The sequence below is a fragment of the Pelobates fuscus genome, chromosome 13 (assembly GCF_036172605.1).
Source record: "Pelobates fuscus isolate aPelFus1 chromosome 13, aPelFus1.pri, whole genome shotgun sequence".
Lineage (NCBI taxonomy): Eukaryota > Metazoa > Chordata > Amphibia > Anura > Pelobatidae > Pelobates > Pelobates fuscus.
In genome coordinates this window covers 107,652,649-107,724,737 of record NC_086329.1, presented here as the reverse complement: position 1 = coordinate 107,724,737, position 72,089 = coordinate 107,652,649, and the positions used below count along the sequence as shown (strand labels likewise).

General features: G+C 40.5%; 1 protein-coding gene across 3 annotated transcripts; it reads left to right on the top strand.

The window, feature by feature from the left end:
• Window positions 1–39,191: 39,191 nt before the first annotated feature.
• LOC134582492 (nuclear receptor subfamily 2 group F member 5-like) lies at window positions 39,192–70,211 on the top strand. 3 transcript variants are annotated; one of them, XM_063439131.1, is made up of 4 exons: window positions 39,192–39,450; window positions 40,371–41,146; window positions 59,619–60,143; window positions 68,841–70,211. In XM_063439131.1, exons 2-4 carry the CDS (start codon window positions 40,753–40,755, stop codon window positions 69,113–69,115), a joined length of 1,194 nt encoding a protein of 397 aa, XP_063295201.1. In that variant the 5' UTR covers window positions 39,192–39,450; window positions 40,371–40,752; the 3' UTR covers window positions 69,116–70,211. The 3 variants fall into 3 exon arrangements, with proteins under 3 accessions (XP_063295201.1, XP_063295199.1, XP_063295200.1); XM_063439129.1 differs by having other exon boundaries at window positions 59,616–60,143; window positions 68,841–70,210; XM_063439130.1 differs by lacking the exon at window positions 39,192–39,450 and adding an exon at window positions 39,706–39,804 and having other exon boundaries at window positions 59,616–60,143; window positions 68,841–70,210.
• Window positions 70,212–72,089: the final 1,878 nt, after the last annotated feature.

Below are 72,089 nucleotides of genomic sequence, written 5' to 3'. Positions count from 1 at the left end.
GGGCCCATTTCGGGATTCGCCACTCCCCGATCTAAGGGTTTCACCGTTGGGCGTGGTGCCCAAACGGGAACCGGGAAAGTTCCGGCTGATTCATCACCTGTCGCACCCTCATGGGTGCTCGGTAAACGATGACATTGCAGCTGAATTATGCCGCGTTTCCTATGCGTCCTTTGACGCTGCTGTGGGCATAGTCAGGGCCGCTGGCCCCGGAGCACTCATGGCAAAAACTGACATCGAGTCTGCTTTTCGCCTCCTACCAGTTCACCCAGAGTGTCATCATCTCTTGGGTTGTGCATTTGAAGGTCATTATTACGTGGATATGTGTCTCCCCATGGGTTGTGCAATATCCTGTTTCTATTTTGAATGCTTCAGCTCTTTTCTAGAATGGGTAGTGAGAATGGAGTCCGGTTACGATTCCCTGCTTCACTACTTAGATGACTTTCTGTGTGTGGGCCCCGCGCATTCCCCGATATGCTCCCAGATCTTACAAGCAGTGTCGGATGTGGCCTGTATGTTCGGCGTGCCGCTGGCACCTGACAAAACGATTGGCCCTTCCACGTGCTTGTGCTTCCTCGGGATCGAGATTGATTCGGTCGTCGGGGAATGTCGGCTTCCGTTGGACAAGTTGGCTGATCTACGTGGGGTGGTCCAGGAGGCGAGCTCCTTGCGGAAGATCACGCTGCAACGACTTCAGTCCTTGTTGGGCAAATTAAACTTTGCCTGTCGGATTATGCCCATGGGTAGAGTATTTAACCGACGCCTGGCGGCTGCCACGTCAGGGATACTGAAGCCCTTCCACTTCGTCCGCCTGACCAAACCGCTCAGGGAGGATTTAGCGGTTTGGGCGGTTTTTCTGGAAGAGTACAATGGTAGGTCTTACTGGCAGCAGCCCGAGGTAGCAAACTCAGTGCTGCACCTGTTTACGGATGCCGCGGGTTCGTCGGGTTTTGGGGCTATCATGGGAAAACAATGGTGCGCAGAACCTTGGCCAAGATCGTGGTTCGACTCGGGCCTGACCAAGAACATGGCGTTCTTGGAGCTTTTTCCCATTGTGGTGGCTCTCCATCTTTGGGGGCCGGAGATCAAGGACAGGCGTGTCGTGTTCCACTGTGACAATTTGGGCGTTGTCCAGGCCATTAATCGGTTGACAGCCTCCTCTCCTCCGGTGGTCAGGCTCCTGCGGAGCTTGGTTCTGCGTTGCCTGTCTTTGAACGTTACATGTCGCGCTGTGCATATTCCCGGTGTAGAGAATACCACGGCTGACGCCCTTTCTCGTTTCCAATGGCAGGTGTTTCGTCAGATCGCGCCCGAAGCAGATACGAAGGGCCTTCCCTGTCCCAGAGAGCTATGGTCCCTTGGCCTGAGCGAATAAGGGAATGGATTCGGTCTTCAGTGTCGGATGCTACTTGGGCCCGGTACGGTAAGGCATGGGGTGACTGGGTCGCTCTGGAGCAGGACCAAGGTGGGTTTTCTTCATCTGCGGAGAGGGTTCAAGGGGTTTTACGGTTGCTCTGGTTTTGGGAGGCTAGTGGTTGTTCCCCAGCCACGGTAGCGGGGAAGCTGTCAGGTCTGAGCTTCTGGTTCAACCTGACTCGCGTGCCGGATGTGACCAAAGATTTCATGGTCCGGCTCGCTATGCGTGGCTGGCGTAGAGGTCCGCAGCCTCGGGATTCCAGGAGACCGGATTCTGGCGCACTGCTACTTGGTATCGCGTCGGTCTTATCCAGGGTCTGTTTGTCCGATTTCGAAGCGCGTTTGTTTCGGGTGGCTTTCTCTTTCGCCTTCTTTGGTGCTCTGCGGATTGGGGAACTTGTGAGCCCTAGCAAGCGGATTCCAGGCGGCTTGTTGTTCCATGATGTGGCTGTCGTGGATGATACGGTGCGTTTTTTGGTGCGAAAGTCGAAAACTGACATTTTTGGTAGGGGGGCATGGGTGTCCCTTCGCGCCATTCCCGGCTCGGCTGTCTGTCCCGTCGCAGCTTTTCAATCTTACCTTCTGTGTCGCCCGGATGTTGTAGGCCCATTGTTAATCCATGGGGATGGGTCTTTTCTTTCTCGCTTCCAATTTCTCCGGGTTTTCCGTTTGGCACTCGAACATCTGGGTATTTCGAGCACAGACTTTGGGGGTCACTCTTTTCGGATTGGGGCCGCTACGGAAGCCTCTCGTTTAGGTTTCTCGGACCAGGCCATTCAAAGGATTGGTAGATGGGAATCGGGGAGGTTTCGGTCCTATGTTCGGCCCACTCGGCTGATCGGTATCCCCCTTGTGTTTTCTCCACAGGGCCCGGCCGACGGATCTGGATAATCGGTCATTCCTACATCTACTGGGCCCACCTGCGGGCTGGGGTTCGCCCGGGTGGGACAAGGCTTGGAATACCTCGGGAGCTGGCGGAGGTCCGGTGGTTCGGGTTCCGGGGCATGAAATGGGGTCAGCTGTTGCCTGAGGTCGTGCAGTTATCCACGTTATTAGGAATTCCGGATATCTTGGTGGTGCATCTGGGAGGGAACGATTTAGGTTCGCTCCCTGCGTGGGGCTTAGGGGAGCTGATCAGGCGAGACTTGGCGCGCTTGCGAGTACTTTTTCCAAGAATTTGCTTAATATGGTCAGGAATAGTTTCCAGGAACTATTGGAAGTGCGCACGCGATCAGGGTGCTATGGAGCGCTGTCGAATAAAGATTAATAAGCGGGTTTCCAAGTTTGTGCTAGGTGTCGGGGGCTTGGCAGTTCGACACCGTATTTTTGAGCTTTTTTCGCCCGGATGGGGTCCATCTCACTGATGTCGGTTTGGACTTGTTTAACCTAGAGCTGCAGGATGCGTTGGAGCAGGCCATGGCGTTGCTTGGGGGTCGCGCCCGCTGATTTAGGCGTAAATGCAGCGGGGCTAGTGGCGGGTATGGTCCTTGCCGAACCAATTGGGAAGAGGAGTACAAGAAAAAGAAGGATGCTGGGTCGGGCCCCCTCCCCTAACCTCGGGAAAGGTTTGGGTATTTGCGCGTGCCCTCTGTGCCAGGAATGGTGGCCAGGGGTTGGCATGTGGTATTGGAAGGCCAAGGTGAAGGCCAGGTATCCTGGACGAGGGGGGAGGGCTGATGCCTCGGTAGGGCGTGTACCCTAGAGGGTTGGTGGTACGGTTGGCAAGGACTAGTTCAAGTTAAATAATGTTTATACCTTGTTTTATTTATGGTTGGTTTTATAAATATGTTTGATAAATTATAAATAAAAGCTGTGGCCTTTTTTATACCACACATATATGTTTCCTAGTTTTGATTGGGTTAAGGGTTTGAATGGGGGTGATGTATTGTGTCGCACCACACGTAACCGCTACCTACACACATGTTTTAGAGCAGTAAAATGTATAATGATGATGATATCAGTGAAAGTGTTGCTTTTCCGTGAAAAATGCAAAAAACAAATATGAATACTAACTGTGGCTAGGATTTGTGACTAGGTGGCTACTAAGTGCACATACCCCATTTTGAATACCCTGGGTTGCCTCCATTTACAAATGGTACGCCGTCATGGGCTGCCAGACGGTCTTAAAAGTACCATAGGCCAATCTGGCAAACTTTTTCAGATTTTATTCATATTAAATTATGTTTCATATCTAAATATTTGATGTAAAGGAAAGCCCTATTTCTACTGAACAAAATAATATATAATAAGCATAAATGATATATAATTAATATGAAATGAATATGAAAGAGGTACATTATGGTTAAACAGACATTCCAGTCAAATTCCAGGTTTTGTTTTGGTTCAGATCTTCTTAAGGGGTTAAAACATTTCAAAAATAGTGTTTATCTTCTGCAAGTTTAGTTATCGTGGTCCTTCATCTGGTAAGTATATTGTATGATTATTACTATCATATTGACCCAGGACATACTTGAAAACGAGAGAAATCTCAATGTATCTTTCCTGGTAAAATATTTTATAAATAATAATAAATCATTTATTTACCACCGACATATTGAGCAGTGCTTTACAACTTTCGAAAGGGGGCACGAGGAAGCCCCTAAGATAAGTTTAAAATCTTACTATTTCAGGTAGGTGGATATAAATGGTAAGTTGTCTTGCTCAAAGAAACTTACCGGTGAGGTGGTCTGACCGGAATTTTTACCTGGATTTGTCGGTTACCTTAATATGGTTCCGCAGGACAGTCTCTACCTTGTCATCGGTGACCAGACGTTGTGTCTAAGTGTGGCTAATAGGTTTACTTTAAATAACACAGTACAAGGTCATGCTATAGCAATATGCAGAATCACAAGACATCTTTCATTTAATGCATATTTTTTTTCTGTAGTTTGTTCATCAAAGATGTAAACGTGTATATTCTGACATTAATGGACTGAAAGAGAAAACAATTCGGTCTGGGTCAAAGCCTCTCTACGGTAGAGTAGTTTGACTAGCTGAGGTCAGGGCAGAGCTCTGTACACATTCAAGGTTCAAGTCAGGGTGGGAACCGGCAAACAATGTCCGACCTGCACAAAGGTCAGTTCAGGTGGAACTGCTGTATAAACTGGAGTACAGAGCAGGAGTACAAACACGAAAAAGCCAAATGCAATTTTACACTGAGGGGAACAAGTTTCTTGGACCTTCACGGCGTAAAGACTTCTTCATTATAATGAAGTCTTAATAGCGTTAATTTTTTTGTCCAAATATCAGTACAAAAATTAACACAAAGCCACAAGGCAAGTGATAGCAGTAAATATGTTGTATGTGGTGTGTGGAATGTAACATATTCTGTCAAATAATGATTGTTATAATAAAAGAGAAACACATTCATTTTGCCAATTCAGTTCTGCCAATCGCGAATGCTTCTACTTTTGCCTGTAGAACATTACTGATCATCGAGGAAAATGCTTAGCACAAAGTCTTGTTAAAAATGGCAGTTTAAGGGCAACTTTTTCTGACACCGAGACCCTGTAACCCACCCCACATCATGCAGCTGAGCTATTTACCATGGTTCTTCTGGAATGTGGTTATTTTTTGGAATGTCAGAGGGGGAGGTAGCGTGACCCAGCATGTCAAACCGAGGGCACCAAAGGTCATGACCTTTTGTTGAGGAGGGGGGTTTAAGGACACTAGAAATCCTGTTTTTTAACTTTTTCATAAGTATGGCCCGTCGAAGGATGACTACGATCATGTGCTAAATAAGACCGTGCCCAAGGCAAAGGATGAGACAAGACATTACAGAGAGAATTCTAAATTAAAAAAGTTAAATATTATTTAATAAATAACAATGTGACGTGACAACTGACTGGCCAAAGTTACTGCAAAAACAGAGCCGGAAGAATATCTCTAAATACATTAAAGAAACAAACCATGCATTTAATGACACAAAACTAACTGTAAGCTGCCACAACAGGCCAATTATACAAGTTCAGACTATCTAGTTATAAAACAATGTAAGGATCATATTAGTATCACAAAACAATGACCTTTTTATGGCTAATTCATTATATAACTGTAAAGAACTAGAATTCAGAGGACAATAGCAATCAGATCTCCAATGCAGACACACAGTCAGTCGATCTAATGCCACATACCAAGATACTTTTTCATGGATGTTTTTAATTAAAAATGTTGTATGTCTTAATATTAAATGTTGGCTGTGTGAGGAGGGGATGTGGGGTATGGATGATGGAGGAGGAGATACGAGGTATGGCTGATTGAGGAAGAGATATGAGGTATGGCTGATTGAGAATGGGATACAAGGTATGGCTGATGGAGGAGGGGATATGAGGTATGGCTAATTGAGAATGGGATAGGAGGTATGGCTGATGGAGGAGGAGATATGAGGTATAGCTGATTGAGGATGGGATATGAGACCCTGTAACCCACCCCACATCATGCAGCCGAGCTATTTACCATGGTTCTATGGTAATAGCTGAGCTATTTACCATGTTTAATTGAGAATGGGGTATAAGGTATGGCTGATTGTGGAGGAGATATTAGGTATACCTGATTGAAGAAGAGATATGAGGTATGGCTGAATGAGGAGGAGATATGAGGTATGGCTGACTGAGGAGGAGATATGAGGCATGGCTGATTGTGGAGGAGATTAGAGGTATGGCTGATTGAGGAGGAGATATTAAGTATTGCTGATTGAAGAGGAGATATGAGGTATGGCTGACTGATGAGGAGATATGAGGTATGGCTGATTGAGGAGGAGATATGTGGTATGGCTAATTGAGGAGGGGATATGGGGTATGGCTGACTAGGGAGGAGATCTGAGATATGGCTGACTAAGGAGGAGATATGTGGTTTGGCTAATTGAGGAGGGGGTATTTGGTATAGGGTATGTTTTATTGAGACTCTATAAGGGGTATGGCTGATTGTGGAGGAAATTTGAGGTATGGCTGATTGAGTAGGAAATATGAGATATGAAGAGTGAGAAGAGGATATGAGACATGGCTAATTGAGGAGTATATATTAGGTATAGCTGATTGAGGAGGAGATATGGGGTATGGCTTATTGAGAAGGGGATATGTGGTATGGCTGATTGAGGATTGGATATAGGTTATGTCTGATTGAGGAGGAGATATGAGGTATGGCTGACTGAGGAGGGAATATGGGGTACGGTTTATAGAGGAAGAGATATGATGAATGGTTGATTGAGGAGGAGATATGAGGTATGGCTGATTGAGGAGGAGATATGGGGTATGGCTTATTGAGAAGGGGATATGTGGTATGGCTGATTGAGGATTGGATACAGGTTATGTCTGATTGAGGAGGAGATATGAGGTATGGCTGATTGAGGAGGGAATATGGGGTATGGTTGATCGAGGAGGGATATGGGGAACGACCTAATGAGGAGGAGATATGAGGTATGGCTGATTTAGGACGAGATATGGGTATGGCTTATTGAGAAGGGTATATGGGGTATGGCTTATTTAGGAGGAGATATGGGTATGGCTTATTGAGAAGGGTATATGGGGTATGGCTTATTTAGGAGGAGATATGGGTATGGCTTATTGAGAAGGAGATATGGGGTATGGTTAATCGAGGAGGGATATGGGGAATGACCTATTGAGGAGGAGATATGAGTTATGGCTGATTTAGGAGGAGATATGGGGTATGGCTTACTGAGAAGGGGATATGGTGTATGGCTGATTTAGGAGGAGATATGGGAATGGCTTATTGAGAAGGGTATATGGGGTATGGTTGATCGAGGAGGGATATGGGGAATGACCTATTGAGGAGGAGATATGAGGTATGGCTGATTTAGGAGGAGATATTGGGTATGGCTTACTGAGAAGGGGATATGGGGTATGGCTGATTGTCAAGAGGCAGGATAGACTAGTCTTTATAGCCAACTCAAGTTTACACTGGAATGCATGCCTCTTGAAGACCAGAGAGTGATAGCATAGGTTGTGTTTATTATACAAATGTATATTCGCTATAGTGCCCTAATCACTGTTTAGACAGACTTCCTCCTACCCCACAAGGGTTAAAAGTAAACTCTCCACACTGCGATACTTTGTCCATGGCTGGTCCGCCTCCTTGGCTTCGGTGATCTCTAGCAATCCAATGCTTTCCCATAGAACGGTATTGGGAGGGTAGTGTGAATGCACGGCAAAACGCTGCCCAATCACATTGTCTCTCTGAAACCAGCTGACAGAAGTGGTGCAGTTACACAGAAGCACCACCAGTAGCTGTCAGTATGGCAGGTTTATGTGCAATTAAAACATTGCTGTGCATTGGGTCTGAGTGCCTACAGTATCCCAAAAGATCACTCCTGGGCGGCAGCAACGACCACAGTACACATCAGCCCCAATATATAGTAAACCCCCCCCCCCCCCCAAAAAAAAGTTACCTGCACTCTCTCCTTAATCCCTATGTATATTTAAACAAATGGAGGTCATTTAGTTACTCCAATGGCCATTGAGGGAATGCCCGCCTGCCAACGTTAAGGCAGACCCCCCCTAGACCCCTGCATTTTTTTTTATACATAGGGATTAAGGGGAGAGTGCAGGTAACTTTTTTTTCCTTTGGTTTTTTCCTATGCCTACAGTATCCCTTTAAGAAGATGGATGACTCAAATGTACAACCTCAGAGTCATAGGTGCTCCTGTCCACAGGTCCAACTCAGCCTCCAATCGAGATCAATAAGAGTGTCATGGAGTTGGGTATTAACACATTATTATTATTATTATTATTATTATTATTGGCATTTATAGAGTGCCAACATATACCGCAGCGCTGAACATGTATATTACATTCAATAACTGGACACTGGAGAACCGAGAATGTCTCCTTCCTGCGATGTAAGTTATTATTATTATTTTATGATTTCTATAGCGCCATCAGATTCCGTAGCGCTGTACAATGGGTTGCTCTATGTATTCGTTGTGAGAGTGTGTAGAATCAGACACGTGTTGGCTATCACAGAGATGTAAAGGTGGCCTCCTTCGTGACCTAGTGTCTGTGTATCTGGATATTCACTCTCTACTAATTATCTGTTTAACAAGGAAAACGGCAGTAAACAGCACCAAATACACACACTGCCACTTTCCTTATCTTGTCCTGTCTGTCCGCCTTCTCCTGGAACTCAGCACACACTGTCTCCAATCAGTGAGAGCAGACACATTGTTTGTCTTGGCTATTTCAGAGTCCTAAATATAGTGGACACTGCTAAAAACTATTATAAAACATTATATTGTACAGCTTAATTTATAATAACAGCTCATTGTATTATAACAGCTCATTGTATTATAACAGCTCATTGTATTATAACAGCTCATTGTATTACAGCTTATTACATTATTACAGCTCATTTAATTATAATAGCACAGTGTATTATTACAGCTCATTGCATTATAACAGCTCATTGTTGTATTACAACGTATTACATTATTACATCTTATTACATTATTACAGCTCATTGTATTATTACAGCTTATTGTATTATAACAGCTCATTGTATTATAACAGCTCATTGTATTATTACAGCTCATTGTTTTATTACAACGTATTACATTATTACATCTTATTACATTATTGCAGCTTATTGTATTATAACCGCTCATTGTATTATTACAGCTCATTGTTTTATTACAACGTATTACATTATTACATCTTATTACATTATTACAGCTTATTGTATTATAACAGCTCATTGTATTATACCAGCTCATTGTATTATTACAGCTCATTGTTTTATTACAACGTATTACATTATTACAGCTTATTACATTATTACAGCTTATTGTAGCAGGTATAGCAAGAAATAGAGCAGTATAGCATCCCCACCCCCCCCCCCCCCCCCCCCCCACACACACACACATTAGCTGAGACTTAATGCTGGAAAGTGATCTCTTTAATGGAAGCACAGTCACCGAATTTATACAAACAGTAAACTCCTCCCCTGAGCCTAAGAGATAATTGAGTACAAACTTAATTATCTCCAGGTACTGGAAAACATACAATTCTCAAACACCCAAAAAGTTCCCTCAAAATCCGTGGAAACCCCACAAGAGTCACATCCTTGGTTAGCCCCGATCTGAGTGACCAACATATCCAAAAATCACTCAGTGGTTTGGAGTTTCCATGGAAGTCAACTTTTGACCGACCGCACACGTGTCTTCTGCCCAAAATAGTTCCATAAGAAAAGTGGTAGCGGTTGGTCAATTTCGGGAGTATAAAAATGAACAAACTACTGAACGTAGTCCATAGTTGTAATGTGGAGCTTGTTCACCTAATCCATATGAACGATTTCACAGAACAGGGCACTTCTAAAATGTAAGAAAACAAATGCAGGCGATTATGGAAGTTCAGCGGTGTTCGCGAATTACTGTGTCCGATTTGAGTTCCATGAACTCAACGACCGCTGCCTGCATTCATTCAAACAAGATGGCCGCCACCATGTGTTCATGCATACGAACAGCTGCTACCTAGACGAAAACTATTAACCCTGAGGTGTGAAAAGTTATTAAGGTGTCAGCGTGGTTAACAAGCATGCGGGTGGTCCACAGTTCATGGGTTTGTTCTGTTCCGGAACCATACATCGAAATTCCACAAACAAAGTCTTTTAACATCTCTTTTACATGGCCCATAGTCCTTGGGCAGGAGGCTAGCCAGCAGGCCCCTCCAGGAGCTCATGGCAGAGGCATCTTTGCCACACATCTTCCCCTACCAAGGGAAGACTAACCAGGTACCGCTGCCGGTCTGTACCTGAGTTAGTCAAGAAGCCCATCCAAAAACAACTAGCTGACCTGGTAGCCTCCTGTGCCATGCTTTGCCTGGGTAGGTCCACTTTGCTGGCGGTGTAACATCGGTCAACCCTGGTGTCTCCTGGTACCAGGCACTGCTGCTGGGGAGTGAGACCAGTTGTCTCCACTACCTGTAGGGGACACTGCCACTGGGGTGTGAGACCGGTTGTGTCCACTGCCTACAAGGTACACTGCCGCTGGGGAGAGGGACGGTTGTCTCTTCTCCTTGCAAGGTACACTGCCGCTGGGGAGTGAGACCAGTTGACTTCACTCCTAGTAACTCCAGCTGTGGTTGGGGAAAGGGACCGATTGTCTCCTCTCCGTGCAGGATACACTGCCGCTGAGGAGTGAGACCGGTTGTTTCCACTCCCAGTAACTCCAGCTGTGGTTGGGGAGAGGGACCGGTTGTCTCCTCTCCCTGTAGGATACACTGTTGCTGTACCGAACTGAACAGGCGTTGGTAGCTATGCTCCAGCTCCCATTCCACCAGATGGATCAGGTCGGGTCCCAGGTCGTCAGCTCTTGGAAGATCCATCAGGGCTTCCCTGATACTGTGGATGTCCCAGAGCCAAAACTCTGCCAGACTTGCAAAGTCAATGTCCTCCTCAAAGGCCTCCCACAATAGGCCAGGGCCATTATAGTCCTCACACTCTGGCACACTACATTCAGCTATCCACTGGTCGGGCCAGGCTGTGTACCACTCCAGCGCCCAGTAAGCCTGGCCCAGCCACAGCTCCTTCCAGACCAGGTTCTCAAGTTCCGTCACCCACTCCTCTAGAGGCTGCTCTCCCAGGAGAAGCATCTGCAAAGCCACTTGTCCCTGCACCCACTGCTCCTGGCTTGGGAGGTACTCTCTCCGCCGAACCTGAACATTCTTTCAGGGCCTCGAACCTTCCTTCTGCGTGACATCCCGCCAGTCCAGTATGACCTCTTCCGGGATATGACCATCAACTCGGTCGAAGTTGCTCTATAGTCTCCAGAGGAACTAGCTCGCTCCATCCTCCGGAGTTCCTCTGCAGACAGGGACGCTGTACGGATGCTAGTGCTTTCCCTCTTGTCAGGATTCCATACGGTATTCCAGAGTCCCCGGGATGCTTTCCCCATTCGCTAGGAAGCCACCCCACCGCTGCCACCAGATGTAGCAGACCGCCTTGTACTCCGCCTTGGTACCTCCGCCAAACATGCCTCCCAGTTATCACTGAGCTACCATAAGCGCTTTGCCGGGACACCATAAGCACTTACAGCCCCTAATTTATACAAACAGTAAACTCCTCCCCTGAGCTTGAGAGATAATTGAGTCAGGAACTGTACAAACTCAATTATCTCCAGGTACAGAAAAACATACAATTCTCAAACACCCAAAAAGTACTCCCAAAACCCATGGAAACCCCACAAGAGTCCCCACACATCACTCAGATCGGTTCAGTGGTTCGGATTTTCCATTAAAAAGTGAACTTTTGACCGACCGCACACGTGGCTCCTGCCCAAAATAGTTCCATAAGAAAAGTAGTAGCGGTTGGTCAATATCGGGAGTATAAAAATGAACAAACTACCGAATGTAGTCCATAGTTGTAATGTAGAGCTTGATCACCTAATCCATACGAACAATTTCAAAGAACAGGGTGCTTCTAAAACGTAAGGAAATGAACACAGGCGATTATGGAAGTTCAGTGGTGTTCGCGGTTACAGTGTCCAATTTGAGTTCCATAAACTCGACGACCAAACACCACTGCCTGCATTCGTGCAAACAAGATGGCCACCACCACGTGTTCGTGCATACCATCGGCAGCCACCCAGACGAACACTTAGAACCCTGAGGTGTGAATCGTTCTTAAGGTGTCAGTGTGGTTAACAAGCATGCGGGTGGTCCGCAGTCCGTGGGTTTGTTCGGTTCCCGAACCATACAGGGAAATCCCACAAACAAAGTCTTTTGACATGGCATCTTTGCCACATCGCATAATTGCGGGGTATTGTAGTTGTTATTGTACAAACAGCCTTTTGTAGATATACCAACAGTGCTTAGGCTATCATTAATGGTAAGACTATTGACAATACCTTTTTTGTAGTCTGTGGATATCGGATAAATACCTCAACTGATGTATGAGTAAGAGTAGAAAATGTTTTGCTACAAGAAAGAATTAAAGATCACTGAATAGCCTAAACCAGGCATAGGCAACCTTTGGCACTCCAGAGGTTTTGGACTACACCTCCCATGATGCTTTACCAGCTTTATGGGTGTAAGAACATTATGGGGGATGTAGTCCACAACATCTGGAGTGCCGAAGGTTGCCTATCCCTGGCCTAAACATACATTGTTCCTGTTACATTTTGTTTTTGTCTCATTTGGTAAATTCCCCTTTTATTGTAAAGTGTTGCAGAATAAGTTGGCTCTATATTAATACCAATAATAATGATAATAATAATAATATATATTTCTAGACTATACACAAGTTACACAGTGGGGGAATATTTTGTGTTGCACACATGATTTCCTGTTGCATCAAACAGATGCTTCAAACGCAGAAATCGCATTTGAGATCAAGAGTACCTTGAAAATACTTCCCCCAGTTGGCTGAAACATAGCTCTGGCACACAACGTTATATCCTTCCCATTGTTTTTGTATGGTCTCCTCTGGACGGACCGTGGGACATCTCATTGCATCCTCCCAGATAAAATATTTTATAAATAAATAAATCACACAAGGGATATGCATGTTTACACATAATAATGGCTGGACAAATACTACAGATTTTTTTAGTTTGGAAAAATATGGTTACAATTTTTTATATTTTCATATTTAGCAACTCTACAAATTCTGAAGAAATTGGGCAAAAATATATTAAAAAAAAGTTTACGTCTTAATATTTCTACGAAATGGCCAATTATTACAGACAATGCCGATAAAATATCTAATCACAGAGGAAAGGTGAGTCTAGCCCGCACCATTAGCGATAATTTACTTCTCTATAAATTCTTATACATCACATCGCTTCACTTGGGGAAAAAAAAAAAGAAACGATGAGAAGATTTAATAAATGAATATGGTGTGTTTTCAGACTCGCCAATGAAATATGACTTGTTTTCTGGGCCGCTGGCGCAAGTGACAAAAAGCTGTCTTGAGAAATTGCCTGCTTCCTTGTCTTCCAGAGGTTAATTATAAGGTAGAAATATGGCATTGTCTTGCGTCACAGAAATCTTTTTTCAGCGCCCCCATTGACCTCCACAGACGGATCTTATCCCTCCCCCCTTTCCAATTCTGTGTGTTTTGGCAGTTTTCTATCAGTTGAAAGAGTCAACAAACTTCTCAGACGCTCCCCTCTGTCTGTTCTGAGCTGTTAACAGCCGCCGTCCTGTTCATCATGGTAGCCATGAGGACTCTCTGTATCAGAACTGGGCAACTCCGGAGCCCATACAGTGTCTTAACATATTATCATAACATGCTGTGCATTATATAGACGATGACAATATTATGTGAATTAGATCATTTAATAAACTTACAGAGAATTGTTGGGAATTTCAATTTTAACCAAAATAACCAAATTGGAAAAATTATGCAAGTTGATTATTTGGGACTTAAATTATTATAAAATTCACGTTCCATTCTTAGCAATTGACACTTTAGCTTGATTTATAATATTCCCATAATCCTTTGTGCATGAGATAGATTGTAGTGATGTGACTATCATACATCTATCCAATACTTTTGTTCATAATATTCCCATAATTGCGTTAAAGAGACAGTGATGAAACCGTCTGTGTGACTCATGTGTCAATATAAAGCGCATTCAGGTGACAGTGACTAGGAATTCCTAGGTGTTATATCCCAGGGTTTGGGGAATGTTAAAAGGAACCTGCGTGTAACCCACAATGTTTCTTCATTAGCAAAGAGATGCCTTTTGTCCTGTTGTTTAGACGTCGTTTAGTATGTCCATTTGTGTAGTGCAGCAAATGTTATTTTTTTAGCCATTAAAACTGGTCGAGTGTGACAGGTGTCCGAATGTATACACAGTTTATTCATTTGTTAACTAATTTCACCATTTGGCCAATTTGGATATTAATAACCACACATTAAAGGAAGTATTTCAATAGACCAGAATAAATCCTAAAATCCTCTAGATTGTAAGCTCTTTCGGCAGGGTCCTCCTCAACTTATTGTTTCTGTAACATTTTGTTATTGTCTCATTTATTGTTTCATTTCCCCCTTATTATAATATTGTAAAGCGCTACGGAATAGGTTGGCGTTATATAAATCCCAATAATAATAATAAGATGGTGTTTTATTATGTATGGATCTAACCAAGCAGATGTAAAATGACAATATTTAAAATAGTTTTAATAATCTCATCCGATTAAAATATTTAAAGGGGCACGTCAGGCAGGAGGTGACACATTTTAAATGCTTTATGTAGACAATGCAGTGATATACAGATGGAAATTGTAAAGACAAAAATGATACTAATGTAAATCACCAGAGTTTGCTGCTTCAGTAACATACAGCCCAACATGGGGGTCACAAAAGCAGGACGCTGGAGGGTGGGTTAAAAAGGGGGTGGGCCAGTGAGGCTAAAGAGGGCACAGCTGCCCAGAAAGGGCAGACCATGCAGGGAGTACTGTTTATGGTGCCCTGAGTTTCCTGGTATCTCCAATAGCATTCTAGGAGTGTGTATATCCCATAATGCCTTGCACAGTATTCATTTAAGGGCAACTGCTCCAATGACACTTAGCCAGCCATCCCTAAATCAGGAACATTTTCTGTCAAGTGACACAGGGAAATCAGATCGTATTCACAGAGTACTAGGACGTCCCATTAGGTGTCCCATTATCTTTCCATCTTGGATTGATATCCCTATAATTAAGGCAGGGAGAGAACCATTATGCAGTTGCCCCATAACTCAGAACATCTAAACCAGCCTCGAAGTGACGGATTTCGTGGAGTGACTATGGCTGGGGATAGCTCTCCATATTCTACCACTTTTGTGTATATCCTGCGATATAAATGTAATTACTACCCAACTCAATTATACTCATTTTATTAATCTCAGAAAGGAGAAAAGATAAGCAGAACCTGCCAAGAATAGCACATGCAGCTATGAGGTTTGAACAGGCCCTACTAACTGAAATATCTTACCAGTGGATCTAATTAATAAAGTTGTGCAGAGAGGGATGGCTAAGTTGACAACGGTTGGAACAAGACGAGCGACTCTGACAAATGAACAAGTTGTTCCATTAACCACCTGATAAGTCGTATTTTTGGGATTAAAAATGCTCAGGGACCGATCTAATTTCAGGATAGAAAGATTCTATGAAAGTTTGCAATGTTAAAAAACTCTGGCTATGCTAATGAGCATTTTGAAGTAAGATTATTTTTGGGTTGTCAGGTGTATCTATGTGAGCTTGCAGAACGAGACCCATTTTACGTGTTGGCGCACATCCATACTTTCGTGAGAGGGCAATTTTTTCCAAAAATTGTGTTATCTGAAATTGGCAAGTAGGCTCGAAAGTTAAATTTAATATTGCTAAGCCTTGAAATTAGGGTAGTAACAAATCTTGGCAGACAGACCCGTAGCATCTGGGCTAAACGTTCGGGATGAGAATTTGGATGGCGGTTCTGTTTTTATTCTTGAATTTGTATTCCAAAAACAAGCAATGAGCTCTGTGTGTAGGCTGGGGTGCAGGGAAGGTTAACAAATAAAAATACACCAAAAAAAAAGTACACAATTACATTGTGTTCACAAGCTGGAGATGTGCAGTGCTAAATTTGGAGTTTTATGGACCTAGGTCTGAAACTACCGTGAGCGTCTTGTGTCAAACAGATCATGAATCTGAGATTCACCTGCACCTAGAGTTTGACGCAGGGGTGGACTTGCCATTTGGGCACTCAGGCAACGCCCAAGGCCTGGGCAAGGGAGAGGGCCTGGGTGAGGCCCTGTTGGCCAATTACAGACAGTACTTGAGGTCAAATGATAGCTGCCACACATGGTGGTGGCCATCTTTAAATCTGGAGAGTGATCGGCCCTGGTGGCAACCAGTCCCAGACCAGCATTGCCCCTACCAGTTCTGGTGTTTAGAGCGTTGCTGTGGATTACCACGACAACATGCCAAACAGCTAAACTCGTAAGGGCAGATATATACTGGACTACCAGGGAAGCTACGAAGTGTATGTCCCACAAGACCACGAAGGATTAGGATTCCCCCTACCCTGCCCAATGTAAGCCACATCAGATGGGATAACTTTATTTAGTTTTTGTTTTTTTTAAGTTAAAAATTATTTATTTATTTCTAATTTTCCCTCAGACCATATTCCCGCACAACAGCTTCTATTTCCCCACTACCCACCCTATCCACCCACCAAAGTCCTAGTCCCAAGCACTACAGCTCGTCTCCCCCACTAAGGCTCCTACCCCCAAATTACAACAATTTCTGTAACACAAGGATGTACATGTGAGCAGGTAGGCAGGCACAAGGGGGTCAATGATCTCCTATTGCCTTGGGGCCACACATGTTGTCTGCCCCTGATTTGCAGCCATATATGAAGCCATAATCTGGAAATTTCAAACATATAATATTCACATTGACATGCAGACTGAGGCACAGAGAATACCAGTGGGAGAGCACTGGGTACAAAGGGTCACTACCTATGAGTCAGATATAGGTATATGAAGTCCATTGGTTATGTGGTGCAGATGGCATGGAGCAGATATAGGCCTCTGGTATGTCAGATAAAGATTAGAATAAACATTTGGCACTTCGCGTGTTTTGGACCGTTACCATGTTGTTCAGCAGGACCAGGGAAGCAACAATCTATGAATATGGCACTTGGAACTTTAGAACTGCAGGAAATCACAAATAATACATAAAGTAATAGAATAAACGTCAAGCTTCTTGGCTCTGTTGCAATGTGTGGGTCTGAAACTTCAGCTCTAACTTCCCTTAGAATATCTGGCCTGGTGTTCTTGGTAGTGACGTCACTGAAACGTCCCCCGTAAACAGGTCTAAAGTATTTTAACATGTTCTACATTTCACATGTATGAACCTGGTTCCTGGAAAAAATGAGTGGAATCAGGCAATCAGAAGACTCTCTTCTCATAACGATATCACCATCGGAAGGCGGTGGTTCACAAAGTCCTTGTTTGTCTTGGATTTATACGCCAATCACTTTATTTGCCTACAATTATCATCTTCACCTTATCAAAGCCTAATGAACGAGAAACCCTTTATAAGCCAAAAAAAGCACAATTCCTCGGCATGTGAACATTGGCAAAATGTCTCATTTTCAGATTCTGTAACCCTAGTGGAATGGTGGATGTTATAGTTCATGGTCTCTATAATCTCCCAAACTAGGGGAATTAGTTAAATCTAGAGACTGGATAATGCTCTAGCGAGACACAGAATGAATGTCAGGTATAAGAGATACATCGAGGTGTAAAGAATTCTAAGTCTTAGCTGTATTTTAGAATTATCCAATGTCTGCGTAGAACAAAAGTCTGTAGGTGGAACCTATAGTGTTGTCGTTACAGTATGTGCTCACTTTTCATCCCCTGAGTCCATTTCACAAGTCCTCAAATGGCCACCAGGATCTTGTTCTGACCCTGTCTTTAGAGGTCATCCCACTGACCACCATTGACCATTGCTGTCATAAATAAATAATATTAACAGGACCTCCTATTATACTAAAGTCACACATACATAATATATCTGTGGTTAACAAACTACAAATTCTTGACCAGTGCAACATTTGTCTACATTTACACCCGTAGGTGGATAGAGTATTTACTTAATGCAGTTGGGGTGTTTAATATCACCAAGGTGTGACCTAAACTTGAATTTGACCCCCCCCCATCCATCCTTAGTCATTTGTTTGTAGCTACTTCTAAGGCAGAACAGACTTCTAACACGTACCCAAGAGAATTGGGATTTTTCGGATGCAGCATTGGATTTAATTTTTCACATATGAAATATATTGTAGGATTTTCCCAGAAACGTGTGTGAGGTCAGTCGTCATACTTCCGATCTGTAGACACCAAGCTAAGCTTGCTTTAAACAAATGCTTTGTGACGAACCAAACCGTAATAACCTGCATTAATGCTTCCCTAAAGGACAATTGTCAAATGGCGAGGATGGGTGTCACTCCAGACTATAAATTAAAGATTTCTCTATTCTTTCCTCGCCTGACCCAGCCTTGACACTACTGGCCTCCTGTTCTTCCAAATGGGACCAGTTGCTGCTGTCACTTTCTGTCCCAACCCAAATATAGTGCTTGCAAATTATTTTGTTTTCTTTTTCTTTTTTTTTTCTTTTTTTTTATTCTTTATTTGTCTGTCCGCATGAGCTGGGAGGTTGCAGCCTCAAAGTGTGGCTTGTGTTCTTCCGCCTTTTAAAATATGGGGAGCCATCAGGGATTCATCATCGCCTCCGTCTCTGAGTCTGACAGCTGGGGTGAGAACAGGATTTCATCATTTTTTTTAAAGGCAGTTCACATAAAGGGTAGACCATCCCTCCACCAGCCATTTCCAACAGCAAATAGTTTAACCTGAAAAATCCTGGAATTTTCATTAGTCGTCAGACCTCGGTCCGTAACTTATTATACCTCCAAATTTACTCCAAGTGTCCTTTGTCTCCAACATTCACTTAAATTTAAACCTTATTACGGAGACAGATTTGTAATCATTAGTGGTGCCTTAGAAAAAGATTGAAATGACTTACAGTGTAACTTTTCTGGATACAGTTTACAGATGGCATCTGATACGTTAATCGTTGATCAATGACTCCGGGATTAACCAGTGAAGATGCTTTATAAAAATGGGGCCATTGTTTTAATTTTAACACGTTACGTATATATAACACTTTTCGTTTTCTTGCCGCATCACTTGGCCCAAGTATGTCTGTATGATTAAAGAAAGTATATATCATACGTCACCCGGTTACAACCCTTTTTAAAGGGCATTTCTCAGTTCATCTAAATTGTATGTAAAAAGCAGAAGATTTCTCTCTAAGTTTGATAAACCTTTCCCTACCAATCACTTTGTAGGAACCGCCAGAACCCTTTTTTGCGTTATGGAAAGTATTGTAAACATGTATTTTACATGTCTTCGTGACTTCGCCCGTAATGAAAAAATTATATCCTTAACGCTTGTTTATGGAAAGGAAAAAAATCAGTTAAAGAATAATAAAGTTAAACAAACACTCCAAGTATCATACGCCTAAATCATGCTGTAGTAGTGATGGTGCCAACTGTTTGACTTCTTACCTGGAGTCCGCTTGGCGATGCTCCCCACCTCCACTACTAATTGCGGAGAGCCAAAAGCTCTCTCTTAGAACTAAGCGGGTGGTGTAGGACACAGCTCATTGGCTAATGACAATCTCATCCAATGACCTAAGCCCTGCACTGCAGAAAGCAGCAGCCACCAGATCCCAGCTAAGAAGCCAAACTGTTCTAAAATGGTTTCCTGGCACCATAACCACTTGATATGTCCCTTTAAAGATGTTAAAACAATATCTAAAGTAACGTTTTAGCATAAATATAATTTTGCCATTTTAAATGAGCTCCCAACCTCTTCTTTTCACACACTGATTTATTATTTATAGTTCTTTATAACGCCCGCATCCTTATTATTCTATTACCCCGTTCCCTGCCTTCATTACCCCGTTCCCTGCAGTGTTGCATTGCCACACTGACAAATTGCCCAAAACGGCCACATTGCCTCCATGCTGCATGTGAATGGACAGCTACCCAAATGAGTAGTGGATACAGAGAGCAGCCGTGCTGTCAGAAGCGAATACAGTGAACTAATTAAAACATCATGGAACTGGACAGGGGAATAGGAAAAACAAAAAAAATGATGTCAAAGATCAATAGGGATGGAAGGGCTTACAGCAGGTAGAGAGAAGCAGGCTGGGTGGGGAGACGTGTGTTTTATCAGCTGTCAGAGTGGACCATCTTAAATCATGCACTGTGACACTCTGCAGGAAATAGAGTCTGCAATCACTCATCTTAAAAGTGGAAGACCCCCTAAAACCTGCCTCCGCTGTCCCCCTACATGTCATGGTGAATTCATTTTCACACAGCTCTGTGCTCCTTAAACGGAGACTTTCCCTGAAGGGTTCGTCTACTAAACAATCGCGGGAAACTAAAAAATAACTTGCAAACTGTGGAAGCCCAAAGGGCAGAGCTGAAATAAAAAAAACAATATAAATATTCGAACAGTTTTAAATAAAAAAAATCACAGTTTTGCATAGTGTCTCAGTTTGTCTCATTTAGTCTCGTGAGAAAATAGACAAGTGATTATCCCCATCAGCATGAGTCCAATGGCATTATCTGTTTATACAATCCGTTTCTTGTAGAAATGCCGATAACGTAAAGACATGAACATTTAAAAGGTGAGAGAGAATATAGAAAGTATCTCCGCTGTCCCATTCGCCCTGACTAGTGTCTCCCTATCGACACCCCCTTGTGAGTGAGCCACTCTTGATGGGACATATAATCGTCCACATGTTTATTATTATTATTTTATTATTTATATAGCGCCATCAGATTCCGTAGCGCTGTACAATGGGTTTAGCGCCTTTCCCCTCAGTGAGGCTGTCAAGGATCTCCTCTACCCTATCTAATCAGAGTGATTTGGTTGGAGCCTTATGGCCCTTTTAGAAGTCAGGTACGAGTGTCTTTGCAGCGTTCAGAAGATGAACGTTAGTACTTGGAGAGTGGTAATGGATTGGAGTCACATGCAATAAAACATTCTCTAAAGCAAATAGAGGGTCAAATATCTCTGTGAGTGTATTTTTAACCATCTGCCAATAAAGGTTTATAATCGGAGAGTCCCACCATATATGCAATAGTGGAAATGACACCCTAAGCTTGGTGTGATCCCTGTGTGTTGCAATAGGCATACCAGATCAATATAGTCCCACCATATATGTTTAATTGATACCACTTCTCCAAACATCCAGCATTCTTGTGTGACTGTTGGGAAAACCCTGTATAAAAATCCAGGAGTACGATACCACTGAGAGAGAAGTTTATAGTTGACTTCTTGGTACCTTGAGCTAACAAGCTTTTATGTTGCAAGATCAGTACCTTTACTCTATTGATCATCTGAGAAGTTCATACCCAGTATGTTCTCCTACTCCCGTATCAACCTGAATTGAAACCTGAAATCCTCATCTCTATCCAACAGCAAAAACCGGTACAAGCCAGAGATGGCCCTCTCCATCTTGGTGCCCCTCACGCACAGATCCTCGTACAAATTCATTAATGTTAAATATTCTTCTCAACTTGTCTATTCTGATCTGAAGTTTGCAAGAAGGTTGTCAACACATAGATCATACCATCCACCAATTTTAATTGTACAAAGAGGGGCACCTTAATTTTAACTGTGGAGCTCTGTTCTACACAGACACATTACTGGGAATATTATTGCTGTGGAGCTCTGTTATACACTCAGACACATTACTGGGAGTATTATTGCTGTGGAGCTCTGTTATACACAGACACATTACTAGGAGTATTATTGCTGTGGGGCTCTGTTATACACTAAGACACATTACTGGGAGTATTATTGCTGTGGAGCTCTGTTATACACTCAGACACATTACTGGGAGTATTATTGCTGTGGAGCTCTGTTATACACTAAGACACATTACTGGGAGTATTATTGCTGTGGAGCTCTGTTATACACTCAGACACATTACTGGGAGCATTATTGCTGTGGAGCTCTGTTATACACTCAGACACGTTACTGGGAGTATTATTGCTGTGGAGCTCTGTTATAAACTCAGACACATTACTGGGAGTATTATTGCTGTGGAGCTCTGTTATACACGCAGACACGTTACTGGGAGTATTATTGCTGTGGGGCTCTGTTATACGCTCAGACACATTACTGGGGGTATTATTGCCAGGGAGCTCTGTTATACCCTCAGACACATTACTGGGAGTATTATTGCTGTGGAGCTCTGTTATACACTTAGACACATTACTGGGAGTATTATTGCTGTGGAGCTCTGTTATAAACTCAGACACATTACTGGGAGTATTATTGCTGTGGAGCTCTGTTATACACTTAGACACATTACTGGGAGTATTATTGCTGTGGAGCTCTGTTATACACTCAGACACATTACTGGGAGTATTATTGCCGTGGAGCTCTGTTATACACTCAGACACATTACTGGGAGTATTATTGCTGTGGAGCTCTGTTATACACTCAGACACATTACTGGGAGTATTATTGCTGGGGAGCTCTGTTATACACTCAGACACATTACTGGGAGTATTATTGATGTGGAGCCCTGTTATACACTCAGACACATTACTGGGAGTATTATTGCTGTGGAGCTCTGTTATACACTCAGACACATTACTGGGAGTATTATTGCTGTGGAGCTCTGTTATAGACTCAGACACATTACGGGAGTATTATTGCTGTGGAGCTCTGTTATACACATTACTGGGAGTATTATTGCTGTGGAGCTCTGTTATACACTCAGAGCTCCTGAAAAGAGGGACATTAGGAGAGAAAAGGAAATGGAGACTAGGGGAGCTGGGAATTTGCTATAAGTAAGATTTAATATTATTATTATTATGTTTATGAGTAAATACACAGTTTATTTCCCTTTTTGTTTCCAGGACATACCGTAAAGTAGAGATGATGTAAATACACTTTATTTGCTACTATACAGTCATTTTATTTAGATTGTAAGCTCATACCGGCAGAGCCCGCTTCACTTACTGCTATCGGAATGTCAAACGTTTTGTTACAATTGTTGTTCTTGTTTTACCTATTGTACATCGCTACGGAATCTGTTGGCGCTTTAGAAATAATTGCAATTGTTAAAGTTTTTTCCCACTGGTTGAGATAGCTGCAACAAACGGGGTGACAACGTTTCTACAATAATAACGTGTGCAATAAGAATATAAAATGCATCGTGAGTGCTAACGTGTTCACAATGATGTTTTTCAATATGTTACAATCATGCAGAATTCTATTTACAAAAATGCATTTTGGGTAGTTTTACTTCCTTTTCATTGGGGATTGTGAGGAAGAATAGATTTGCACTTAACCCTTTGGGTGCCGGCACTTGTTAAACATTTGACGGGAGTATTACAAATGGATTGAGAAATTAGCCGCCCAAGCGTTCGCTTGCAGCTGTGTTTGTGTTCTGCGTTTTTTGGGGATGGATTAGGTTCAAAGCTACGGGGAGCATTGCGGCTGCCGGGAGGGGACACAGGTTAAAGCAGCTTCCAAAGGCAGGTGTGCAGATCTGTGAACCAGAGGAGATTGCTGAAGACAAGAAGGCCCCCTAATCGCGGATTTTTGCTGTAGTTAGCTGCAGTGGTAAGTAGTCATTTTAGCATGGCTTGTCAACTTACCCAAGTCCTGCTTGGCGGCCACACACTCACCCACTGCCTCCATTACTTTCCATCAGTTGAATTTGGTTCACTGTGTAAAACCTGCTGATTGGCCGAGAGTGTCAGCTGACCACAACGTGCGCAGTCCTGGGTCAGCTATTTATAATTCTATAGACACTTGGCTTCTTGTACAGGAGAAGACTGGATGCAGCGTGGGCACCTACCGGCACCCAGGTACGTTTTCAAAATGATGAAAACAGACTATAGTTGTTATGGTGGTTTGAGTGTTCCATTTAAGTTACTTGCTAAGGTACAGCCTTCTCTTTGCAGGACTGCGGATCACTGACCAATATGATACTTCTAACAGAGAAGCACTGGAACAGACAGCAAATGCACAACACATTAACGAATCACGCCAAGCACCATAACCACTACAGCCCGGTTCGCCCCCGTATCGGGTTCTACCTGGCACCAGGTCTCCTCTACGCTGCACAAAGAGTCTCCAAACACCATCACCATTCTAAATCACTGAAGTGGTCATGGTGCCTGGAATAACCCTTTACGATGGAGTGGTTTTGATGATCAGAGTTTCACTTTAGATACCGTTATTGATAGAGCACCAACATATTCTGAAGCGCTGTACTGTGTGTTCAATACTGATTTTTTTCTTTTTGTTTCTTAACCAAGAAATCAGCACAAGTACTTAACTAAGTGCTTAAATCATGGTTTTTTTTGTTTTTAACGGCAGCTCTTAGTGAGTTGTTTTTGCTTCAACAGGTCAACTTGACAGCATTTAAAAAGCATTTTTCTCACAGACTGTAAAAGCTTTGCCACATATCACTCGGATATTTTTTTTCCCACTTTTAGTAAAAGTATTTATTATAATCACGTCTTCTTCTGTCCATTACAGAACGCCACATGTAAGTAGAACGGGCTGTTTTTATGTCAAGGCGGCTGTGTGATGCGTTCCCTATGGACGCAATACAGCGAGAATTATGGAAGTGACTGAAAAAAGATGTTAAGATATAATTCTATGAGACAAACGATAATATTAGACTGGGAACAATATATGTGGTTTGGAAAATGGTCACAAATTCACATCTTTCTTTAGAAGGGAGTATAAAATGGGACAAACAGAGCGGACCCCATTAACCCATTTACACTGTTAGTTTCACGGATACAAATAGGATCCTTGTTAAAGGGAGTGTAAAATGAGATGCTGTGTGTAATGTGACATATTTACGTGTCGCTATGTAGAATGGCGATGTGGTAATAATACGACGTACGTAGTGATACATAGCTGGATTTCCAATTACACTGGAGGTTGTAGAGTTGTTTAATACCAGACCCAGGTCCCAAACCCAGAGACACAGGCCAGCCATTACCCAGAATTCCTGGTCTGCAATGGGAATGTCCCTGGACGCTTAGTATAATGTTTATTATAATTTATATCGGGGCAGCATACTCTGCAGTGCTTAACAAAACAGAATAAGGATAACTGAGAGTGATAACTGATATACAAAATATTAACAGACAAGAGGCAAAAAAGGCTTTGCTCAAACCAGCTTATAATCAATCCCTATATTTAACTTAAAAAAAGTGTGAAAATGTAAATGATCCTGTATAATGCAGTTAGACCCACTCTTACCCAGAATTCCTCTTTTAATATTATTAATATTGGTATATACAGAGAGGAAATACTACACGTCGTCATGCAGTAAGTAGAATTATCATCCAAAATACCTGATATAATACAAATCTTATCATCAACATAACAGATAAATCATACCTTGCAACATTTCACATGGACTAAGAGGGACACTTTCATTTTAAGGTATGGCGTTGTGGGTGTGGCCAGAGATGTTCTGAGTGTGACAGGGGGTGTGGCCAAGGGCGGGGCTATTCTGGCTTACTAATAACAATTTATACAAGTTAATGTAATTTGTAACAATAACAATGTATCTTATTTACACAGACTGATGATTTCTAAACACATTTATTGTAGTTTAAAGACACATTACTGGGAGTATTATTGCTGTGGGGCTCTGTTATACACTCAGACACATTACTGGGAGTATTATTGCCGTGGAGCTCTGTTATACACTCAGACACATTACTGGGAGTATTATTGCTGTGGAGCTCCGTTATACACTCAGACACATTACTGGGAGTATTATTGCTGGGGAGCTCTGTTATACACTCAGACACATTACTGGGAGTATTATTGCTGTGGGGCTCTGTTATACACTCAGACACATTACTGGGAGTATTATTGCCGTGGAGCTCTGTTATACATTCAGACACATTACTGGGAGTATTATTGCTGTGGAGCTCCGTTATACACTCAGACACATTACTGGGAGTATTATTGCTGGGGAGCTCTGTTATACACTCAGACACATTACTGGGAGTATTATTGCTGTGGAGCTCTGTTATACACTCAGACACATTACTGGGAGTATTATCACTGTGGAGCTCTGTTATACACTCAGACACATTAATGGGAGTATTATTGCTGGGGAGCTCTGTTATACACTCAGACACATTACTGGGAGTATTATTGCTGTGGAGCTCCGTTATACACTCAGACACATTACTGGGAGTGTTATTGCTGTGGAGCTCTGTTATACACTCAGACACATTACTGGGAGTATTATTGCTGTGGAGCTCTGTTATACACTCAGACACATTACTGGGAGTATTATTGCTGTGGAGCTCTGTTATACACTCAGACACATTACTGGGAGCATTATTGCTGTGGAGCTCCGTTATACACTCAGACACATTACTGGGAGTATTATTGCTGTGGAGCTCTTTTATACACTCAGACACATTACTGGGAGTATTATTACTGTGGGGCTCTGTTATACACTCAGACACATTACTGGGAGTATTATTACTGTGGGGCTCTGTTATACACTCAGACACATTACTGGGAGTATTATTGCTGTGGGGCTCTGTTATACACTCAGACACATTACTGGGAGTATTATTGCTGTGGGGCTCTGTTATACACTCAGACACATTACTGGGAGTATTATTGCTGTGGGGCTCTGTTATACACTCAGACACATTACTGGGAGTATTATTGCTGTGGAGCTCTGTTATACACTCAGACACATTACTGGGAGTATTATTGCTGTGGGGCTCTGTTATACACTCAGACACATTACTGGGAGTATTATTGCTGTGGAGCTCTGTTATACACTCAGACACATTACTGGGAGTATTATTACTGTGGGGCTCTGTTATACACTCAGACACATTACTGGGAGTATTATTACCGTGGAGCTCTGTTATACACTCAGACACATTACTGGGAGTATTATTACTGTGGGGCTCTGTTATACACTCAGACACATTACTGTGAGTATTATTGCTGTGGGGCTCTGTTATACACTCAGACACATTACTGTGAGTATTATTGCTGTGGGGCTCTGTTATACACTCAGACACATTACTGGGAGTATTATTGCTGTGGAGCTCTGTTATACACTCAGACACATTACTGGGAGTATTATTGCTGTGGGGCTCTGTTATACACTCAGACACATTACTGGGAGTATTATTGCCGTGGAGCTCTGTTATACACTCAGACACATTACTGGGAGTATTATTGCTGTGGAGCTCTGTTATACACTCAGACACATTACTGGGAGTATTATTACTGTGGAGCTCTGTTATACACTCAGACACATTACTGGGAGTATTATTGCTGTGGAGCTCTGTTATACACTCAGACACATTACTGGGAGTATTATTACTGTGGAGCTCTGTTATTCACTCAGACACATTACTGGGAGTATTATTGCTGTGGAGCTCTGTTATACACTCAGACACATTACTGGGAGTATTATTGCTGTGGAGCTCTGTTATACAATAAGACACATTACTGGGAGTATTATGGCTGTGGAGCTCTGTTATACACTCAGACACATTACTGGGAGTATTATTGCCGTGGAGCTCTGTTATACACTCAGACACATTACTGGGAGTATTATTGCTGTGGAGCTCTGTTATACACTCAGACACATTACTGGGAGTATTATTACTGTGGAGCTCTGTTATACACTCAGACACATTACTGGGAGTATTATTGCTGTGGAGCTCTGTTATACACTCAGACACATTACTGGGAGTATTATTACTGTGGAGCTCTGTTATTCACTCAGACACATTACTGGGAGTAGTATTGCTGTGGAGCTCTGTTATACACTCAGACACATTACTGGGAGTATTATTGCTGTGGAGCTCTGTTATACAATAAGACACATTACTGGGAGTATTATGGCTGTGGAGCTCTGTTATACACTCAGACACATTACTGTGAGTATTATTGCCGTGGAGCTCCGTTATACACTCAGACACATTACTGGGAGTATTATTGCTGTGGAGCTCTGTTATACACACACACATTACTGGGAGTATTATTACTGTGGGGCTCTGTTATACCCTCAGACACATTACTGGGAGTATTATTGCTGTTGAGCTCTGTTATACACTCAGACACATTACTGGGAGTATTATTGCTGTGGGGCTCTGTTATACACTCAGACACATTACTGGGAGTATTATTGCTGTGGAGTTCTGTTATACACTCAGACACATTACTGGGAGTATTATTGCTGTGGAGCTCTGTTATACACTCAGACACATTACTGGGAGTATTATTGCTGTGGAGCTCTGTTATACACTCAGACACATTACTGGGAGTATTATTGCTGTGGAGCTCTGTTATACACTCAGACACATTACTGGGAGTATTATTGCTGTGGAGCTCTGTTATACACTCCGACACATTACTGGGAGTATTATTGCTGTGGAGCTCTGTTATACAATAAGACACATTACTGGGAGTATTATGGCTGTGGAGCTCTGTTATACACTCAGACACATTACTGTGAGTATTATTGCCGTGGAGCTCTGTTATACACTCAGACACATTACTGGGAGTATTATTGCTGTGGAGCTCCGTTATACACTCAGACACATTACTGGGAGTATTATTGCTGGGGAGCTCTGTTATACACTCAGACACATTACTGGGAGTATTATTGCTGTGGAGCTCCGTTATACACTCAGACACATTACTGGGAGTATTATTGCTGTGGAGCTCTGTTATACACTCAGACACATTACTGGGAGTATTATCACTGTGGAGCTCTGTTATACACTCAGACACATTACTGGGAGTATTATTGCTGGGGAGCTCTGTTATACACTCAGACACATTACTGGGAGTATTATTGCTGTGGAGCTCCGTTATACACTCAGACACATTACTGGGAGTATTATTGCTGTGGAGCTCTGTTATACACTCAGACACATTACTGGGAGTATTATTGCTGTGGAGCTCTGTTATACACTCAGACACATTACTGGGAGTATTATTGCTGTGGAGCTCTGTTATACACTCAGACACATTACTGGGAGTATTATTGCTGTGGAGCTCCGTTATACACTCAGACACATTACTGGGAGTATTATTGCTGTGGAGCTCTGTTATACACTCAGACACATTACTGGGAGTATTATTACTGTGGGGCTCTGTTATACACTCAGACACATTACTGGGAGTATTATTACTGTGGGGCTCTGTTATACACTCAGACACATTACTGGGAGTATTATTGCTGTGGGGCTCTGTTATACACTCAGACACATTACTGGGAGTATTATTGCTGTGGGGCTCTGTTATACACTCAGACACATTACTGGGAGTATTATTGCTGTGGGGCTCTGTTATACACTCAGACACATTACTGGGAGTATTATTGCTGTGGAGCTCTGTTATACACTCAGACACATTACTGGGAGTATTATTGCTGTGGGGCTCTGTTATACACTCAGACACATTACTGGGAGTATTATTGCTGTGGAGCTCTGTTATACACTCAGACACATTACTGGGAGTATTATTACTGTGGGGCTCTGTTATACACTCAGACACATTACTGGGAGTATTATTACCGTGGAGCTCTGTTATACACTCAGACACATTACTGGGAGTATTATTACTGTGGGGCTCTGTTATACACTCAGACACATTACTGGGAGTATTATTGCTGTGGGGCTCTGTTATACACTCAGACACATTACTGGGAGTATTATTGCTGTGGGGCTCTGTTATACACTCAGACACATTACTGGGAGTATTATTGCTGTGGAGCTCTGTTATACACTCAGACACATTACTGGGAGTATTATTGCTGTGGGGCTCTGTTATACACTCAGACACATTACTGGGAGTATTATTGCCGTGGAGCTCTGTTATACACTCAGACACATTACTGGGAGTATTATTGCTGTGGAGCTCTGTTATACACTCAGACACATTACTGGGAGTATTATTACTGTGGAGCTCTGTTATACACTCAGACACATTACTGGGAGTATTATTGCTGTGGAGCTCTGTTATACACTCAGACACATTACTGGGAGTATTATTACTGTGGAGCTCTGTTATTCACTCAGACACATTACTGGGAGTATTATTGCTGTGGAGCTCTGTTATACACTCAGACACATTACTGGGAGTATTATTGCTGTGGAGCTCTGTTATACAATAAGACACATTACTGGGAGTATTATGGCTGTGGAGCTCTGTTATACACTCAGACACATTACTGGGAGTATTATTGCCGTGGAGCTCTGTTATACACTCAGACACATTACTGGGAGTATTATTGCTGTGGAGCTCTGTTATACACTCAGACACATTACTGGGAGTATTATTACTGTGGAGCTCTGTTATACACTCAGACACATTACTGGGAGTATTATTGCTGTGGAGCTCTGTTATACACTCAGACACATTACTGGGAGTATTATTACTGTGGAGCTCTGTTATTCACTCAGACACATTACTGGGAGTATTATTGCTGTGGAGCTCTGTTATACACTCAGAAACATTACTGGGAGTATTATTGCTGTGGAGCTCTGTTATACAATAAGACACATTACTGGGAGTATTATGGCTGTGGAGCTCTGTTATACACTCAGACACATTACTGTGAGTATTATTGCCGTGGAGCTCCGTTATACACTCAGACACATTACTGGGAGTATTATTGCTGTGGAGCTCTGTTATACACACACACATTACTGGGAGTATTATTACTGTGGGGCTCTGTTATACCCTCAGACACATTACTGGGAGTATTATTGCTGTTGAGCTCTGTTATACACTCAGACACATTACTGGGAGTATTATTGCTGTGGGGCTCTGTTATACACTCAGACACATTACTGGGAGTATTATTGCTGTGGAGTTCTGTTATACACTCAGACACATTACTGGGAGTATTATTGCTGTGGAGCTCTGTTATACACTCAGACACATTACTGGGAGTATTATTGCTGTGGAGCTCTGTTATACACTCAGACACATTACTGGGAGTATTATTGCTGTGGAGCTCTGTTATACACTCAGACACATTACTGGGAGTATTATTGCTGTGGAGCTCTGTTATACACTCAGACACATTACTGGGAGTATTATTGCTGTGGAGCTCTGTTATACACTCAGACACATTACTGGGAGTATTATTGCTGTGGAGCTCTGTTATACACTCCGACACATTACTGGGAGTATTATTGCTGTGGAGCTCTGTTATACAATAAGACACATTACTGGGAGTATTATGGCTGTGGAGCTCTGTTATACACTCAGACACATTACTGTGAGTATTATTGCCGTGGAGCTCTGTTATACACTCAGACACATTACTGGGAGTATTATTGCTGTGGAGCTCTGTTATACAGTCAGACACACCCACAATATGGAGCTCCTAGAACAGAGGGACATTAGGATAGAAAAGAGGGACAGAGGGATCTGGGCCTAAAATAGGGACTGTCTTTCCTAAATAGGGACACTTGGGAGGCATGAAAAAATGTTCCCCCATCTGGCATATTGTGTAAACAGTAAACATGAGTGTTTAGATTTTATTAAAATGTGTTGGAAACTACTGAATCTTAAAAAGAAACAGTTTAACAATTTATTGGCACCGTTTCAAAGATTTTTTTGTAAACATTTTTTTCAAGTGACCGACCGAGTTTAACTAATAGAAAGTTTTTTGCAATTTGCATGTTTTTTTTGCAAGTTTCACAGTATGATCAGTGCGCGGTTTAAGAGGCGGTAGCAATGTTGTCACGCAGCATTGTTACAGTCAGAAAGTGTCAACTAAACTTATTTTATTCAATTTAAAGGGACACTCCAGGCGCACTTTTCACAAGCATGCGACGTGTAGACATCGTGGGGTTTATATTACCCGTTACAGTTTCACCTTTTGCTCTTGCTCTGGGCAAGATCTGGTGTTTCAGCAATGCCTGCCGTCTCAGCAAACACATTGAGCCTCTGCTCACGAGATAGAAAATAGCTCTGGTATTGATTACATTGCCTGAATGCTGATATGGGGGACAGAGGACCAAGCCACACTCAGCCACTGTTGCCCCAATGTATACACAGGGTGTGACAAAACACGTTTTATCTGTATTGCCACTCACAATGCACGCATTAACCCTTTCACTGGCACACAGAGGGACAGAATGGAGCTCGCTCCTCAGTATCGGGGGTCCAAGGACCCTTACTTCATTATATTTAATCTACTAGCTGCCAAGTGGCAAAGGGGATTAGGAGAGCCTCCGGCTTTATCACGAGTGGGACCCCAGTGAGTGGCTACAGTTATGAAAACATCCCTAATTTATTGTTTTGCTCTAAAAACTGTATTAGTAATAACTTTAGCGTTTGATTCTTTTTAAAAGGGAGTGAATCCTGGTACAGATAAAGGAATCCCATTTAAATATATTGGGGATTTATATTTAATAATAACAAAAATATAACATTTGAAGCATCAAGGGCTTCTGGGTAATGACATACTTTGCACGTTTTCTAAAAATTCTATTGAGGCAAATTAACACGAAATATTGGGATCCCCGAGCCTTTACCTGCAACTACAAATAATTGAACAAGAATTCAATTAAAAGTCTCACTGTGAAATAACATTAAAAAAAACATTTTCAGCCATTATAGTTTGTTCACTTTTGCCAAAATTCACTCGATTTACCAATAATGTGAAGAAAACCGAAGTTGAACCGTAATGAAGTACTCCAAGATTCACGCCCGGTATTTTAAGAATTACTCAGAAATGAAAAGAAACCCTAAATTATTGCAAAGCTATCACATCAAGAAGCAAAACATAACAGAGTGCCAAGTGATACCCGAAATCTGCCCCCGAACCAACAAATATCACACTAACCCAGGATATTCACCATCGCTGAGTCAGCCAATCTGCGGGTGCTGCTTAATACCACTGCCCTCCAGTAGACAGGGTCTGCCCTGTTGCACAGCAAGTGCCTGACTTGGGTAATAATGAGCATTTTTTGGCAGGTTTAGTCAGTTAAGGGGGCAGCACCCTGCACGTGACGCCTTTAATGCAGAGTTGGCAAAGCTTCCTGTTAATGTGCCACTCAGGCGGGTATGACTGATATGCTCAGTTATGGGAGCACATGCCACCCTTGCGGTCCTAATTTCACACATGGAATAACTAGCCCTGTCCTGCTGCCGTCCCAAATTCACTGTATGTTGTGTCCTTTAGGGGGTACGGTTCCTGTATGTAGTCTATATGTTGTAATAAACTTTATACGATTATGGCGGGGTAATATATTTTATTTATTTATTAAATATTTTACCAGAATGGATACATTGGGATTTCTCTCATTTTCTATCATGTAATGCATTGATAGAATGTGCCCAACATTCAACCTAATCTTAATACAGATTTTCATTATCTACAAAATGACGTAAAAAATCTTAGAAGATGAAGACCATCTGTTTTGCTTTAATTGCAACAACAAAAAAAGCAGAATAATCGGCCTCGGTGATGATTCTTTAATGCCACGTACAATTTGGTGATGTCATTCTGAGCACGGTAACTCAGAGTAAGCTAATGCAGATATATTTCATTATAAGGCAGGATTATCTCTTTTCCCGAAGTGTTAAGCTGTAAATGGGGAAATCCTGTGAGTAGAGGCGAGCGTGATGTGATTAGCCACGTTAGGGAGCAGAGCTCGCAATCAATAAATAATATCTATTCTCTCCGAGCTACGACCACGTTCTGCTTAGCAGCACACAGTGACCCTTCCTTCGCTTTATTTTTATTTTTTTATCCGAAAGGAAAAAAAATTTTGCATTCAATTAATCAACCATAATCAAATCAGATCGACAGATTCTGAGAAATTAGAATATGTTATTTAACCCTTTAATGACAGATAAGTTACCAGGTAAATTAGGATCTAATATGATTTCTGATGGGTTAACGTTGGGTAGCGGAGGTGCTAGGGTAAGACTTCCTTACACGTGGGGTAGTAAATACCCAACACAGACTCCAACAATTTAATCCAACCCCTTCCCTCCCCCCAAAGAATTTTACAGATGTTTTTCTGACTAGGGTTCTCAGATCTAATGTGTTTTCCTGGACATGTGTGTATTCATGCAGATGAGCGGAGAATGAAAAGTGCTACATTGTAGTACATAGCATTCTCGTAGTACATAGCATTCTCGTAGTACATGAGGGGAATCAATTAAGTAAACCAGTGCACTAGAAACTCCTCCGTAATTAACTGATTATCCGCATGTTGCATATGAAGAAGTGATTTTTGGTCCAAAAAGATTAACAGAAAAGCAACATATCACCTACTGTATATGGGGTGGGGGTACAGGGCCCCTCCTCTATTTTCTTAGTGACATAGCAGAAACAGCCGCTGACCCATCTGTGGCATTAGGGTGGGGGTATAAGAGAGGTATTCGACCCCTGTTATAATAATATTGTTATCACATTGATTCCCATCAATGCCCTTTTCAAACTCTTTGCTTGGTGGTTAATGGTGCCACCAGTTCTTCCAGCGACAAATAGTAAAAAAATAGAAATAAAGTATTCTACGAACATCTTTTAGTATGTTGTCAGGTAATACATGCCCGATAAATGGAATTAAATCACCTAAATCACCAATTTAAAGTATAGGTGTCAGTTTCGATATTCGAACCAATAATTATCGTTCTCCGGTAAGCCTTTAACAGTGTTAATTAAATCGATCCGTACCGATGGCTTATTGGGGGAACGCCCGACTCCAATTAAATCGAGGCCTCGAGATATGGCCTAACAAACACCATCCCTACACCACACTTGTCTAATGTCCATACATTTATTGTATCATTTGGGTCACATTTCTCAACCAGTCACAGTTTAATCAGGTGACATGAATGTGACGCAAGGCAAACGAGGTGATGGGCTGAAAGGTGTCGTTGCCATAGCAGATATTTTGGGGGAAATAGAGTGATAACATTTTTAATTATCTTTACTATTTAATAGGCATGGGGTTTATCTAGGGGTTTTACATAAAATGCTTTGATATGAGCTCATGGCTATCAATAAATAAAATGGGAAATATTTTTTGGTAGATTAGACAGTGGGAAGATTGGTGCTGCCAACGTATTTTATTTATCCATTAAATGCAAAATGTTGGCCTTAGATTTGAAATCCACGTTTAATTCCTGACAATTCACACTTTTAGGAATAACCCTAAATATACCTAAGGTTACTGTGATCTCTTCGTAAAAGCACACAGAAAATACATTCTTAAAAAAATAAAAAAAATCCATAAAAAGTTACATTATTAGTAAAACATGTCTCGTGCTATTGATTTATTTGATAATTAATTTACTGCTCTAGCAAACAATCGGCCATCTTCCCAAAAAGGGAACAAATTAAATAATAACGTAATAACGCCCGCTCTAACTTTTCTAGCTAACCCTGCTAGTTTATAATCCTGACGTTCTGTGTCGGGGACAGACCTAGTTAACACAGTGTGTGCCATAGGGACGAGCACAGTTTTGAAGTTCCATGCGCGGATTGCCAAAGCTTTCAATCTCTTGGTCTCGAGTAAACCTTCAGCAATCTGGGTTAAACTCTTTAGACTTCTTGCATTAAGGGGGATCACCGCAGTGGCGGGGAGGGGGTGGATGGGGCCACGTCCAAGCCACAGATTTCTCAGAGTGAATAATTAAGGTATAGTCTCTCTCTGGATGATAAATCCAGACCTGCTGTAGGAATCTCTGACCCTAAAAGCAGGATTTCAGTCCAGATAAAGGTAATGAATTTTACCTAAAAGGAATCCAAAACAAATTTATGTGACTGGCGGCCCCTTGGCTCTGCCTGCAATGAATAATGGAATTTCAAGTGAAAGATTTTATGAGCAATTATAGGAAACGGTTTATTTACAGCCGCCTTTGACCAACCACAAAGCTTAAAAGGGTCCGAAAGATGAGTGTGTCTGGGAAAGGCAGTCAGGCTGCGCTTTGTGCACCCCTGGACCCTTCCTGTATGTGTCATCTCAGATTTACCAGCTCAAAAAAAATAAATAAAATCCAACAACTCTCTCCATCCATCTGGGTGTTTTTATGTTATATTGTGTGTCACGATCACCAATGTTATTGCTTATTTTTTCAATATAGCCTTTTTAATTGTATATGTAAAATATTTTACAATGTTTGCATGGACAGAGAGGAGGGGAACCTGATGCACAGATTGCAAATAAAAATGATTTTTTTTATGAGAAATGTCACTTAGTAGGTGTATAAAATGATTGTACTGTCTATTGTCTGTTATTATGACTTGGTATTAATCTGTCTGTCTGTCTAAACAAACAGAAAAGTGATTCAAGGCGCTTATTTGATAGCAACGTTCAAAGCTGCTGGAAAACACTCATTTGGGCACTTCCACAAACCCAACAATCGAATAAAAACCACAGAAATCGAACTACATATAAAATAGAAAGAAGTATTAATATCTATCTTTCTATATCTATACCTATCTATAGACTGTCTATTTATCTATCTATCGATCTATGTCTGTCTATCTATCATCTATCTGTCTGTCTATCTATGTATCTATCTATCTATCTGTCTATCTATCTATCATCTATCTGTCTATCTGTCTATCTGTCTATCTGTCTATCTGTCTATCTATCTATCTATCTATCTATCTGTCTATCTATCATCTATCTATCTATCTATCTATCTATCTATCGTATGTATATATGTCTATCTATTTATCTATCTATCTATCTATATGTCTGTCTATCTATCTATCGTCTGTCTATCTATCTATCTATCTATCTGTCTATTGATATACTATATAATATATTAATTTATAAACTAATCATTAGCAATGTTATATTATACACATGGTGCTATCTATCCGACTGTCTGTTTGTCCATCTATCTATATCTATATCTATCTATCTATCTATCTATCTATACTCTGTCTATCGATCTATCTGACTATTGATCAAGAAAAAAACTTTTATTTTGAAACCGATGTCCTTAATACAAATCATTGCAGAGTTCTATCTTATTTCCACGATCTGATCCAATTAGACATAGATTATCAGGTCTTCCTGTATGTAATATTCTGTCTAATTACCATCATACATTTAACATTATACGTCTTCGTTTATATTTATTGCTCACAGCATTTCTTAATCCGTTAATAAACTTTAATGAAATGAATGCATTGTTTAGATTCTCTGTTGGCAAATAATTTCCTTATCAGCACTGTTGGCAAAAATAACTATAATATCTGGGGATTAAATTTCGTGTCAGCAATTGTGTTACATAGAAAATGTTAATTTGTATTTCATTTTAACATTTTAAATCTGTCTATCTGCCTATCTACCTACCATGTATAAACACAGGGATCTGTAGCTAATATTATTTGTGGTATATCTCTGACCCTACTTAGAAGATAATGTGAAACAATGTATTAATTAAACACCAAACTGTAGAGAATTTGAAATCAAATTTAGACTAAAACAGGCGCGGTGAGATTAGAGTTGGATTGGTGATTTTTTATCATATCTGCAATTTTTAACCAAACTTTGCAATTCAGAGTTCAGTCCCCTAGGATTCGGTGTGTAATGGGTGAACCCCACACCGTCCTAAGCTCCTGCTAACTATGAACATCTATTTATCTATCTCAGTTGCTAAGGCACAAATGGCTTTAACAATAATGAAACTCATTGAAAGGAGCCTGAAATGCCTAATTGCGCACAAATATTGTGGCCCCAAGACCTATTATTCCCTATTCTCTCGCTTTAAACAAGAAAATCCACAGCCGTGAACACAATTCTCAAAAGAGAGTCACTTACCGCTGACTATCGTCCATCTGTAGGTTCTAGGGGAAAAAAATAAACAGACAATAACTATCTCCTACATCGCATAGTCTTATAAATACAAAAAATATGTTTTATACAGAGATAATGACAAAACTCAGCAAAGAGCTTGTTGATTTGTACACCATTGCTTTTTGAAACTGTTAAAATATGCGTTTGTTTGGAGAAACAAAACAACAGACGAGATTATTACCAAACATACTTTTTTACGATTTGAATCTTTGTCCCTTTAAATAGTCCGAACGAAATTGAAATATATTTTACAAAACACATTCACAGTAAATATATGTTTTAATTCTAAGTTGGACGCTAACAAACTGTGACTGAGTTAATGAATATATTTTGTAATTAATACCTGTTTTAATGCTATATTATACGACCCAATACCTCCAGCCACATTTTTTCTTACGGCAAATAATGTGGATTACAGTAACACAAAGCAAATAGCTCACTGCTTTTCAATGAAGGTACCGTAATATTGTAAGATTTATACGGCGATTCATGGATAATAAATACGTTCTAATAATGGCTGATGTAGGTTTTTAGGCAAAACCAGTAATATAAAGAGCCATAATAAACATTATATAAAAGCATATAATTAGGTTTCATTTTATATATCAGATTTGTGCGCATTTTTTGGTTGAATTACTTCATTTTTTTAAAGTCCATATTTTATATTAATTATTAATTTAATTAATTATTCATTTAAATACAAGCCATGGACTATGAGATCTGATCGTGGTCTCAATTAGATAATGACATGTGTTCCCTTGGGTTCTAGATGTGCATATCAGATTGTAAGCTCTTCTGTACAAGGTAACCAACTCCTATTGGATTATGTGTATCTTTGTGGACCCCAGAAAGAAATGTTACCTTTGTACAGCGCTACGTTGCATGTTGGCATTTCACATAAAACAATAATAAAAAATAATTACACACAACATATATATGATTTAGCAAATATAACTGCATAAATATGATATTTGTAATTTTTATTGTGATTATTTTTACTTTCTATTCCCTGCATGTATTATTATTATTATAAATAAAGTTCTAAGTTCTTCATTTTGGTGTTGGTACACCTCCTGCTTGTGCCTAATAGTTTTCAGCTCTGGATTTGGGTAATAAAATTAGATATTTTGTGATAGATAAGATTTAAGATATCTTATAATAAGTATATATTCTCTATAGAGGGGCAAACAGTCCAGTGACAGGTAATGCATGTGCAGAATAAGCCCCCCTACCCCTCCCATTCCCCTCCAGTCCCCCTCCCCTCCCCTGCAGCCCCCCTGCCTCCAGCCCTGCAGCCAATCAGCTGGCTGTGTTGCTGAGCCTACATGCCTGCCCTAATTAGGGGAGTCTCCATGGACACTGTGTCAATGAGATACATTGAATCCAGAGCTCCCTCTCACAGCAGCTCACTGGGAGCTGGGAAATTACAAGGGCCAGGCAGGGACTGCTAGGGAGACCAAATCAGTGTCACTTTCACAACTTTCCTTCCCTTTCATGTGTGAGGCTGCTGCAGGCTGACTCATTGTCTCCTCCAAGAACAGAAATCACATAACCCCCCCAAACCCATGGCAGTCACCCAGAGGGAGCCCTGCTTATTAAGGAGGGATCATAGAGCCTGAGACTGGTCCTCACAGCACAGATCACCCACAGGTATGGTTTATGGTGTTTTTATCTACATTCACCCTGTGTTTTCTAGCCAAACCTCAGGCTTTCACTGCTGTTAGAATTACATTGAACATGCATGATTTATCTTCCAAACCTGCAAAGATCTGCTTTGTCAAGCCCTAAATTCCTGTGCAGGGCTAGTACTCTGCAAACTAGCCTGCTTTCTCTTCAAGAAAAAGTGAAAGTTTTATTGATGCAATTATTTGATCACCTGAGAGGTGTCTCATTCAGTACAGAGAACACAGTGAGACATGTCCCCTGCCTGCTCTCAGCAATTCCTGCAGATTGGTACATTCTCATACCCAGCACAGCTTACTGATAAACTGATGGTGGGAGCAGGTAGGTAGTCCTGGACACTTAGAATTCTTTATTTATTTAATCCAGGACAGATGGGAAGCGGCAGGATGTTCCTTCTGAGATTTACATGTGTAAATGTAATTAATACAAATCCAATATTATAAACAAATAATATCTATACTTAGAATATGGAAAATGTAAGTGTAACTGGAAACGAGATGCGTGATGTTTGCATTTCTATACTCATATTTTTATGTTATGTTTTATTTCTATATTTCTATATTCGTTATATATCAGCGTAGTGTATGTATTTACATATTATGTGTGCGTATATTTCTCCATATATTTTATATATATAGTGTTGGTATATTTGTATGTATATATATTCTTGTATAATATGTAATTTTATTTCTAAATGCCGTGTGTATATATATATATATTTTTTTAAAATATGTTTTTTTAATTTTTTTATACTATAACTATGTACCAGTTCTCTATGAGTTTAACACATGTGGAGATAGGATTCTATGTTTTATCATGATCTGTATGCTGAACTCTTTATGCAGTATATTATATTAAAGTTCTGACCATCTCATTTTTGTTTCTAGGGCTCAGCCTGTATGCAGCTTGCATCCCATGCCATCCAGTGTTGTGCGTCTGAAAAACTTGCACTTTAAATCGAGGGATTCTAGACTCCCCTATAAACGAGGTTTGGTCCTGAAGCTCTCCCCCCTCCCCGAATTCATTGTAGCTCTGAAGCCTAGCTTCCTGTTTTCCTGGAGGCTCCTCTGGACTCTGCGCACGTTTTGTGTTGCAGCCAGCTCTTGGATGGGAGAAATCTGCTATTAAACACCCAGCCAGGCGTAGCCCTCGCAACAAGCTGCCAGCCTGGTCTTTTTGTTGCCCCAGGATAAACTTTGTAGCCTTCCGCAGCCTTGGATACATTGACTTGTTGGTGAAACTGTGGATCGTCGCATATCATTCTAGATTATGGCAATGGTGGTCAATCCATGGCAGGAGGACCTCCCTGGGGTTCCTGGCTCCCACGTGAGCAATCCACCAGGAATTTGTAACCAGGACCCAGGAGGGGCCCCTCAAACCCCAAGTACCCCTAAAGGGACAGCCCCAGGTCAGGATCCAGTTCATTCAGGGGACAAAGGGGTGCCCAATGTGGACTGCATGGTGTGTGGGGACAAGTCGAGTGGGAAGCACTATGGACAATTCACCTGTGAGGGCTGTAAGAGCTTCTTTAAAAGGTCAGTGAGGAGGAACCTGACGTACACCTGTAGGGGCAACAGGGACTGTCCCATCGACCAGCACCACAGAAACCAGTGCCAGTACTGCCGGCTGAAGAAATGCCTCAAAGTGGGCATGAGAAGAGAAGGTGAGTCCGGGTGAGGGAGTATGTGGGGCATATATAAAGCACTGACCTCCCAACTGCCCACCTACCCACTATGACATCAATAGAGTGATAACGTTTCCAAGTTTGTCAGAAGCCTTCCTCAGCACATCACGTAAAGCTCCTGCAATTGAGTATCATCACACCCTCGTATCAGGCTTTTTATACACTCTGAACCTCAAACTTTAATCGTAACCTGTATTTTAAACGGTCACGCAACATATCGTGAAGCCTTTAATGCCCCTAACCTTTAATGAAAAATGGGGTTATTATAAACTGAGTGCCTGGGATAATCCCTCTTTAAACCACAGGGTTTGTAAAATACTTTATTTACTTTAGCCTCATCCCAACATCAGGACAAAATGCTAATCCGCTGTGTGAAAATAAATAAAACCATGGCACCTACAAACTTAAATTTCAATATGCCTGCCAAAAGATCCCGTAATTAAACAGCATAATTAACACACCCCAAAAAAATTATGTTAATTAAAATGTAAAGTATCGAATATTAACCTGTGTTTATACATACAAACAAACAAACAAATAATTGGACAGCACTCTAGAGACTATTTTAAGAAAATGGAAAACTTTTATTCCGTCAACATACATATTAAACACACCCTACCGTTCTTTATATATTATATATATTTGTCTGCGGGTGTATACAATAATAAAATGCAAATGTATATTAGCTGATATGTATGTAATAGAATATAGAGTTATTTAAACTGTGTGTTCAAAGGAAATCTATTTATATATACACACATTTTATTTGCAAATATAAGTATTACATGTCCCTAGTATTGTGAATTGTGATAACTAAAAAAATAATGATAATATTAAATAATAACATTGTAGATAATATTTATTCTACATTTTTTTTGTATTTCACACATTTTACATAAGGATAAAGTGTGAAATGCGAAAAAGAATCAAAAAATGCTACAGGAATAATATTAAAGATAAAATAAATAAAAGTAGAAGATAAGGGCAGTGAATATAACGTTTGGAGAATGTATTTTATTCTAAAACAACAAACTGATGTATCAACAAACTTCATACGAACAGCTTTTTATTACAAATATAAAACAATAATCCCCTTAACAATCTCTACATACATCACTGTCTCTCTCTGTATTTATCAATTAACCGACACGTTTTGGCAAATTGCAATAATTTCCCATGTTCATTCTGCCAGTTATTTAATCTACCATAAAGCAGATTAATGCCCCATTTGCCAGCACGGTATTGACCCCCTCCATGCCTGGTAGCCCCCCTCCCAGTGGCATGTCAAGCAGACAATGTTGTGGCCTTTCCTGGCCGGCCCTGTGAATGCCGTTTACTTCGGAGTAGAAATTCCAGGTTTTTATTGAATCACCACATGTGAATAGTCCTTTTCTTTGAGGAGGGTCTGCACTTTCCATCAGTGAGAAGGGGGTCCGCCTTAACCCATCACTGGCCAGACTGGCATTATGTGATTATACTGACACACTGTAATAATTAGAATTATATGGAATATTCCCTGTCAGACTATCACTGACTATCACTGTTTTTACCTCTATCCCCGTAGATAATCAGTTACATGAAAGGGGCAGATTGCATGGAGTTTACTTTTTTTTTTGTGGGGGGGGGGGGGGGGGAGGAATACTTAAAACAAGAATCTGGCCCAGCAGCATTCCTGCCCCTTTATCTGCACAGATATGTGTGTTTGTGCAGGCTGTGTGGATGTGTGTAGGTACAGATAAAGTGTGCGCTGCTCTGTAGGCGAACATGTTCTTTTGTGTCTGTTTACATGTATGTGTTCAGGGGTCTGTAAGTACCCCGCCATGCCGCCATGTGCCTCTCCTTACCCAGCTGGGGTTCTGTGCATGAAGCTGCTTCATGACTTGTTGCATGTCATATAACTGTCTGCACACATTCACACAACATGATATGAATTTGAGATATCAGCATATGTGCACGCACATACACACAAACATACAGATATACAAATAGGCTCACACACACACATACATATATACAAACAGTCTCACGCACATACACACAAATATACATACATGCAAAATATACATACATACAAACAGGCTTGACACACACATATGTACAAACAGGCTCACACACAAACATACATGTATACAAACAGGCCCACACACACACACACACACATACATACATACAGGCTCAACACACACATATGTACAAACAGGCTCACACACACACAGAGTAATGCATGAGATATATTGTATCGTTAGTGACTATAAATCTAAACAGTTAGAACCAGAAATGAATTGCATCCGATATCTCATTTAATATCTATATTATACCCATGGGAATTATACCTATTCTGCTAACAGTCTGCCCACCCCTCTGATTCTCTTCTCTTTAATCTGATTGTCACATTATGCTGAGATTAATAGATTTAAGGAAAAAATAAATGAGATAATACATGTATTGTGTGGGTGTAGTTTTATATCTTATCTATACTATGCATGTGCATATACACAAGCACACACACACTTTGCTTCTATTGTAACCTCACCAACATAATTAGATTTATTCATTATACAGTGATTTTTGGGGATGTGAAAATTGACTTGCTAAATTAAAACTAAAACGCCAGAATAAAAAAATAAATATCTTAACTTTATTGAAGTGGAATATTTTTAGCTGGGTTAATTTGTTTGAAATTGTGCACATCAATTCTTCAGTCAGCACAATACACTACTTAATGAACAGAGACACAATGTCAACGGTGCACACAGACACACACTAGTTAATGACGGCATTCTAGTTAAACCAGGTCCCACGGCCCTCACTATGGCCCCAGTCTCTGTTAGAAAAATAAAAACATGGGGATTTATTGTGGTCAGTTGACAATCAACTTGCAAATTTGTACCCTAAAAGCCAGGTTACAAAAATAACTTAATTTCAGCCCATGATTTGGGGGAACATTTTGCAAATGGGTCGCCAACTCACCCCAGCAAGAAATATAGACACAAAATAGCTCAGTTGAATATACCCTCAAATTCAGTGACTTTTCTTCATTCTTAGCTATTTTGGTTTGAAAATGGCAAATTGTTTCACGTCCCCACAAACCACAGTTTAGTGTCTCGTCTCCTAGGAGTTGCAATTTGAATAAACTATATGCAGATCTGATGGGGCGTTCTAAGTAAATGCAGGAAAATGTCTCTATTACACAAATACGTCAGCCATCTTTCTATGCAGCTGATCTTCTCCTCCTGATACAATCTCTGAGGTCATTCGGGGAATGTCTATAAATGTTTTAGACATTCTGTGATTATTATTATTATTTAAAAAAATGTTTGATGGAAAAATATCATTTAACCCTACTGATCCAAAATACTTTTATAGCCGTACAAATATGCGTAAATAAAATAAATATCATAATTATTAAAATAAGATTTTAATAATGCTAATATTAACACACCAGTATATGAAAGTGAATCTACAATTCGTAATAAATTCAAATGTTTTTTTCAATAGTTTATTTTTCTAGAATACTCAAAGTTTGCCGTAATTTCTTTCCAAGATGCAACATTTGAATGTATTTTTTATGATTTTGGACACTTTTTTAAATAACGTTTTGTTAAACTCTTTTATGAGGATGCAGATCTTGTTTACATTACTTTTTTTGCCTAAGCAGAGCTTCCCACAAAGAGGTAAAGGATTTGGCCCACGTATTCCTTATTCCCATCTTAGTCTCTCAAGGAAGGGCTTAAATAGCCAATTTCCAAAACAAAACAAAACAACATATAAATGAAATCAAGAATTATGAAAAACAAATTCTCAAACTAAATATATAAATATAAACAAACACACCTTAACTAAAATGTATACATGAAATCGAAATGTTCAAACAACATACGGCAGAAATGACAATTCTAGACCCATTAACTAACGTTAAAATATTGCATTTCTAGAGCCTTTTTAATATATATTTCACTCCTTGAATTTTGTGTGTTATTAAATGTACATGTTATCTAAAACTATAAACAAGGATTATAGCACACACAGCTGCAGTGCAAAGGGAGTCGTGGATAATTAGAGAAAGTGTTTGAATTAACAGCTCTGTTTGTTAAAGCTTACAATCTAAAAAAGGGAATATAAAGATATAGAGATTTGTCGACTAAACCAGGAATTATAGAATGGGGCAGTGTAATTGAAAATGGAAGAAATCGTTGATTTGGAGTTTTTTCCCCAATTTGGCTATTTTTTTAAATTGACTTGTTAACCGCCGTGTAGATTGCCCAGCATTCCTTGTTTTGAATTGATATTTTATAACCCTGGATTAATCAGTGATGACATCAACGTGTTTTAAAGCAGCCGCAGGATGAGAACACGAGACACGTTATCGATCACTGTTTATGTACGAAGCTATTTTCATGTGTGATGATTCGGGAGTATGATAAATGTCTAGTGATTTCATTGGTGATCAGCGAAGTGATGAATATGAAATGATGGCTCAGACTAAAAATGAAATGGGTCATTTTGGGATGGTGGTTCCCATTTTCTGCCATCCATTTAAATGTGATTAATGTCCCAGACGTGTGGTTTTCTGGCGTGTGCAGCCATGTTGGATGTATTACAGATAGCGAGACGGAACGTGGTGTGCTCAGTTATGACATCACTTCCGGCTCTGTGGTTATGGCTTTTTAATAATAATAAAATAAATATTGGTAGTTACAATCTGGGCATCAGACTCCTGGACAATGTCCCCATGCCATGCACATTGGCCTAAAATGGCGTCTATCTCGTCGCACTGCCATCAGACATGATATGAATCGTTTTCAGATGTGACATCAGAGTCACGTGACTTGGAAAATTCTCAAATCAGCTATGGTTCCAATTTTGTTAATTTGGTCTTAATGTAAAATTACTGCCCTCCGCCCCCCACAGTTATACTTCCACCTTTCAATTACTTTTTCTTTTCAAATCTAATCAGATTTCACATAAATTTGTGGTTTGTTTAGTTTTGTCTTTACCTCACAAGGTAACGTTACTATCTTATTACATCAATTTAAATTTGTAACGTGTCGTGGATAAACTATTTGGATGAATTTATAAATAAATATTTCCATCAGACTCGCAATGTGATGTCATCAGACACATTCAGTTTCGTAGGACAGGCCGGACATTTCACATGCTCTGTTACCTGCAGGGCATCGAATTGCGAGGGGCGGTCAAATATAGATTGCAACGAGATTGGGAAAAACAAATATTTGTATTGAGCTGTGTTCTCAGTCTTTCAAAATATTATCCTATCTGATCTATATACTTCATACGTTAGTATATCAACCTACACAACTTGCAGACCGGTATGGGATGCAATCTACCCAGCATGGACCTGTTATGAGTGGTCTTTTAATATATTAATATGTATATAGACACACTCTGCCTTCATTACTCTATTCCTTTGTACTGAGTGTCCCTGGGTTATTTGCAGTAATTGTAGGGAACCCACAAGCTCCCCAGGCAGTCTGCTTGTCTTGTACAGCCTGTGTTACTGTGGTCTGACGGTAATTGTATCAGTGTACAGCAGAGGTGGCTAAACGTATGTCCCATGATGCACAGGGAGCTCATAGACTGAATCAGCCACATTTTTCAGCATTCCCAGGACTAACCGGCGGCGTATACAATGTATTCCTACGTTATAATTCACCATGGGTTAATTTTATTAACATGTACCTTGCCATTATTCAGTCTGTACCCCTCCCTGTATTTTGTACTGGGATCTTTGTCACTACAAAGTAAAAAACACTATATGTCTAAAGATGTATCACATGTGTCTAAAAGTTTACAATATATTGATACATACGGATTTAGCACTCATTACTGCACGATAACACAAACAGCGTTTACAAGGGGACAGAAATTTAGTTCCAAATCAGCGTTTTATAAAAAAATTAAAAAGTATTATTTTATTAATAAGCATTTATTCAGCAGAGGTAAATTTAGTTTGTCACTAGTTTCTAGATATGTCTCGGTTTTATTAGCCCAGTTGACTTTGACAGGACTTGTGATTTAGATACTGATGCTGGAGCTCTATCTACTGAGCTGTCTCACCACCAAACCCTTACACTGACTGCAGCTCTTCCATACCTGCTATTAACTAACAGAATCATCAATGACATTTGTGAACAGATTTGTTTCTGTATAAAATATGAATTTGCTAATTAGGAAGTTTGGCTTGTTAAATGCCAACTCTGTCTGTGAGAGTTTACAAGTGTAATATTTTATTAATAATCCGTTCTTTGTCATAGGAACAATAGCCCTGCTAGTCCTGTAGAGTTTGCGAGCCGGGTTTTAAGAGGATCCCAAGCAACGTTCCCTTAATTATTTGTTTAACTGAGCTGCTTTTTATTGGGCAAATCAAAAATATATATATATATATATAAGCCAGTTTGTGTTAATTTATTGGGGATCATTTCTTTCACAGTTTTAAGATATTATTCTGATAAATTCCATTCTGTAGAATTCCCATGTAATTCATTAACCTTTACATTTTGGATATATGTCTGTAATAGTCTAAAAAATATATAGAAACCGCCGCTGGGCTGGAGCAAGAAGCCAGGTGCATGTGAGGGGAGTCCAGGCTCTGGATAACATAATTAGATGTTATTAAAAATCTTTTAAAGCTGACACTCTATTTAAAAATAAATGTAACACATTGCATATAGTGTATAGGTTTTTTTCTAGGAGCTATTGAATAATATAAAGATGATGAACAGAAGTTTGAGATGTGAATTTGGAGACAAACCTGGCTTTTTTAGGTCTTTCCATTTTTCTCGAGCATGTTGTGCTATCAAAACTGGCGGTTTAAGCAGGGGCGAATGATTGTGTTAATGCATTTAATTTATTTTAAATAGTCGCAGATTAGATTGAAAAAAATAACAGAGAAATAGCATTGCTTACAGTATAACATAACTTAACTTGCCTTAACCGAAGTGGGTATACTGCGCGACAGGTGGAGCCTTTTTTTTTTACCCTATATTCGTTCTCGACATTCGTACACTGACAAGACGATTGCATATATTGCATAATAAAAAAATAACAAAATATATATACATATTTTTATCTTAAAATAGATTAAATAAATCTAAACAATAGAATTTTTTTTAGAATAAATAAAAATTGAACAATGGTTTAAACAAATCACAAATATCTGAATATCTATTTGCATTTCAAAAAGATTCTGCAGTTTAGATAGCATTAGAGGCAAGAGAAGATCTCGTAGGGCAATCTAAGGTATAATGTATAAACGTTAAACATTGTGCTCTAACATACACAACAAACAGTTCTAATGAAAATATTCACTAAAACAAACTTGCTCGGTTAGATTTCTATTCAGCATATAAACTGTTGTGTAAATTGAATTGATACATTTTGGTGATTAATAGATAGGTAGACTGGGTGTCCCCCAAATAATATTCCCTGTAACAACTCCCACTGATAAAGAATCATTAATCCACTGAGAGGGTTAAAACGGGTTAACAGTGTGACGGTTACCTGCTCTTGTCCTCATTCTTCACACCTTTCATGTCACCTTCAAAGGTCAGGATTTTCCAAGCCAGAAGTGACAGCGAATATTTAATTATCAGGCAGCAGATCACATTGCACAATACCTTCAAAAAGTCAGCAGGTTGTCAGTCATTTCAAAATAGTTTAGAGAATTATTCTGCTTAAATCTCTGTGACAGTTTTAGACTCCCAGGGATATAGTGCTCCTGGCCCTCAAATGCCACAATAAGTAGCCAGAAAAACGCACTAGTTTGTCTTGATTTTCTGGTAAAAGGCGATACTACATTTTACAAGAAGGACATTGATTGAGCGTAATAGAAAGGTTAACTAGGCAGAGTTAAAAAGTTTACATAAACAAAAAGACACAACAAGATCATTGGCTCCGAGCAGGGGTGTGGGGGGGGGGGGGGGGGGGGAGAAACAGCAATATTCAGCAATTTCAAACAACAATACCGGAGGAATTATGAGTGCTAAATGTGGACTAATGTGATAAATGTGGAGCAATTTACTAAATGAGAAGCAATGTGCTAAATGTAATGTGCTAAATGTGGAGCAATGTACCAAATGAGAAGCAATGTGATAAATGTGGAGCAATGTGGTAAATGTGCAGCAATGTGATAAATGTGGAGCAATGTGATAAATGTGGAGCCATGTGCTAAATGTGGAGCGATGTGCTAAATGTGGAGCAATGTGATAAATGTGGAGCAATTTACTAAATGAGGAGCAATGTGCTAAATGTAATGTGCTAAATGTGCTAAATGTGGAGCAATATACTAAATGTAGAGTAATATGATAAATATGGAGCGTTGTGCTAAATGTGGGGTGAAGTGCTAAATGTGGAGCATTGTGATAAATGTGGAGCCACGTGATAAATGTGGAGCAATGTGATAAATGTGGTGTTATGTGCTAAATGTAATGTGCTAAATGTGGGGTGAAGTGCTAAATGTGGAGCAATGTACTAAAGTGGAGCAATGTGATAAATGTGGAGCGATGTGTTAAATGCGGAGTGATGTGATAAATGTGGAGCAATGTACTAAATGTGGAGCAATGTGCTAAATGTGGAGCGATGTGATAAATGTGGAGCAATGTGATAAATGTGGAGCGATGTGATAAATGTGGAGCAATGTGATAAATGTGGAGCAATGTACTAAATGTGGAGCAATGTACTAAATGTGGAGCAATGTGATAAATGTGGAGCGATGTACTAAATGTGGAGCAATGTACTAAATGTGGAGCAATGTACTAAATGTGGAGCAATGTGATAAATGTGGAGCGATGTGATAAATGTGGAGCAATGTACTAAATGTGGAGCAATGTGATAAATGTGGAGATGTGATAAATGTGGAGCGATGTGATAAATGTGGAGCGATGTAATAAATCTGGAGCGATGTACTAAATGTGGAGCAATGTGATAAATGTGGAGCGATGTGATAAATGTGGAGCAATGTGCTAAATGTGGGGTGAAGTGCTAAATGTGGAGCGATGTGCTAAATGTGGAGCAATGTGATAAATGTGGAGCGATGTACTAAATGTTAGAGCAATGTACTAAATGTGGAGCAATGTGATAAATGTGGAGCGATGTGATAAATGTGGAGCGATGTGATAAATATGGAGCAATGTGATAAATGTGGAGCGATGTGATAAATGTGGAGCAATGTGCTAAATGTGGGGTGAAGTGCTAAATGTGGAGCGATGTGCTAAATGTGGAGCAATGTGATAAATGTGGAGCGATGTACTAAATGTGGAGCAATGTGATAAATGTGGAGCATTGTGATAAATGTGGAGCAATGTGATAAATGTGGAGCGATGTAATAAATCTGGAGCGATGTACTAAATGTGGAGCGATGTACTAAATGTGGAGCAATGTACTAAATGTGGAGCATTGTGATAAATGTGGAGCATTGTGATAAATGTGGAGCAATGTGATAAATGTGGAGTGATGTGATTAATGTGGAGCAATGTGATAAATGTGGAGTGATGTGCTAAATGTGGAGCGATGTACTAAATGTGGAGCGATGTACTAAATGTGGAGCAATGTGATAAATGTGGAGCGATGTACTAAATGTGGAGCGATGTACTAAATGTGGAGCAATGTGATAAATGTGGAGCGATGTGATAAATGTGGAGCAATGTGCTAAATGTGGGGTGAAGTGCTAAATGTGGAGCGATGTGCTAAATGTGGAGCAATGTGATAAATGTGGAGCGATGTACTAAATGTGGAGCGATGTACTAAATGTGGAGCGATGTGCTAAATGTGGAGCAATGTGATAAATGTGGAGCCATGTGCTAAATGTGGAGTAATGTGATAAATGTGGAGCGATGTGCTAAATGTGGAGCAATGTGATAAATGTGGAGCAATTTACTAAATGAGGAGCAATGTGCTAAATGTAATGTGCTAAATGTGATAAATGTGGAGCAATATACTAAATGTAGAGTAATGTGATAAATATGGAGCGTTGTGCTAAATGTGGGGTGAAGTGCTAAATGTGGAGCATTGTGATAAATGTGGAGCCATGTGATAAATGTGGAGCAATGTGATAAATGTGGTGTTATGTGCTAAATGTAATGTGCTAAATGTGGGGTGAAGTGCTAAATGTGGAGCAATGTACTAAAGTGGAGCAATGTGATAAATGTGGAGCGATGTGTTAAATGCGGAGTGATGTGATAAATGTGGAGCAATGTACTAAATGTGGAGCAATGTGCTAAATGTGGAGCGATGTGATAAATGTGGAGCAATGTGATAAATGTGGAGCAATGTGATAAATGTGGAGCGATGTGATAAATGTGGAGCAATGTGATAAATGTGGAGCAATGTACTAAATGTGGAGCAATGTGATAAATGTGGAGCGATGTACTAAATGTGGAGCAATGTACTAAATGTGGAGCAATGTGATAAATGTGGAGCGATGTGATAAATGTGGAGCAATGTGATAAATGTGGAGCAATGTGATAAATGTGGAGCAATGTGATAAATGTGGAGCAATGTGATAAATGTGGAGCGATGTGATAAATGTGGAGCGATGTAATAAATCTGGAGCGATGTAATAAATCTGGAGCGATGTACTAAATGTGGAGCAATGTGATAAATGTGGAGCGATGTGATAAATGTGGAGCGATGTGATAAATGTGGAGCAATGTGATAAATGTGGAGCAATGTACTAAATGTGGAGCAATGTGATAAATGTGGAGCGATGTACTAAATGTGGAGCAATGTACTAAATGTGGAGCAATGTGATAAATGTGGAGCAATGTGATAAATGTGGAGCAATGTGATAAATGTGGAGCAATGTGATAAATGTGGAGCAATGTGATAAATGTGGAGCAATGTGATAAATGTGGAGCGATGTGATAAATGTGGAGCGATGTGATAAATGTGGAGCAATGTGATAAATGTGGAGCAATGTACTAAATGTGGAGCAATGTGATAAATGTGGAGCGATGTACTAAATGTGGAGCAATGTACTAAATGTGGAGCGATGTGATAAATGTGGAGCGATGTGATAAATGTGGAGCAATGTGATAAATGTGGAGCAATGTGATAAATGTGGAGCAATGTGATAAATGTGGAGCAATGTGATAAATGTGGAGCGATGTGATAAATGTGGAGCGATGTAATAAATCTGGAGCGATGTAATAAATCTGGAGCGATGTACTAAATGTGGAGCAATGTGATAAATGTGGAGCGATGTGATAAATGTGGAGCAATGTGCTAAATGTGGGGTGAAGTGCTAAATGTGGAGCGATGTGCTAAATGTGGAGCAATGTGATAAATGTGGAGCGATGTACTAAATGTGGAGCAATGTACTAAATGTGGAGCATTGTGATAAATGTGGAGCGATGTGATAAATGTGGAGCGATGTACTAAATGTGGAGCAATGTGATAAATGTGGAGCGATGTGATAAATGTGGAGCAATGTGCTAAATGTGGGGTGAAGTGCTAAATGTGGAGCGATGTGCTAAATGTGGAGCAATGTGATAAATGTGGAGCGATGTACTAAATGTGGAGCATTGTGATAAATGTGGAGCAATGTGATAAATGTGGAGCGATGTACTAAATGTGGAGCAATGTACTAAATGTGGAGCATTGTGATAAATGTGGAGCGATGTGATAAATGTGGAGCGATGTACTAAATGTGGAGCAATGTGATAAATGTGGAGCAATGTGATAAATGTGGAGCAATGTGCTAAATGTGGGGTGAAGTGCTAAATGTGGAGCGATGTGCTAAATGTGGAGCAATGTGATAAATGTGGAGCGATGTACTAAATGTGGAGCAATGTACTAAATGTGGAGCATTGTGATAAATGTGGAGCAATGTGATAAATGTGGAGCGATGTACTAAATGTGGAGCAATGTACTAAATGTGGAGCATTGTGATAAATGTGGAGCATTGTGATAAATGTGGAGCAATGTGATAAATGTGGAGTGATGTAATAAATCTGGAGCGATGTACTAAATGTGGAGCGATGTACTAAATGTGGAGCAATGTGATAAATGTGGAGCGATGTGATAAATGTGGAGCAATGTGCTAAATGTGGGGTGAAGTGCTAAATGTGGAGCGATGTGCTAAATGTGGAGCAATGTGATAAATGTGGAGCGATGTACTAAATGTGGAGCAATGTACTAAATGTGGAGCATTGTGATAAATGTGGAGCGATGTGATAAATGTGGAGCGATGTACTAAATGTGGAGCAATGTGATAAATGTGGAGCAATGTGATAAATGTGGAGCAATGTGCTAAATGTGGGGTGAAGTGCTAAATGTGGAGCGATGTGCTAAATGTGGAGCAATGTGATAAATGTGGAGCGATGTACTAAATGTGGAGCAATGTACTAAATGTGGAGCATTGTGATAAATGTGGAGCAATGTGATAAATGTGGAGCGATGTACTAAATGTGGAGCAATGTACTAAATGTGGAGCATTGTGATAAATGTGGAGCATTGTGATAAATGTGGAGCAATGTGATAAATGTGGAGTGATGTAATAAATCTGGAGCGATGTACTAAATGTGGAGCGATGTACTAAATGTGGAGCAATGTACTAAATGTGGAGCATTGTGATAAATGTGGAGCAATGTGATAAATGTGGAGTGATGTGATAAATGTGGAGCAATGTGATAAATGTGGAGCGATGTGCTAAATGTGGAGCGATGTACTAAATGTGGAGCGATGTACTAAATGTGGAGCAATGTGATAAATGTGGAGCGATGTACTAAATGTGGAGCGATGTACTAAATGTGGAGCAATGTGATAAATGTGGAGCGATGTGATAAATGTGGAGCAATGTGCTAAATGTGGGGTGAAGTGCTAAATGTGGAGCGATGTGATAAATGTGGAGCATTGTGATAAATGTGGAGCAATGTGATAAATGTGGAGCGATGTGATAAATGTGGAGCGATGTGATAAATGTGGAGCAATGTGCTAAATGTGGAGCGATGTGCTGAATGTGGAGCAATGTGATAAATGTGGAGCGATGTACTAAATGTGGAGCGATGTGCTAAATGTGGAGCGATGTGATAAATGTGGAGCAATTTACTAAATGTGGAGCGATGTACTAAATGTGGAGCGATGTACTAAATGTGGAGCATTGTGATAAATGTGGAGCGATGTGATAAATGTGGAGCAATGTGATAAATGTGGAGCGATGTGATAAATGTGGAGCAATGTACTAAATGTGGAGCAATGTGATAAATGTGGAGCAATATGATAAATGTGGAGCAATGTGATAAATGTGGAGCATTGTGCTAATAATGTTGTATATATGAAGCAGTCACCCTGGAAACCACAGCAATGTCACTAATTATGGCCCCAAAAAGAGCACTTTGTCCCCACAATCACTCCAGTCCTCCCTTGGTAAAAAATTGCCCTTAAAGGAGATTAAGATGTGTTGCCAAGCAAAAAGTGACTTTTTTAAAATTTCTACAGGAACTTCGTGATGATTCCCATGGCAACCACTGGTTACTATGGTGACTGCTTGACTTTTAGAATTTTGCCCCACTTTTCTATTATTGACAGGACAGGCCTAGCTAAAATCATCTGAATATTTGTTTTTTTCCTACAACACCGATGATGCACAGGCAGACTAATCGGAATGACCCTCTTACCCAAAGGTATTACACAGTCCCTGGAGTAACCAGAATACTCCATTAATTAGGCAGGCTACGCTTTGAAAAACATTTTAGAAATAAAAAGACAATATAATCACTTTTTGCCAATAATTTGTTTTAGTAGTATTTGCGTCTGTAGTGGCCGTTACACCCTGTGATCAGTGTAACGTTACTCTGGAAGCAGATGGTGTATGGGATGTGGGGGTGTCACATTGTCACCCTGCATCTCTTTCCCCCTCTCTTACATTGCATTAGCCGTATTATGACCTAAGGGGGGAGGATTGTCGCACAGAAAAAGGCACTGAGTGGAAGGGCAGCATTGTGAATGCCCTAAAGAAAAAATTAAAATAGATATACTATATGGACAAAGGTATTGGGGCACATCTCTTAATTATTGAATTTTTCAATCAGCCCCATTGTCACAGGTGTATCACATCTAGCACCTAGCCATGCTGTCTGCATTTACAAACATGTGTGAAGCCAATCCCTGATACATATTCCACGGTCAACTGTAAGTGGTACGCGTTTAGAAACAGCAGGAAACTCAGCCATGAAGTCAAAGACCACGTAAAGTCACAGAGCGGGTTACTGAGTGCTGAGGCGCATGGTGTGTAAAAGTTGCCAACGCTCTCTTGATTCCGTAGCTGAAGAGTTCCAAACTTCCACTGGCTTTAATATCAGCACAAAAACTGTGCATCGGGAGCTTGATGGTATAGATTTCCATGGCTGAGCAGCTGCATGCAAGCCTCACATCACCAAGTACAATGCCAAGTGTCAGATCGAGTGGTGTAAAGCACGCCGCCGCTGGACCCAGGAGCAGTGGGAAACACGTTCTGTGAAGTGACAAATCACGCTTCTCTGTTTGGAAGTCTGATGGGCAAATCCTGGTTTGGCGGATGCCAGGAGAACCTTACCTGCCTGACTGCCTTGTGCCGACTGTAAGGTTTGGTGGAGGAGGGATAATGGCATGGGGCTGTTTTTCAGGGGTTCGGCTAGGCACCTTACTACCAGTGAAGAGAAATCTTATTGTGTCAGCAAGATATTTTGGGCAACGCTAGGCCCTCTTCTATTCCAGCATGACTGTGGTCTAGTACACAAAGCAAGGTCCATAAAGACATGATTTGATAAGTTTGATATGGAAGAACTTGACTGGCCTGCACCGATCCCTGACCTCAACCCCACTGAGCACCTTTGTGATGATCTAGAACAGAGATTGCGAGCCAGGCCTTCTTGCCCAACATCAGTGGCTGACCTCACAAGTGCTCTACTGGATAAATTGGCAGAAACACTCCAAAATCTTGTGGAAGGCCTCCCCAGGAGAGTGGAAGCTGTTAGAGCTGGTATGGGGGACCAACTACATATGAATGTTTTTGTGTTTAGAATGCAATGTCATAAAAGTCCATGTTGGTGTAATGGTCCGGTGCCGCAATACTTTTGTCCATGTAGTGTGTGTATTCTACGTGAAAGGTTTTAAAATAACCTGCAAAGGGTGGGTGTGATGCATAAACCATCTAAACATTTTTAAAAAATTATATTTTATGGTTATTTTTCACTAAGCTGGGGGAAACAATTTGCCGATGCTCTCTCCGCCTGCATGCTCACAGGAAGTGCTCTAAAGAGCAAGTGCAAAAGAAATGTCTTCCCCAATCTAGATAAAACCAGCAGTGTAAATTAATATGTCTTAAAATCAGTATATTTTTTTTATGTTTCTAAACCTTTTCTAAAAAATTCTATAATACTGCAAGATGTATCTTCAGCTTCAAAGCTTATCTAAATGTAGCAATCTGTGCGGTGTGTCCATTTCCTTTGATCTGCCTCATGCACCTGAATAGCCTAAGTCCTGTGAATTTGAGATGCCCCTTTCTTTATTAAGAGGATTTCATCGCTTATGTCAAAGATGAATGAGCCATTAGATATCTGCTTAAAATCCTACAATAGCAGTGAGCTTAACACAGCTTTCAAAAGAGCTTGTCAAAACAATAGAGACTAAGTACGTAAGCAGTTTCTACCTTCATGGTGCCAAAACAAACCCCAAATCGATTATAGACATGTGTGATATATGTTAGCTTTCTGGGAAAATTAACAAAAATAAATCTATTTTTATACATGAAAATGAACTAAATTTAAAAAGAACGTTCTAAGAGGGAAGTTGTGTTTGTCTCAGAATAGATGTTTAAATACTGCATTTTGCTACTTTTTACGGACCCAGTGCTTCGTAATAACCATTGAGTAGATCATTTTCTTTAAAAAATAAATAAATAAATCGATCTTTGCAATATTTTGTGTTGCAATAATGTTTCAAAAATCAACATCTGACGATGTCTGTTACAGGGGTACAAGCGCCATCACAGACTTTGAGACTCAAAGACCACATTGCAAATAATGGGCTTTGAAAATTGTCTTTTTACATTTTTTTTTATTAATTAATATTAAGGAGTTTAAATATTGTGTTTAATTAATAGTGCCATTTTATTTTAGTTTCTTTGCTTAGAGCTAACTTTACTATAAAAAAGTAAAATCACCATATATATTTTGGCTACGTGCAGATACACTGCCTCACCTCACCTCACCCCTGATCCGGCCGAGGAGTGCTTTGTCAGATGTCGTCATTGTCCATCCAATCAGCAGTGACCATCGGCAACTTTCATCACTCTGGCATTTAATGGTTAATCTCCGTACTAAGTGCACTCACCAACAATGGCTAAATCCCATTTAATGGCTCTTTACGGCCCTGCCCTTGCTCCAAGTTTGTAGATCTCTGAAAAACGTTGATGTGTAACTCTCATTATAGCACACAGCAGTTATTTTGTGTAATATTTTGTGTCACGGCATTATTGCACATACACGGTAACTTGCGGGCACAGTCCCACTGGACCACTTGTTACAATGATAGTCCATTGTTTCGCACCTCATACAAATCAGTGATATTACGTGTGTTTCCACATGACAACCAAACTGTGAGAAAAATGGAACCCTTTGAATTCAACTAAGAGTACAAAAACAGTGAGTTATATAGAGTTGCCATTATTAGTCAAGATGGGGAAAAAATCCCTAAACTCGACCTCTTGTGACTTAAAATCTTGCAACTTGCTAGAATATTTAGATTGTATTTCCAAAGTAATATTATTAGGGTTAGAGTTGCTGTATATACTGTTCAGAATTATTTCTATATAACGGCTTTGCACCCCCCATGAGCTTTGTCTTCGAAACGTGTTGCAGTTGAGTAAGTGGAAATAAAGCAAGAGGTAAATCTGCGTTCACCTCAAAAAGGGTACCCCCAGCTGACAAAGCATCCTAGGAACGTCTGGGCACCCCAGGATTATACGATGTATCAGTTCGCGATGCAGACTAGACATTCGCCATTCTCATTCGTGTTATGACATGTTGAAGAATTATGATCAATTGGTCTCTGTAATTAGATGGCTGAACAGATGTGTCGCCTCCACTTAGAACCAGGAATCCATTATTCTAATGGTCAAAGCTTCACTACTGCATCCCCCCCTCCCCAATTATAAAATATGCTGAGCTACTCACTGTACAGTGTAGCCAACAATCTAAAAAAATAGGGGAAATAAATGTCTATTATAGATCATAAATCGTATCGTTAGAGAATGATTTTAATTTCTGAAGGGTAGATTTATTATCATTTTTTAGCATCGACGTGTGCTTGCAATTTGTACTATCATACCATAAGTAAATAACTGTAAATTGTGTTGTACGCTGTTAGGAAAGGCATTAAGTGTCTGGCTGGTGTCCTCATCTTAAAATATGAATTAGTGATGGAAATGTAGAAGCTGTGAAAAGAGTAATGGGTTGATTTATTGGTCAATGAAGAAAAAAGATAATTCAGCCATGTTTGATAAAAGTCTAAAATGCCAATCTTTTCCATATCATACCGATAAATCAACCCATTACTCTCTCACCAGACCCAGGAGTGTGTGTATATAGTATGGCTGACTTAAAAAAAATAAAATAAAGATAAAAATATAAAAACAAAAATTCCATGATTCTCCCAGATTGCTATGCAGGATATTCAAATGAGTTTACTCAGCATTAACATATCGATCAATTATAACTGTTTTAAGAAGAGCTGTTTTTGGTTTTAACCTGACTTGTAATTATTATCAAGCCACCAGAAAACAAATGATATACTTTTTTGTGAGTTGATAAAGAGTTGTTCCCGTTAACCGAAAAACAACAACAGTTTTGGTCGGTCGTGAGAATGTTTGTGCAAATGTTGTTCATGAAGTTGAGAGATTTGTCAGTCGTTTTGTATAAGGGTAAGGCACGAGGTGGAAGGTTTCTTGAAGGGCATTTTCATTGTTTGAATCTTCTACACGTTAATGTATGATCCTTGTTTTTAAGTATTGAAAAAATATATATCTTTTTGGAGGTCAATGTGGACAACTCATTGAGCTAGTCTGGGACAGGTCAGAAAAAAACTAATTTAAAAAGAAGCATCTGCCTTGAAAGATATAAATGGAAAAAAATCACACTACGAGCTCTCTAGGTTCTAGGTAAAGAGGGCACTTTTGACAAGCTCTCTAGGTTCTATGTAAAGAGGACATTTTTGACAAGCTCTCTAGGTTCTAGGTAAAGAGGACACGTTTTACAAGCTCTCTAGGTTCTAGGTAAAGAGGACACATTTTACGAGCTCTCTAGGTTCTAGGTAAAGAGGACACTTTTGACTCTTCTCCTGTACAATAGCTTATGACACCTAGGTAACATATCCATTTAAGTCCTTGATTGGCAATGTCCCTCTATTTTTCTGAACCTGAATAGTGATCCACACTTTTGTCTTCTCTCCACAGCAGTCCAGCGAGGTCGAATGTCTCATCCACAAACTAGCCCTGGCCAATATGCGCTCAACAATGTTGATCCCTATAATGGACACTCCTATCTAACGGGATTCATCTCCTTACTTCTACGAGCGGAGCCTTACCCAACGTCTCGCTATGGAGCACAGTGTCTGCAGCCTAATAACATCATGGGCATCGAGAACATCTGTGAGCTAGCTGCCCGACTGCTTTTCAGTGCTATTGAGTGGGCCAAAAATATCCCCTTTTTTCCTGACTTCCAGCTCTCGGATCAAGTCTCTCTGCTCCGCATGACATGGAGTGAGCTCTTTGTTCTGAATGCCGCACAGTGCTCCATGCCCCTTCACGTAGCTCCTCTTCTAGCAGCTGCTGGTCTTCATGCCTCGCCCATGTCTGCTGACCGTGTGGTGGCCTTCATGGACCATATAAGGGTGTTTCAAGAACAGGTGGAAAAACTGAAGGCACTTCATGTTGACTCTGCTGAGTATTCCTGTTTGAAAGCCATTGCATTGTTTACACCTGGTGAGTAACATTATTTAATCAAATAATAGTCATGTCTTCTGTATCATAAGGTCAACACAAACACCTTGAATGGATTTTATGAATTCTAGACCAAGCATCTCTTTCCAAAGCTCTGGTACTAATGATACATATGGCCCCAGAAACGCAGATGTGGTTATCTGCGTTTTAATCCTTTTCACACAAACACTTTAGGAAAATAGCTTCAGGGTAATCCAACACTTTAGTGGCTCCTGTGACTTGTTGATGTTTTCATTAAATTAGTTTTTCACCATCAAGGGATTATCGACTTTAAGATATTACAAATCTTTGTTGTAAGGATGTCACCTTGCAGTTTACAGGCTCATTTCCCTTAAGGCTAAGTAGACAAACGCCTAACAACAGCCAAGGAACCAAGACACCAGTCTACAATCACCAATTAGCTTTCTGGGTAAATAATGTAATCTTCTGATGTGGCTCCCAGTGTACAGTGGGATAGAACTTGAAATAATGACCAAAAAAATATTCATTAAGTAATGTAGCCAAACAAAACACAACACTGCGTCATAACTTGGCGGGTCTTACATTGTAACGTGTGCTACTGCTTAAAGGGACACTATAGTCACCAGAACAACTACGGCTTATTGAATTTGTTCTGGTGAGTAGAATCATTACCTTCAGGCTTTTTGCTGTAAACACGGTCTTTTCAGAGAAAATGCAGTGTTTACATTACAGCCTAGTGATAACTTCACTGGCCACTCCTTAGATGGCTGTTAGAGATCCTTCCTGGGTCATGGCTGCCTAAAATGCATCCAAACATTCAGTATCTCCTCCCTCTGCATGCAGACACTGAACTTTCCTCATAGAGATTCATTGATTCAATTCATCTCTATGAGGAGATGCTGATTGGCCAGGGCTGTGTTTGAATCATGCTGGCTCTGCCCCTGATCTGCCTCTTTGTCAGAATCAGCCAATCCTATGGGGAAGCATTGTGATTGGATCAGGCTACCACTTCTGATGATGTTTTTGAGGCAAACAGCATGCAGATCTACAGCTTCTGGCTTGAATACAGTAAGATGATGCTATATTTATGGTGGCATGAGGGGACCAGGGGGCTACAAAATGGTGTTAACACTATAGGGTCAGGAATACATGTTTGTGTTCCTGACCCTATAGTGATCCTTTAATGCAAACAACAATCTATTTGGAAATCCATTAAAAAACAGCTCACACCCTCCAAAAACACATTCAGATTTGCCTCCTGAAAAGGCACACACTGGGCATTTTATTCAAATCAACTTATATTCCCAAGGATTCCTATCTGTGCTTCCACAACCTTAAGTAACCATTGAAATCAAAGTTGCTTTATCTCCCCAGAGTAACACCGTGTTTGTGATCAGGTGGAATGATTTGGCGGGGTGGTCAATGCTATCAGGGATTCTAAATTGACCAGTTAATCAGGGGTGATATATTGCAAGAGCGTGGTGAAATGGTTCAGTTGGTTAATGTACCAATAGTGGAGCCTATTCAATCTACTCCCTTCCGAGGTCATTGAAACGAGTACCATTAATTTGGGTTTAATGAGCTGCTAAATTGATAAAACACTTTTAGTGGAGATAACAAGCTCTGTGTACAATTCTGTATTAATATTATATTAATGGGGACTAGAACATTTTATACAGTATAGGCCTTGATATAATATTGTTGGATATGTTTTTCCAATGGTTTCATATTTTTTAGACTTTTACAATTATTTTTTTCAAATATAAAAATTTCCCAAAAATATAACATTGTCAAAAAGTATTAAAATATTTTTCATAAAACTAAATCATTTTAAAAGTTTATCCAAAATATTAATTTGAGGCCGTAGTCTTAAAGTGGCACAGTCACTTGTAGAATCTTTACAGTTTTTGCAATGATTCTTTAAGGTGACAAGTTGACTCCAGTTAGAGGTGGAAAGTAGATACACTTAGCCGAGCCTCTTTCCCTTCGGCAGGTCCATATTCCTGTCTCCTCTTCCATGTTCACCTGGCAGGAGTCCATATCACTGATAAACTTGCACACATAATGTGGCAATGGTAATGGTATGTGTGACATTCAAATTCATTACAGGGAAACTCTAAGCACCTAACTCATTACATTATAATGTAGTTGTTTTGGTGCATAAGAGCGGTCTCTTTTTTTGAACAAAGTTAATAATTGCCTTTTCCGAGAATCAGCAATGTTTGCATTTGCCAGAGAACGCACCTCTAGTGGCTTCCTCCTTAAGACTTGTGATTCTGATGATCTCACAGGAGGAGGACTGGATTACATGAAAGTATTATGACGTTTTGTTTTTAAAGTTGTAATTGCTTCATCAAAACAACTTTGGCTTGATGAAGCAGGTTTAGTGTATAGATCACTGCTCAATTCTCTGCCTGGAGCCTTCTGTTTAGAATGAAAGTTCAATTTACAGAGCAGGAAATAAAAAACTTCTAAAGTAAGTTATCATCTGATTAATATGAACCCATTTTGTTTCCATGCAGGCTGTGTGAGTTACAGTCAGGGGAGGTGTGGCCAGGGCTGCATAAACAGAAACAAAATGATTTAACCCCTAAATAGCAGATAATTGAGCAGTGAAACTGCAGAGGCATGATCTATACACCAAAACTGCTTCATTAAAATAACATTGTTTTGGTGCCTATAGCATCCCCTTAAGCTTACAGTATTCATTTAAATTAGTCTGACAGCCAGTATACCTCCGATGGCCACCTACAGTACTGCATGTACCATTTTACTATCAAAATCATAAGATTACAGGTATATAAATAAAATATTGGGCTGAATAATACCCCGGCACGTAGGTAATCCTGCTTACTTATAGCAGCTCAGAAATGTCTGCAGTAATACATTGCAGAGTATACATTAATATATATATAATGGAGTTTATTGACTAAACAGTGAATTGTAATGAGCTGAAAACAAAATTGCACGATTTATAACGAGATTTATAACCTAGAAAGTTTTACAAACATACCGGTACTCACGGGTTGGCTGTTTTAGCCTGTACTTGGTTAACATATCACTTTAATTCACTGTTTAGTGAATAAATGCCATATGTTCTGAATGGTGACTATATCCTTATAAGTCTCTAAATAAATCCCAATGAGAAATGGATTGAAACGGGTGTCAGCTAGCTCAGGAACTGCGCATAAAGTAATGAGAAACTCTAAATTAAATAATAAGTCATTCCCGTGTCTCTCCGAATAATCAGCTGGATAAGGGTTATAAATCAGTAAAAAGACACCGGGGTCCCCTGAACTTACATTTAGAGTGGATACCACTGATATCTTGGAAAATGTCCTATACTTTGAATGAAAGTCTGCAAAATTGTGTTTACAAATTTAGAGAAAAAGTTTTTAGCTGATATTCAGAATATTTTGCAAATTTTTTCTATAAATCCAGGGCAGCACTCAGACCACATATATATCCCCACTTTTCATGTTCACGTTAATTGAAGTGTCGCATTTTCAAACCTTGCGTAAACCTTGGTTCTGTTTTACACAATCTGCCTGAGCGAGACGAGCTCTGGTACTCGTAGGGTTAAGGTTTGATGTTGAACCTCAGCAGTAACAATCATCTGGATTGATTTATTGTTCACCAGAGACCATCGTCCAAAAAGAGGGCCTCACAGGTCAGATATATAATGTCAGGCAGCCGTACAAAAGCATTCTTGTCTGTTTGACCTTCGGAGTGCAGAATGCTCACAGCTGACATTCATTTCTGGGTGTCCCTGCTTAGCTGGGCCTACCCACCTGCTCCCCTCCTGCAGGCACCGAGAATTGGTATTCCGAGCACACCCCAGCACCAAGTACTTTCCATTAACCCTGCTGACAGCAGAGTACCTTCAACCTTAACCCCTTCCTTGCCAAGCAATTCATCAGAACTGCTGTGCCACAACGGCCTTTACTAATGAATGGTGTAAGAATTCTATGACGGCATCGGTTTACACACGAGTTCTAGCCTTACTGGGAATTCTAGGACGTTAGCAAATCGTAGGCCACAAGAGCTGAGTCAGAGAATGTTTTACAATCTATTTATTTCGGCCCGAAATTTGCAATTCTGTCTCAATGTTCTATAAATTTCCAGTTAAATGATTAACCCAAAGCAGAGTCTTTAAAATCTCCAATAAAAATAGACATTATGTGAAAACAATACAGATATGTTTTCGTACACCGTGGTGCATTCACGAAGGTCTATAGCCGAGCGAGACACATTTTTCTAGAGTAGATATTTTAACCTCGGTTTTGAAATGTGAATTTCAGTTCATTACAATTGAGGCTTAAAGGGTTAATTAAAGCACCATCACTTCTTCAGTGATTTGAAGTGGTCATGGTGCCTGGAGTCTGCGTGTGCGCAGCGTTTCACCATGAATTGGAATGAGACTTCCGGGGCGGCTTATGTCAATTCTGCGTGAATATTACTATGTACACAATATCAATCATTGGCTGAGAGTGCTGAGCGGATGCTCTCTCTCCAAAAAGTGAGTGGCAGGATTGGCATGGTATGACACCCAGTACCAGAGGACCCTCGACACCCAGCTCGACCCAGGTCGGTTTGCCCCATTACCGGGAAAGAGGGTCAAAGTACTCCTAGCATCATAACCCCTACCAATGGCTGTACAGCAGTTTGCAGTGGTTATGGCGCCTGCAGTAACACTTTAAGTGAATTAATCCCTTTATATCAAGGCACGTATTAGTTTGGATGTTCTGTAAAGGAATAAATATTCCGCCTGCTTTCACTCGTCTAAAACGAAGGGCTTTATTTATTAAACTGGGAACTGCTTCAAAATAAAAATTAAATTGGAGAAAGTTGCCCGGAATAACCGTGTTGGGCAAAATACGGTAGCTTAATTGGGAGAATGCTTCCAGCACACCACGATGGCCTAATTTTGCTAAATTAATCATTCAATTCAATTTAGAAATTAGATTCCTAACCTCTACGTGCTGCTAAGATTATCCATACTGAACAGAGTGTCATCTAATAAAGGGACCCACCAGATACATAAAGTGATAAAATATTATATCAAACGCAAAGTAAATGCATTGTTTAAACATAAAAATACAGTAATATTTGAATAAAATGCCAACTCACCAATTCAATAACTTCATGTGTATTGTTCTTTGTTTACTAATCTATTTGTGTATTGGAGGGGGGCCTTTGAGAGAATAATTAATCATTGGTTTGATTTCTTTGTTTTTATGTTTTATCCTTCCTTAGATTTGCTTTTTAAATGGGATTCTTTAAGAGCAAATTATTAAAAAATAGGCAAAAAAAACTAAAAAAATTAAATACATAAAAACACAATGGATTAATTCAGAGCGATCACAGAGAATAGAGAATATTGATAATTTGTCCAAATCAACTCAGTCCACTTCCATCCTATCACTATTTAGTGATTAGGCCTTTAATTTTAATTTCTAAAATCTCCATCCGTTGCCTGGTCTGACACCGTCCATTGACTGGTCTGACACTGTCCATTGACTGTTTGTTGCCTGGTCTGACACTGTCCGCTGCCTGGTCTGAAACCGTCCATTGACTGTCCGTTGCCTGGTCTGATACCGTCCATTGACTGTCCGTTGCCTGATCTGACACTGTCTGTTGTCTGGTCTGACACCGTCCATTGACTGTCCGTTGCCTGGTCTGATACCGTCCATTGACTGTCCGTTGCCTGGTCTGACACCGTCCGTTGCCTGGTCTGACACTGTCCGTTGCCTGGTCTGACACCGTCCGTTGCCTGGTCTGACACTGTCCGTTGCCTGGTCTGACACTGTCCCTGCCCCATTGCCTGGTCTGACACTGTCTGTTGCCTGGTATGACACTGTCCATTGCCTGGTCTGACACTGTCCATTGCCTGGTCTGACACTGTCCGTTGCCTGGTCTGACACTGTCCGTTGCCTGGTCTGACACTGTCCCTGGTCTGACACTGTCCGTTGCCTGGTCTGACACTGTCCCTGGTCTGACACTGTCCGTTGCCTGGTCTGACACTGTCCCTGGTCTGACACTGTCTTTTGCCTGGTCTGACACTGTCCCTACCCCATTGCCTGGTCTGACACTGTCCGTTGCCTGGTCTGACACTGTCCCTGGTCTGACACTGTCTGTTGCCTGGTCTGACACTGTCCGTTGCCTGGTCTGACACTGTCCATTGGGGGAGTCTCAGGAATAGTCAGCCTATTGTAACAGCTGGATCAATACATTGATTCCAAGCACATTTCAAGTTTTAGGCCACAATATCTGAACTAAATCCAGTTATGTTGTAGATTTTTTCCAGTTTGCGTATTTCAGCCTATAATTTGAATTTCCGACAATTCAAACATTTAGAATAAACTCTGTGTGATTAATTCACTAAATGCCGAATTACAGGGAATCGAAAAAAACAACTGCAAGGTTGAGCCTGAAACAGACAAGCTGTGACTATAGCTTTCCCAATTAGCTCTAATTAGACACCATCCTGCAATTCAGTTCCAGCTCAGTCCAGTGGGGAGTTCAGTGAGTGTCAGTGCCGGCTCAGTCCAGTGGAGAGTTCAGTGAGTGCCGGCTCAGTCCAGTGGGGAGTTCAGTGAGTGTCAGTGCCGGCTCAGTCCAGTGGGGAGTGCAGTGAGTGCCGGCTCAGTCCAGTGGGGAGTTCAGTGAGTGCTGGCTCAGTCCAGTGGGGAATTCAGTGAGTGTCAGTGCCGGCTCAGTCCAGTGGGGAATTCAGTGAGTGTCGGCTCAGTCCAGTGGGGAGTTCAGTGAGTGTCAGTGCCATCTCAGTCCAGTGGGGAGTTCAGTGAGTGTCGGCTCAGTCCAGTGGGGAGTTCAGTGAGTGTAAGTGCCGTCTCAGTCCAGTGGGGAGTTCAGTGAGTGTCGGCTCAGTCCAGTCGGGAGTTCAGTGAGTGTCAGTGCCGGCTCAGTCCAGTGGGGAGTTCAGTGAGTGCCAGCTCAGTCCAGTGGGGAGTTCAGTGAGTGTCAGTGCCGGCTCAGTCCAGTGGGGAGTTCAGTGAGTTGCCCAGTGCGTGTCCGTGAGCCTGGAACACATCAATCAGCTAACTCAGATTGTTATGGCCCACTATGGCTTGTTAACGCGCCAGCTGGGATAGTGTGACAGAGAGCAGGCGTCATAGAATGAGCTTAATGGGGAGTACAGTCAGGCACCTGCTCGACCTAATAATTATATAAATATTCTGCACGCGCACTTACTGTATAGGATTTCGTAGCATTGCACGCGTCACACATTCTTTCCCTACAAACAATATGCTGTTATTCCAAGACTTGGCAGCGAGAGCATTGTGTACTGATCAGTAACGAGTATTACAACATACCGCCCAAGGTATCATATTATTCATTATGGGACGAGGCCCGTCTTTCATTTGTCTCCGAGATAAAGGAGCAAGCAAGTAAAACGTAGAATGTTATAGTCTTTATTTAGAGATTTTCTCCCTTTTTCTAAGAGTGCCAGTTGCTCCTTACTCCCCCCACCCCCCCCCCCCCCCCCCCTTTGCCACGCTAAACAGGGTCAGCAGATAGTTTACAGGGAACATTTCACTTATGCAAACTGATGGACAGGGCATAAAAAGTGCTGACGTGTAGTATGTAGAGTTCGAATATTAAGTGGTTAATCAGGAATCCTGCACTATAAACATGGTGGGTTTAGCAATCCTAGACGGACTGATTTATACTGTCAAACTGGACATTGCCAACCCGACATATGTAGAAAACGTTACAGCACCGCTTTACACACAAATATATATACATATACAGTGTTTGGAAAAAACTAGACAAGTTTGCAAGTTTGGACCCCACAGGCATCCTGTAATATATTAGCTCCTTTTCTTATGTCTGGGCATTTGACCCAGAAGTGAGCTACAACACCTATCTATTTTCTGTCAGGAGTTACATTGTGTAGGGATTTATTGCACTCTTTATACCTTTAGCTTTTTGTCAAAAATTTGGCTGCCCTCTTCTCAAAAGGAGGTCAAGGAAACATTTGTACTAATTTTACTTTTAAAAAAAATCAAATGAAAATGGATCTGTCATTTTATTCGGATGTTTTTCCCACTGTTATAACTTAATCGTGAGTTCAGGTCAGGCATTGGGTTAAGGGTGAGGTGAGATTTCGGAGAAAAATATCAGAAATGAGTGGAATTACAGCAATGTGGGTGTGAGAGGGTGTAGGCCAATCACATGAGAGGGTAAGCAAACAAAAAAACTGGATGCCCCCATCAGTTCAGGAATACAGTATCAAACCCAGAGCAATCAATCCTGCTTATTGATAAAATCACTGCCTATCCTATATTGACCACCATGAGCTAGGAATCGGGCTTGGTTAGAGCTGCTAACCCACCATGTTTTTATGGTCGTATGCGACATGGACAGTATGTGAAGGGTGCTTTCCTGCACGATGGAGGCATCAGGATTCCCCTCCAGCATTTTAATGCCACATACTAAAGGGCAGTACATTTTATATACAGCTAGGCGTGTCCAAGAAAACTTGAAGGATCTGGCAATACTAGTTTTGTTATCTTCTATTCAATTCTGTTTAAATTGAAATATGAAATATGCAAAGCTATGAAACCATTGATACATTTCTACAAAAGTAGATTTTTTTTTATATCCATAATTTTGTTTATGAAGTCTACTCCTCCGTTAACCATTCGTATTGTTTAACCCGACGATGCTAACTCTTATTTTCTTGTCTTCTAGATGCGGTGGGATTGTCTGACATTGGCCACGTGGAAAGTATTCAGGAAAAATCTCAGTGTGCTCTAGAGGAGTACGTAAGAAATCAGTACCCTAATCAGCCCACCCGATTCGGGAGACTTTTGCTCCGGCTTCCTTCCTTGCGCATTGTCTCTGCGCCTGTTATAGAGCAGCTCTTTTTTGTTCGTCTAGTTGGCAAGACACCCATTGAGACATTAATCCGAGATATGCTACTGTCCGGGTCCAGTTTTAATTGGCCATACATGCCTATGCAGTGATGGGGCTGACTCTGCCATTTACATCTCCTGACTTCAAGATCAGGAGAAGCTTTCTCAGAAAGCTAATTCTCAGAGGTAACAAAAACATATCAAATGGAAGCCAACTCATACACATGTTGAGGAGTTGTCCTCAATCATACTAGAGCACTCAAAACGAATGTTACTCTCAGAGAAAGTTGAAGGTATTCCTACCAAATTATATTTTCGTACCCAACTCTTGAAGTTCACTGGCCAAGTAACTTAAGACTGGTGGGTCCACTCTCTCCTCTGCACATCAACAAAATATAAAATATGAACAGTCAATTAAACTCATCAATAACCATTGAATGAATGCCGTTTGCTTTGTTTTTGCCAGTGGGAGGTCATTGTGTGTTTACGCATCTGTGCAAATCAAGCAAACTTTACCGAACTAAGCACCAAAGGTGATTTTCCTACCAATGTCAGCAAATGTTCCTACAGAGAAACTGTGCACACCACCTGTCATTTACTACATTTTCCAAGACTTCCATTGTAACGGAATTCATAGAATGGGTCACGTGCGTAAAACGTCAAGAAAAAAAGGACAGAGAAAGACTATTTATAAGTTCATACTCCTGTTGGCTATTTAATGTTAATGATTGGCTGGCACTGACTTTTGCAACACAAAGCACTGAATCAGCTGTGGCCACTAAATTTCTCTTAAGGCTGGCCAACAATAGACTATTTATAAGAGAAAAGAATGGGCATTTGATATGTATGAACTGCCTGCTTTTTCATGAAATGTATATTCTTCATTCCTTTACTCTTTTCTCTTCTAAGTATGTTTGTAAGATATTTTCTCGGTGTGAATTGTGGATTATTTTTTTGGGGGGGGGGGAAAACCAGCAGCGAATTCTTGTTTATTTTGTCTGTTTGTTTTTATCAGGTTGAACTGGCTAATTATTAAAAACAGTATCTGCTCAATACAAATGTCTCTTTGGTAAAGATTATGCGGGGTGGTCTGGTAAGAGAAAAGGGAAAAAATAGTGGATGCCTAGCATTCTAGAATTCTGTCAATCAGTGCGATAAATAGCCATAGACTCTATGCTCCTGCACCAAAGTAAATTATTGAATGATTGAATTGCGGGTCTCCCGGGAGGGTCCAATGGAACTCTTGAAAAAGTTCCAAAGGTTTTGACAAATAATTGAACAAGTTATGCTGTAAATCGTTCAATGTGTGCAATTTCTTTTCAATGGTTATCAGATAGCAAATATTGGTTTAGAAAGGTGGGTAAATCATTGCAGATGGTCCACTGATGAATAATGAATCCTTAATGCAAGTTAAATAGATTTGTTTGTCATAAATAATGGCAACATGATTTGGTAGAGATTTTCAATCAAGCTACTCTTATTAAAACTCGCAAAGGTAAGTCCTCCACAATCCACTACTCTGCAACCATGCTGGCAAATCACACACACAGTCGCACAGATATTGTTAGTTAGGGAATGTAACAGAGCACGCTAAAAGTATATTCAATCACCCCGACCCAACATTTCTCTCTACCAATAGAAAGTAATTATTAGCAGACTATTTATTTCATCCACAATTTTTTTGTGTTGCGCTTTCTAATTCCCAAACTGTACCTTCCAATCTCCTAGAGACAGCACTACGTTCTTAAATGATCAAAATTCTAGGTTAAAGTCGTCAGGAATATTTCCCTAGTGATATCAATCAAATCTTTGCTAATTAGTTATAGTTTTTAAGAGGATATACTTTTCCAAGTTGCCTATTCGATAAGCAACCTGTTGCAGTTTGGTAATATTTAGGCAGTGTAAGAAAAAGAGCCATTTTGCTATAGTTATATTTGTTTATTTGTCAAGCTCTGACATCTACACCGGGGTTGGTTACGTTTTTTATGTCAGAGGTGTGTCCCAAGCTGATTGCCAAAGCTCGATAAACCAAGCTGATTACCCAAGCTCGATAACCCAAGTTGACTCCCCAAACTCGATAACCCAAGTTGATTTCCCAAACTTGATAACCCAAGTTGATGTCCCAAGCTCGATAACCCAAGTTGATGTCCCAAGCTCGATAACCCAAGTTGATTTCCCAAACTTGATAACCCAAGTTGATGTCCCAAGCTCGATAACCCAAGTTGATGTCCCAAGCTCGATAACCCAAGTTGATGTCCCAAGCTCGATAACCCAAGCTGATTCCCCAAACTCTACAAACCAAGTTGATTCCCCAAGCCCCATTACCCAAATTGATTCCCCAAACTTGATAACCCAAGTTGATTCCCCAAACTCGATAACCCAAGTTGATGTCCCAAGCTCGATAACCCAAGTTGATTCCCCAAACTCCATAACCCAAGTTGATGTCCCAAGCTCGATAACCCAAGTTGATTTCCCAAGCTCGATAACCCAAGTTGATGTCCCAAGCTCGATAACCCAAGTTGATTCCCCAAACTCCATAACCCAAGTTGATGTCCCAAGCTCGATAACCCAAGTTGATGTCCCAAGGAGGATGACCCAAGCTGAAGTTCCTAGGTGGATGACCATATACATTTAAATTTGCCAAGTTTAATTAAAATACCAGTGCAACGAGTTTAAACACAAATAACGCATTCGTTGAAAACCTCCCCTACACTGGACCACCAGGGCTGATGCACCCTTCGTATGCACTAAAGATAGGTAACATTTAATGATAACTAATGGAGTATGGAGCGCTGTCTGCATCATACAAGATCAGGAAATATAGGAGAAACTGAGAAAAAAGAAACGGGAGAAACTGAGAAAAACTCCAAACAGTTCACTGATACTAACAGTGAAGAAACATTCCTGGTTCATTCTTTCTTTAATTGTCGGACGGAGGGAGTTATCTATTTACTCACCTGCTCTTGTGGAATAAAATATGTGGGAAAAACCTTTAGATCCTTAAAACGTAGGATTAGGGAGCATGTTAATTCCGTAAGAAGACCTTTGGAAACCCCCCATCTCACGCCATCTTAAAATACATCAG

Bases quoted from the DNA above. Each gene is read 5' to 3' on its own strand.
- LOC134582492 (XM_063439129.1), top strand. From the start codon at position 40,753: ATGGCAATGGTGGTCAATCCATGGCAGGAGGACCTCCCTGGGGTTCCT. The intron at 41,147-59,615 runs GTGAGTCCGGGT...TTCTCTCCACAG, and splicing joins AGTGGGCATGAGAAGAGAAG to CAGTCCAGCGAGGTCGAATG. The intron at 60,144-68,840 runs GTGAGTAACATT...CTTGTCTTCTAG, and splicing joins CATTGCATTGTTTACACCTG to ATGCGGTGGGATTGTCTGAC.